Source organism: Petaurus breviceps, unplaced genomic scaffold, assembly GCF_028583685.1.
Source record: "Petaurus breviceps papuanus isolate PSGF00001 unplaced genomic scaffold, PetGlider_PUasm1.0 490, whole genome shotgun sequence".
Lineage (NCBI taxonomy): Eukaryota > Metazoa > Chordata > Mammalia > Diprotodontia > Petauridae > Petaurus > Petaurus breviceps.
Window position 1 is genome coordinate 1,725,512 of NW_027186352.1, and position 52,094 is coordinate 1,777,605.

At 49.5% G+C, this 52,094-nt stretch overlaps 1 protein-coding gene across 1 annotated transcript; it reads right to left on the reverse strand.

The window, feature by feature from the left end:
* Positions 1–10,032: 10,032 nt before the first annotated feature.
* On the reverse strand, positions 10,033–47,625 carry LRRC27 (leucine rich repeat containing 27). The gene is made up of 8 exons (XM_069101648.1): positions 47,570–47,625; positions 45,083–45,235; positions 38,496–38,868; positions 31,215–31,388; positions 27,663–27,765; positions 14,830–14,945; positions 13,479–13,605; positions 10,033–10,748 (listed from the first exon to the last, which is right to left on the reverse strand). The coding sequence occupies exons 1-8, from the start codon at positions 47,607–47,609 to the stop codon at positions 10,614–10,616; spliced, it is 1,221 nt and encodes a 406-aa protein (XP_068957749.1). The 5' UTR covers positions 47,610–47,625; the 3' UTR covers positions 10,033–10,613.
* Positions 47,626–52,094: the final 4,469 nt, after the last annotated feature.

Consider the following 52,094-nt stretch of genomic DNA (forward strand, 5'->3'; position numbering starts at 1 on the left):
AGACAGAGAGAGACAGAGAGAGAGGAGGGGGAGAGAGAGAGGGAGGGGGAAAGAGAGAAGGGGGGAGAGGGAGAGAGAGAGGGAGAGAGAGAGGGAGAGGGAAGGGAGAGGAGAGAGCAGGAATACCCCTTTCAGGATCCAAGGTTCCATAGGAGATGTTTACAGACTTTCAGAACAGGAGGTGGAGAGACCTTGAGTGATCCTGCAGAGGACTGTTTCCTAGTAGGCACTTAATGGAGGTTTGTGGGATTGAATTGACATCCATGGGGGTGTTTCTCCTGACTTCTCCCCCAGTACTTCCTTAAGGTACAGAGGTGACCCAGGTTCTCTCTGGTCTCTCTGAGCTCAGACATTCTGCACCAAGGCATATGATTGGTGGAATGGCCCCTCTTAGCAAAAGCAGGCAGAGAAGGCTACGGGCAGAGCAGCAGCAGCAGCAAATGGAACTGAACCCACTATCGATTCACTGGGTGCCAGAAACTCCTCTCTCAATAGAAAAGGATGAAGAAGATGAAAGGGGAAACTTACCTAGAAATAAGGTTACAGAAGGTGCTTATGCTGTAGAGACCAGAATCCTGAGCTGCCTGCCCCTGGTGGTGGCAGCAAGCATTCTCACAGGTGCACCTCCAAATGTAAACTCCACGGGCTGCTGCTAACCACCCAGCCCAAAACCACCCCACTCTTCCCCCAAAGACCCTGGCCTCAGGTGTCCTTAGCTCAGCCCCTGTAGTTAGGCACTCGAGGCCAGTCTGGAGGGCATTCCCAGAGATGGCCGACCCCTCTGTGGCTCTCAGAGAGCGATGACCTTCTAGCCGCCCCCTCTGCTTCCTTCTGGGTACTCCTGTTCATGCTAATTTGAGAGTTGTGGCTAGTGGGGATTGCCTCAAGAATTAGATCTTTGTGCCTATGTGTTAGAAACCCTGTGTGTTCCTGGCCTGACTCTATTCCCATGAGCCTAGGACTTGGCTAGAGTGGAGTCAGTCCCTACCTCTCACCCCAAAGTGGGCATAGAGTCCTTTCCTGGGTCACAGAAGACAACGCATAATAGAATATTTGCAGTTTGGCTGTCAGTCCAAGGCTGTGCTCCCAGCTCTACCATGGCCACACCCCAGTCTGTTCAACATAGGCCTCAGGGGCTGGGGGCAGGATCCAGATCTTGGCTTTCAGTCCTTCCTTTCCAGCGGCATCTGCGTCCCAGGGAGTGGTAACTTCTGGTCCTCTCACCAATCCTCACTGGCTCAGGGCTGGAGAGACTCTGACCCATGTCCCCAGCTTGTCCATCACTAGTGGGGAGGAGAGGTGTAGCTACGGGAGGGCCACGTAGGAGCAAGAGTCTGCTTTGAGCATCATCCGGCCTTGGGCCCAACAGGGGCATCGAAGTCTTCCCTTTGTCTTCATGGACCAGGCCTCACTGAGCCGTCTGCAGCCTGGGTGCAGCTATTCAGGGCACAGATGGGCAGGAGCTTGTCTGGCCACCGTCTCCATCTGCTGGTGCCCTTGGAAAGCCATTTGCCAGCCCTGAAAACTTCTAGAAAAGAGTTCTTGGGAGAAGTTGTCAGCACACACCTGTTCTTTCTTTGCTGAAAGGGTGCCTGGGTGTAGAATGTCCAAGCTTAGAGGGACCAGGGAGAACACCCTCCTTTTACAGAGGAGGGAACTGAGGCCCAGGCGGGGGCCAGGGGCATTTTGTGTTGTTGTTCTGCGGGCTGGCAGTCTTCAGCTTCTCAGAGAGAGCAGGGTGGCGTTCTCCCTACTTGTCTGCTCCGGACACACAGGTGCCTGGGACACCAGGGTGCTCAGGTCTGGCATCCTGGCTGCTGGACTGGAGGTCCAGTACAGGCCAAGGGATCTGCAGCAATGAGGACGCCCCATGGGAGGCCTAGCTCCTGAGCTGGCAAGAGTGCCACAGGTGGAGGGCTGGCAGGGCTGCAGAATTTGTTTCTCCTGTGTGTGTGTGTATGGTGTGAGTGTGTGTGAATGTATGTGTTATGTATGAGAGTGTGGTGTGTGTATGTATGAATGTGTGGGGTGTATGTATGTGGTGTGGTGTGTGTGAGTATGTATAGTGTGTATGTATGAGTGTGTGATTGTATGTGGCATGTATGAGTATGTGTGGTGTGGTATGTGTGTGAGTGTGTATGGTGTGAGTGTGTGTGAGTGTATGTGGTATGTTTGAGTATGTGTGGTGTGTATGGTATGTGTGTGTGAGTGTATATGCTATGTGTGTGAGTGTATGTGGTATGTATGAGTATGTGTGGTGTGGTGTGTGTGAGAGTGTGTATGGTGTGTGTGCGAGTGTGTATGGTATGAGTGTGTGCATGTGGTATGTTTGAGTATGTGTGGTGTGTGTGTATGGTGTGTGTGTATGTGGCTGTAGCAGCAAGCACCCCAAGTGCGTCCTCAGGGTTTGCAGCTACCATAGGTTCTTGGATCTGCTTTGTTGAAGGAAAGCAACTCAAAGTGGGTTAACAAGCTTACTTTAATCAGTCAGACATATATCGTTTACCTTGTTCAGGAGAAAAGGTCAGCACCCTGAACCTCAAAGTATACAGGCATAATTATCAAGACAGAAACATCAAGTAGACAGATTTCCAAACTGTCCAACCATTACATCCATACCCAGTCAACATCTGGGTTTCCACATTCTGGGTTTTTCAAAGCCAGGGGACTCTCAACAACGGCTTCCCAGAATTCAGATCAAATCACAGAACATTTCTCAAAGTGAGTCCCAATACAAAGCCTCACATCAGGGCTTATATAGCCTTCTCCTGGCTCAGAGAATGTCACAACCTTTTTGACCCACTGGCCAATCAAAAAGTATCTACTGAAAAACAAGCCTCCCACCCCAGGCTTCTGGTGCACTTTAGCCTAGGGGCAGGGAAGATCTTTAAATCTGCATTTCCATTACAGTGGCATGTATGAGTATGTGTGGTGTGGTGTGTGTGTGAGTGTGTATGGTATGAGTGTGTGTGTGAGTGTGCATGGTATGAGTGTGTGTGTGAGTATATGTGGTATGTATGAGTATGTGTGGTGTGGTGTGTGTGTGAGTGTGAGTGTGTATGGTGTGAGTGTGTGTGTACACACCGCTGCCTTCACCTTCCTCTGAGGGATCTGCCATCCACACCAGAAGCGGGCAGGCTGACCCTTCTGCTCTGTGGTCTTCTTTGGAAGAGACCACAGGCAGTGAAACACTGTTGTGCCCAAAGGAGCGAGACAAGAGACCCCCGAGAGTAAAATGTGGAAATGGATTTTATTCTCCTCGGGACTCTCGGGGTCAGGCCCAAATTGGATAGTGAGTCTGCACAGACAGTGTGTCGGCTTTTAAAGGGAGGCCACACGGCCAAGGGTTAGGTACCGATTAGATAGGCAGAAACTTGCAGAGGCCAAGAAGAGTGATTGGTCAGTACACACCTCCAAATTCCCTCCAGGGCCAAATCTCCCTGACCCGGAAGCCTGCCCGCCTCACTCTTTCTCACCTGCCCCTCCTCAGAGGGGCCATAGTCCCCCAGGCAGGGATGATGATTCCCAGGACCTGAGAGACCAGGACTCCCCAGGCGGGGTCAGAGGGGTTTTGAATGGTGAGATCGAGCATGGGTTACCAGGGGTCAGACCCGATTGCATGGATTCGGAACAATGGGTCCGATCCCCCACTACCGCCTGCCCTGTAGCACAGGGAGGCACCAGGGCTAAAGAGGGGAGGTGGTAAGCTGTGACACAAGCGCAGGCCCACAGGCATCCTGTATCTGAACAGAGCAGGTAGCCTGCATCTGCTGGTGGGCCCCCAAACAGTCCAGTTCGGGGGAAAAGGGAGTTGAGGGGGAGCTGTATGTGTTTCGGGCTCTGGAAAGTCCAGGACTGTCCATTTCCTGTGGCTACCACCCAGGTATAGCTTGGTCTGGGGGCATGGGGATTGTGGGGGACTGTGCAAGGAAGTAAAAGGAGGATCAGGAAGAGGGATGGATTAGTCTTAGCGTTAGGGGGTCCTTGTGGACTTCTGCTTTCCATTCTGAGGTGACAGCAGGCTTCACTCTGGTATAATGGAGCCAGGTGGGGAGAGAGTCCACTTTGACGGTGGTGGGTACAGTGAGGATCATGACATGTGGCCCCTTCCACCTGGGCTCCAGACCCCTCATGGTGAATTTCTTTATCAGCTCGGAATCTCCAGGTGGAAACAGGTGCGCTGAGGCTGAGCTTGGCACCGGAGGGCAGTGCAGACTGAGGGCAGGGGTCTTTTCTGAGTCGCCTGCCCACCCTGTAGGAACTGGATGAGGGAAGAGTTAGTGATTTCAGTGTTTAGGTTCCCGGATTAGAAGAAGAATGGGTGGCGGTCTCCCAAACCTAATTTCAAATGGGGTCAGTCCTAATTTATTGGGAGTGCATCTGCTTCTGAGCAGGGCCAGTGGCAGAAGGGTGACCCAGGATTCCTGGGTTTCCAGGACAAGCTTGGTGCCCAGAGCTCTGAGGCCGATATGCACAGTGTAGATTACAAATGCTGGTCCATTATCTGCCTCAGTTCTCATGGGGCGGCCAAACTGAGGGACAATTTCATTAAGAAGTTTTTTTTGCCACTATTAGGGCTGTTTCATTTTTCACAGGGAAAGCTTCTACCCCCGCAGAGAATGTGTCCACCAGTACTAGGAGATGCCTGCAGCCCTGCACAGGTGGTTTTATCTCGGTGAAATGGAGCTCCCAGTGTTCCCCTGGATGTAATCCTCTCACTCTGACGCCCACTGCGCCTATATATTTTTTGTTTCGCATTTACCCGTGCCCACGTCTTACAGCCACTCACAATGCTAGAGAGGTGCTCATTTAGATCTCCCCAGGGACTCACAATGCTAGAGAGGTACAGGTGCTCACTTAGGTGGGGAATATAGTACCTTTCTTCTCTAGGAGACTGACTTTTCTTTCCCCCAGGTGAAAAGCCTTATCCATTCCGTCCCCAGAGCCTCAGGAACTGGGAGGCGATCACCTGCGAGGAGCCACCAACCTGACTCCTCTTTTTTTGTTTTCCTTTTGATTTATAGGCAAAAGGAAACATCCTTTCTTAGAACAGGAGGGAAAAATGGGTACAGTGGACATTTCCATAAGGGAACAGACAGTTGGGAAAAGGGAGGAGCCAGCGGTGTGGAGGGCAGCTAGATTTGCCACCCGGTTGCCAACCGCTTCTGGGGTGTCACCCACTTGATGGGCTGGATAATGAATGATGGAAACGAGGGAGGGGAGCCAGACAGAGTCAAGAAGGATGGCCGCAGTCAGGAGACTGCATTCACGTGAGCTGTGGCAAAGGCACACCAGCTATCTGTGTAAATGTTAGTTGATTTTCCCTCTGAGAGGTGGAGGGATTGGGTCAGAGCGACGAGCTCGGGCATTGGGCAGAGGGCCCAGGAGGGAGGGAGATGACCATAGGACCGAGAAATGGGGAGGACATTACCGCTGCACCAGCCCTGTGTATCCCTTTGTACACAAAACTGCTGCCATCAGTGAAGAGGATTAGGTCAGGGCTCTGCAGGGGTGGGTCAGTAAGATTGGGTCTCATAGCCTGGACCTGATCAATGACTTGAAGGCAATCGTGGACAGCGGGGGAGGGTGGACTAGGTTCAGAGTCAGGGAGTAAAGTGGCAGGGTTAAGAACAGAGTTTTTAAAAAAAAAAAAAGTCAGATGAGGCTGATCTAGGAGAAGAGCCTGGTATTGGGTTAGTTGGGAGTTAGAGAGCCAGTGGGTAGGATCGCTATGGAGGAGAGTCTCCACAGAATGAAGGGCGGAGATGGGAAGAGGCTGACCCAAGGAAAACTTATCAGCTTCCTTAACAAGGAGGGCCATTGCAGCAATGGCCCGGAGGCCTGCCTGCAGCCACTAAATCTAGACGTTTGGGTGGCACCAGGGGCCCAGGGATTGGGTGAGGACTCCTTTAGCCACCCCATTAGACTCAGCAACAAAAAGATGGAAAGGCTTGGAAATATCAGGTAGAGCTAAGGCAGGCTCTGAGGCCAAGGTGGCCTTAAGGTTATCAAAAGCCTTTTGCTCTGGGCCAGACCAAGAAAGGGGTCCAGCTCAGGCAGTGGCAAAATAAAGAGGTTTTGCGATCTCTGCAAAACCCAAAATCCAGAGCCAGCAGTAACCTACTATACCCAAAAATTCTCGAACCTGTTTTTAGTCTTTGGGGTTGGTAAGTCTAGAATGGTTTGGATTCGGGAGGGGGGAAAGGGATCGAGTGACCCCTGAGATAATGTAACCAAGATAGGTGACCTGAGATAAACAGATTTGAGCTTTCTTAGAAGAAATTCGGTAACCCAAAGACTACAAGAGAGAAAGAAGGTCAGAGGTGGCAGATGAACAAGTGCTTTCAGTAGGTGCTGCAAGGAGGAAGTCATCAACATACTGAATTCGAGGGCAAGAGGGGTGGGATTTGTGGAATGGCATAAGGTCCTCGTGGAAGGCCTCTTCGAAGGGGTAGGGGAGTTCTTGAAACTCTGGGGCAGACGTGTCCAGGTTAACTGGCTGGAATACCCACCCTCAGGTTCTACCCAGGTGAAAGCAAAAAGGGGTTGACTAGCAGGGGCCAGGGGAATAGTGAAGAAAGCATACACAATGTGAAGGGAGAAGGAGGCTAAGGGGGTCTAGTGAGAAAACTCATCCCCAGACCCTGTCCATCAGTGAATGCTAGACCCTCTGGAGAGCAGCAGGCTTTTTCTTTTCTTCTCCCAGGGGCATTCATTTTTCCAATGGCCTAACTCTTTAGAGTAGGCACATTGGTCCCTCGCAGGAGGGGGGCGGGCACCACATGGTGTAGTGCCCACTCGGGTACCCCGTTTGGAAGTGTGAGGGGCAGCCACAAGGACCCAGGCAAGCTTCTTGTCTGCTTTATCAGAGGGGCTGTCCCTGTTGTCATAAACCTTTTGGGCAATTTCTACCAGCTGGGATATAATCATGCCCTCGAAACCCTCCTGTTTCTGGAGTTTCCTTTTAATGTCAGGGGTGGACTGGGAAACAAAAGCAATATTTAAGGCTCTGGCATTTTCAGGGGTCTCAGGGTCAATAGGAGTGTCCGAGAGTGGGTGGGCCACAAGGATTTGGATACCCCTTTGGAAAGAACAGTTCCTAAGCCAGGGAGGAAGGATAGGTGATGAGATCTAGCCAGATATCAATATAAGGGAACTGATCTGGATGTCCTGAATTCCCTGTGACCACCCACCACACTGATTGGATGATTTGCTTGTTGAAACTTTCCTGAAGGGGCCAGCCCACCCCAAATGTGGGCCACTGTAATGGGAATGTAAATTTAAAGATCTTCCCTGCCCCTAGGCTAAAGTACATCTGGAGCCTGGGGTGGGAGGCTTGTTTTTCAGTAGATACTTCTTGATTGGCCAGTGAGTCAATAAGGTTGTTACATTCTCTGAGCCAGGAGAAGGCTATATAAGCCCTGATGTATAGCTTTGTTTTGGGGCTCACTTTGAGAAGTGTTCTGTGATTTGATCAGATGAGACTCTGGGAAGCCGTTGTTGAGAGCCCCCTGGCTTTGAAAAACCCAGATGTTGATTTGGTATGGATGTAATGGTTGAACAGTTTGGAAACTGTCTACCTGATCGGTCTTGATAATTCTGTCTGTATACTCTGAAGTTTGGGGTGCTGACCTTTTTCCCCTTAACTAGGTAAACAATACATATTTGACTGATTAAAGTAAGCTTGTTAACCCATTTTGAGTTGCTTTCCTTTAACAAAGCAGATCCAAGAACCTGTGTTGGCAGACACCCTGTGGACCCTGGGGTGCTTGCTGATACAGCCACTCATTCATGCAATAAGAAATGAGTTTCCTCTTCTTCAAGGGGACCCCATAATCTTCCCCATCCTGATAGGCTGCTCTAAAATGGCTTAGTATGCAACCCAGGGGAGTTTTTGATGTACTGGATGAACCTCCCTGTTCTAGGAGGAGAAGACAGACAAACAGTATAGTCTTATAAACAAATATATCTTCCCAGTGGAAATCAGAAAAGCTTCCTTGGAGGTGCTCGTCTGATAGCCACTCAAATACCTGCTTTGCAGAATAAAAACGGGGAGGCTTTAAGCAAATGAGGTCAAGACAAAACTTTATGAACATAGGACACATACAGACAAACAATAATCCTTACCTGCTTGTTCACCTCTCGCAGATTCTGAACAGGAAGGAAATTAGCTCAAGCGAGTGTAGAACACATAAAGGACATACAAACACTAACCAGAGTGCTGACGGGCAAGAGGCCTTGATGTCTCAAGCTTTGCCCGGGGAGGAGGAGATGCCCCTGGCACTCAATGGCTATGTCTAGCCCTCCCCCATCCCACAAACAGAACAGAATTTTACTCACCCCCAAACTGGAGGTCCTGGATCCATGAGAGGCTGAATGAGGAGCAACGCGAAGTCGCAGGCAGATGCGATCTTTCCCTCCTCTAGATCTGGGGCCCTGGAACATCCTCAGGGGCTAGCCCCTCTGGGATCGTGGTGAGCAAACGCCTACCTCCCCAGGCCGAGAGCTCTTATTCGGGGATCTTTGTGGTGCCACGGAACACCACTAGGGCTAGATCTCGCTAGGGCCTCCAATTATGTGAGGCATAAACGAGTGAGACAGAAGATCCCCGAGAATAAATTTGAAATTGGATTTTATTAATGCAGGACTGCCGGGGTCACATACCCAGATCAGACAGTGAGTTGGCATGGGCAATGTGCCAGTTTTCAAAGAGATTACAATAGTCAGGTTACATAAGCTGAAAACACAATCAGTGATTGGTCAGTGTATATTTGAATTTTCCTGCGCCCACGAAGTTTTTCCCTAGGCTGAGGGGCAGGGAACCCAGAATGGGTGGAGATGGGGGACACCTGGTAGGGGGTGGGAGGGAGCACAGGGGGCAGGGAAGGATGAAGCAGGGATTTTATCCTAGCCTGAAACTCCTGTCCAGGGATCAATTAGGTGAGGGAAGGTGGAGTTGTGCTGAGATGCTTGCTCACAGATGAATTAGGGGAGAGAAGGTGGCGTTGTGCTCAACAGTTCTTGGAAGGAGCCTGGGCTGTAACAGCTCCCACCACACTGGTTCAGAAAGCCGCACCACTGGAATGTTGGAAAGCAGGAGATTACTGCCCCCAACCCCATCAACTCATGAACCACCTTCTAAGGCACACAGGGGTGATTATCTGTGGTAGGGGAGGGAGCGTTCCTACTAAAGAGATCCTGGAATTACCAGTTCCATATATATCATTGAAGGGTGTCAAGGTCTTTGAGGTCCTTGAGTCTGTGAGATCTCCATTCCTACTTTGTACCACCCTCAAATTTTCTAAGCACATTTTTAGTCACCATTTAAAATGATGAATGAAAAATGGGCCCTAGAGGGAGCCCTGGGACACTGCAGGTTGGGGTCATTGTCTCTGGTGCAGTGTATTACCGTCCATCCCCCACTCCCATCTTGGTCTTTTTTTTTTTTTGAAGAGGGAAGGCAGTGAAATTGGGGTTAAGTGACTTACCCAAGGTCACACAGCTAGTACGTATCAAGTGTCTCAGGGCAGATGTGAACTGAGTTCTTCCTGACTCTAGGGTCAGCGCTCTATTCCCTGCCACACCTAGCTGTCCCACGCCACTCCCATCTTGTGCTGAAATGAAAGCCCTTCTATGGCCAGGGGGTTTCTCTCCTCTACCTCTCTGGTGATTACATCTACCCTATCACCAAGGAGGATGAGGACAGTATTCTTAGTGAACCCATGTTGGCTTCAAGGGATCGCTGATGCTTACCTCTGAGGGCTGCTGTACAGGACAATGTGAGCTCAAGGCACTTTCTGTCCCTCCAAGGCTGAAGTGCTGAGGGTCACAGTCCAGTTGCTAGCTTACAAGGACGCCTCCCAGGAGCTGACAGGACTGGTTTGGCCCCCTCTGTTGGTTCACACTCCCCGTGCACGGGGAGATCATGCTTGAATCACGCTCTTTCAGGTATATGAAGAGCCAGCTTCTTTTCCTGCTCCCCTCCCTCCGCCATGTTGGAATAAACTACAAGTTAATTCTCTCCCATCTCTGGTCTCTTCATTCCCTCCTGAGAACACAGCCTAAGGATGGCCCTTAGGTTAGTAAAGTTAGCAGCTGCTTACAGTTGCAGCTGCAAAGACCTACCTTCTTCTCTTCTTTGAAATCAGGACGTCTGCCAGTCCCTAATTCTGGGGCATCTTCCCACTCTCGAGGATTCTTTAGAGGCCGCCAAAAGCCATTCAGTACCGAAATCTTCAAGTGCTTTCAGGGACCTAGAGCATAATTCATCTGGAACAAAACTCAAACTAATTTCGAAGAAGGAGGTGATCTCTTTAATAATTTATATATTTATGGATACGAAAAAAATACTTTACCCTGATGAGGTTGCTGTGAAATTTTATCACGGAAATGATAAATACATGGATCATGGACAGTATATCATTTATTTTAATGCAGTGAAAACACTTTACAGCCTTTGAAAAAGCAACATATTGAAAACCTGTGCTGTAGGCTGACTGTGCAATAAATAACGCCTTCTTCTTTTTTAGAACTCAATAGTTGCTAATCGGGAGCCACTCCAGTGGTGAGGGAGGCGACGGAATTAATAGTTTTGGTTAAAAACTCCCAGATCTCTAAAATTTCATGTTAAAAAATATATTATGGGGCTGTGACATGGGCGACTGAAGATGCAAGTCTCCAGTGAAGGCAGTGAACCGATACTCTCTCCTCAGACATCTCTTGTGTATGTCATCCTGCAGCTTTTTGGCCTGTGGGGGTGGGATGGAAAGAAAACAAATGTCAGTTGGCCAGGAAACATTTGTCAAGTACCAGCTGAGGGCCAGATCCTGCCCTAAGTGTGTAGGGCACAAAAGACAGGTCCTGCTCTCAAGGAGCTCCCATTCTGGTGGGGGAGACGACCCAGGTGCACACAGGATAAGCTGGAGATGATCAGCAGAGAGAAGAAGGCTTGAGGAGGGCTCCCTGGAAATGCTAGGTTTTATTTGGACTTAAAGGAAGCCAGGGAGGTCAGTGGTCATAGTGATCCAAGCATGGAGGAGGGGCAGCCAGAGAGAATGCCCAGAGCCGAGAGATGGACACAGCCAGGGTCAGGGTAACTGGATGGAAGGACATGTGGTTGGGAGCAAGATGAGAGAAGACTGGAAAGGTAGCAGGGGGCTGGGTTATGGAGGGCCTTGAATGTCAAACAGATGTAAGGCCTGCCCCTCATGGTGATAGCGGCCAGTGGAGTTTGCTGAGTAAGGGGATGACATGCTCAGACTTGAGAGCTGAGTGGAGGATGGATGGAGTGGGGAGAGCCCTGGGGTAGGGAGACCCCAGCAGCTACTGCCACCGTGTGGGTGTGAGGGGATGGGGGTCTGCACCAGAGTGGGTGAGGAGGGGGCAGGGAAAAGAAGACGGTGCCAAGGTGAAGCCAACGGGCCTTGGGAACAGTGTGGAGAGTGAGAGATAGGCAGGAGTCGAGGACAGAGAGAGGGAAGTTAGAAGCTGGTGAGGGTCTGGGAGGAGAGATGAGCAGTTTTGCATGTGCTAAGTTGTCTATGAAATGTCCAGTTCTGGGCATTTAATAGGCAGGTGGAGACCAACAGAGAGATTTGAGAAGTGTCAGCATAAAGATGGCAACTGGATCCATGGGAGCTGATGAGCTCCTGGAGAAGGAAAAGAAGAGAGCCTGGGCCAGAACCCCAGGACCCAGGAGGGGAAGAGAGGGCTTGATGGGTGTCCAGAAGCAGGCAGCTTGAGAAAAGGCCATTCAAACAGTAACTCTGGGGCAGAGAGGTGATGCGGTGTGACCCTCCTGGGCCAGTCACTTCACCCTGTTTGCCTCAGTTTCCTCATCTGCAAAACGAGCTAGAGAAGGAAATGGCAAGCCCCTCCAGCGTCTTTTCCAAGAAAACCCTATGTGGGGTCACAGAGAGTCAGAAATGACTTAACAATAAGGACTGATTTCAGGAAAGAAGTTCAGCTAAATGATGATGAGAGCATTCATATGCCACACAGCCAAAGACAGACAACTGCAGCGTCTGAGCCCATGAGTCCTCCATTAATGAAGGCTGTGCCCATACGGCGTGAAACCCACAAGTCAGCCTGCAGCTGTCACTCCATAGGGAACGACTGCCCAGTGTTTGCTGGGAGTGTCTGGAAGGTCCGAGCAGGAGGTGGAGGTCATTCTATGATCAAAGAAGGACTGGGGCTCTTGTGAAATACTGCTGTCCCTTCCCCCTCATGACCTTTGCCCCTCTACAGCACTCTGCAGTTCCCCACCTCTGGCTTCAGGGACAGCCCCTCTCCCATCTCGCTTAAATGGACCCCTTTGCTCTCACCTCCCCTGGGAAGGCTCCCCATAGCCCTGGCTGCGCCATTCCCCACTCTCGTCTAATGACTTACTTGAATATTTCTTTTGCTGCCCACCTCCTGCGTTGGCCTCCCCTCCTTCTCTGCTGCCCCCCGGTCTCCTGGAGACTACTAGGTGGTCGAGGACGAGCCTCTCCAACTAGACAAGTCTAGAACTGAGCCCTCCATCTTCCACTAAGGCCAGTTCCCTTCCCTGACTCTGCTGTTTTCATTCTTTGGTCACCCAAGGGCCCAGCCCTCATCACTGGACACCGCCTCACCCTTCAGTCAGGTACTGATGGCTATTCCTCCAAGTTCCCCTTCCCCTTCATGCCCACTGCCATTGCCACTGCTCTAGCTCAGGCCTTATCCCCTAAGAACCAGCATCTTGACACCTCTCTTTGTACCCCTGTGACATGTCCCCATTAACCTGACATCCATGTCCATATACTGGTATTTTCACCAGGCAGAACCCATGCGTCAGCCCTCCAAGGGTATTTCACTGACCACTCTACCAGGCCCTCCACGACCTGCCTGCCCATTCTTTCTATGGAAAGCAGCTGACATGGAGGAGGTCTCCATCATGCTCCTCCCCCCTTCTGCTATGCCAGGACCTCAAAGAATGGCCTCTCTCTTGGTAAGCTGAGTCCCTTCCCTCTGCATGGCTCAGTAAAGACTGGCCTATGTATACTCTTCTGATTTCTGTTTGGCTTATTTGTTATTTACTAGGTGTGTTCATTGTGGAAATGGCATCTGGTACAAAGAGACTCGAGGCTCAGACGCTAGCTTGGGGCCCTCCTTCCCCATTAAGAGATAGTGATGGGGGCAGAGCTCAAACCTAGAGTTCCGTCCCCTAGACAAGAATATTTAAGGAGCAGATGGACAGAACTGTAGCCTTTTCCTGAGGAGAGGATCCAACCTCCTTCTGTCAGGAGTAAAAAGTCTCCCTTGGGAAGGAAGGATGGTGGAGACCATGCTGCTTACATGGCACCTCCAATCTAGAAAGACTTCCTGCCGCCACCACCTCAGGTGTCAGCGCAGGGTCTCATTAGGGTTTGGGGAACCCTGGAGAGGAAGAAGGCTCGGCAGTGTGGGCCAAGGCACAGAGCACGAGGCTGCTCCCGTCAGGGCCAAAGGATACGCACCATCTCAAAGTTGTGGGCCGCTTTCTGGATCTCCTCCTGAGGCGTCCCTCTGGCCTTTCTCCTTCTCTCACGTAAGGCCTCCATGTGATGCTTTATACGTTCTTCTATCTCCCTGTCTTTGGAGGCTCTGACAAGACACAAGGTTAAGGCCACCTTTGGCTGTGCCCATCCTCTTGGGAAACATCCTGATGGATGGGCAGCACCAGTGTCTGTGTAATGAAGGTGGGTGAGCTAATGAACTGGGGTCCCTGGGTGCACATGGTCCGCCTCCTTGGACAGGGGTTACAGGACCAAGGTAGGGCATAGACACTGACCACTGACTCTCAAATCCTGCACCTGAAGGCAGGCTTCCTCAATGTATGGCCACGGGGCATGTGGTGCTAAGGATGGACAGGGAAAGGGCTGGCACAGCCTGACACTGGCAGTAGTCCCAGAGATCTACCCTGCTCCTGCCTTCACATCCAGCCCTGGGCCCAGCTCCTTGTCTGTCCATGTGGACGGACTACCTGTGCCATGCCCTTGTAGACCAGACAAACCCGGGGTGGTGTTATGTACAAAGGATGGTGCTCAGGGCAGACACTGTAAGGCTCAAGTCTGGCCCTATGAGCCATGTTCTCTCTTTGGCCGCCTTGGTCCAGACATCTCCCTGGGCAGGGGAAGAGTCATTCAGGCAGTGTCCAGCTCTGGTGGGTCAGGTTTTGCTTTGTGCTTCTAATCAGCAAGAAAGAGTCTTCCTTGTACTTCTCAGGCAGTTGGGTGACTATGGAAAGTGGCCTCCCGTAGAAAAGCCTCCCTGCCCTGCCAGGGAAGGCCAGGCTCCCTTTCTTGGGATAGAAAGGAGGCCTTTGGGGTAACAGTAACTGCTGTGGATATCTCCCTCAAATGCTACCCAGCACATTCCTAGCGCTCTCCAAGCTGCTGGTGACTGCTCTTTGGGTCCACTCTAGAGCCTGGGTCTTGGAGGAGGCTGTGTCATGGTGTGTGTGTGTGTGTGTGTGTGTGTGTGTGTGTGTGTGTGTGTGAGAGAGAGAGAGAGAGAGAGAGAGAGAGAGAGAGAGAGAGAGATTGAGAGAGACTCAAGAACATTTAGTGAGCATCACCTGTGGGGTGCCCTGTGCTAAGTGCTGGGGGAGGCAGCAGGCTTGGGTGAAGCCCTCCCAGGCATGGCTCTGAACACAGTAGGTGCTTAATTTGTGCTGAACTGCATGGAGACCAGGTGAGAAAACTGGTTTCTACCTACAAATACCCAAACATCAACTGTGCCCCCAAACTGCTGCTTCCTTTGACATTTCCATCCTGAGAGGCTAGAGCTGGAGCCGCCTGGACACTGGACCCTGGACAAGTGACTGACCTGAGCTCATCCTGCTCCTGTGTCCGTTTCAGCTGGATCGGTTTCTTTTTTTCGAGGGAACTGAAGTCATCGTTCTTGTCCACTGGGTCGGCTGCAAAAGGTGCTTTTTCTAATACCTGCAAAATTCAGCAATCAGCAGCTCTGCAATGGCGTGAATAAGCCTTCACTGACACAGGATGATGTGGCCTGGAGACTGACCTTGCTCTATAGTGGTCTAGAGGGCAGAGCCACCTTCCTAAAAGAGATGATGGCCAGCTTTTAACTATACAAACATTGTCCTAGACTTGCTGGTTATTTCCAACGCTTCATTTTTACAAAGCCTGTCCTCACAAGCAATAATATTTTTACCTCTAGACAGGTGAAAGGAAGCTCAGGGTGGTTTCTTTTAGCACGAATCTCCCTAGGCCTCAGTTTTCTTATCTGAAAGGCTGGATTTGATGGGCTCTAAGGCCTTTTGTTTGAGCTTAGTGGTGGAGTAGATAGAGCACCCAACTTTGAATCAGAAAGACAAGTTCAAATGTGGTCCCAGACACTTCCTAGTTGTGTGACCCTGGACAAATCACTTAGCCCTGCTTGCCTCAATTTCCTTAAATGGAGTTTATGATAAAATGGGGTTGTTGTGAGAATCATAGAGATGATGACTGTAATGTGCTCACTTAGCACAGTGCTGGCACATAGCAAGCATTATATAAAGGTTAGCTATGATTATCATGGTTAAGCCTAGAATTCCTATGACACTATGAAATCTAAGATGGTCTGTGTAATATTCAGAGCTAAGTCTAAAGGGAGAATTCTTGCCATTTAATAACTCCAAAAAAAAATTAAAAAACCCCAACTGGTTGTAAAACAAATATTTTCTTTTTTTTCTACATTTAATTTAATTTTTAACAATATTTGATTTTCACTATTGGTTAGAGAAATGCAAATCAAAAGAACTTTGAGGTACCACATCACACCTATCAGATTGGTTAACATGACAAAACTGGAAAATGATAAATGCTGGAAATGTGGGAAAGTTGGAACACTAATGCATTGTTGGTGGAGTTGGGAACTGATCCAACTATTCTGGAGAGCAATTTTGAATTATGCCCAAAGGGTGTAAAGCCAAGCACAAGCAGCTTTCCAGAGGACTGCTGCTGTAAACAGCTTCAAGATTCTAATTACATAGTATAGTGAACTCTCTATTTATTCAGCAGTAAATTAAGGCAAGACATTCACAGAAATCAAAATTCAACATTCACAATGTTATAACATAACAACTTATCACTAAAATGGCCACATAGTTTTCACCAAAGTTTTTAAACAAACTACAATCATTTCATTTAGTAAGTCCTTAATTCAATCATCCTTAAGGAGGCTTGTCTCCTCAATGGACACAAAGTAGAAAGGTTAAAGTTCTCCACCCCTAGGTCACAGTAAATCATAATCTTCTCCGTCAGCATCAGGTACCCAAGAAGAGATCTTTTCATCATGACTTGAGGCTGGCTCTCAGCTTCCATAGTTCCTCTTCCACGGTCCCAGCTCCTGCCCAAATCTACACACCTGTCACCTGGGTTCAAAGGCAGTCAGCTCTCAGCATCTTGTCCAACTCCTCATCCAGTTCTTCATCCGGTTTCTTGTCCATATTGAAGCTCACAGTGTCTGGTCCACTTCAAGTCCTTCACAGTTTTGTTTCTGGGAAGACAAAGCTTGACAGAGCCACAATAACATTCATACACATTGCCGGCACCATCATGAATTCACTATCTGCCTGTGGAATCAACTCAGACCCACCAACAAGGTCTGAGAACTCAACACAAATCATCAGTATAGAAATCAACACAGACCCACAAACAAGGTCCAGGAGGTCAGCACGAATCATCAGTAAAGGCCCAGTACCTCCGACACCCTCCTCCAGGATGTCTGTGAACAGACAACCAGAAAATCCTCTTTCAGGGCTTCCAGGAAGGTCCCAGGGCTTCTGTACAAAGTATCACAAACAAACATCGACACAGAGCAGACAGACAGAGTGCCGGGACACCACAAGTTTTCTCCTTCTTGACCCTGCCACCACAAGAGTCCTCTTCTCAGTTCTGCTCTCTCCAGCCTGGGCCTCTCCTTATATATGGCCATTAGCTCTTCCCCTTCCTGTTGCAACAGGAGCTCACAAGTTCTAGGATTCACAAGTTGTGGATCTTAATACTTGATACAATCATGAACTGAAGAAACGAGGTGCTAAATAAGTAAATAGCTGAAACAAGGCCTTAACTATTTCTTTGATCGCCTGACGAAGGGCTATAAAACTGTGCATACTCTTTGACCCAGCAAAAGAAGAGGACCATGGTATTAAAGGGGCCGTCCCTTGTCTCACTTCTTTTTTTTATTTATTTACTTTTACTTTAAAATATTCAGTTCTACAATCCCTTGAGTTTCAAACTTTCTCCCCCTCTTTCTCCTCCCCCATGGCGGCGTGCAATCAAATACAGGATCTTCAAAAACCTTCACATTAAACATTAGTCAGGTTGTAAAGAAGGGTTACAACCAGTGGAGTGAACAATGAGAAAGAAGAAATGAAAAAACACAAAAGTGAGAGAGCAGGTAGCTTACTTCCATCTGCACGCAGACTCTGCAGCTCTTTCTCTGGATGAGGACAGCCCTTTCCATCACGAATCCTTTGGAGCTGTCTTATAACCTTGCCTTGCTGAGAGGAGCCCAGTCTAGCAAAGGTATTGACTCACTTATTACAGAGGCCTATTCACTAAATGGGGGTTCCTTCCCCCTAAGTGAGTACTTGACAAGGCCTTAGCCTTAAAGGACCAGGGTCTCCCATTACATCCTGGATCGTCTCCAGTCGTCCTGATGAATATCTGGCCACTGGACCCCGATGGCTCCGGAGGAGGTGAGGCTGGTGACCTTGCACAGCCTCCCTCACTCTGATCAAAGTCAACTGCAAGTCACATCATCATTTCCCTGATGCCACGGGCCTCTTTGAGAACGAAGGGCAGACACAACAGCCGCCACTTCTAGGGCTGTAAACCAAGGAGATCATACAAATGGGAAAAGACCCACATGTACAAAGATATTGATGGCAGCTCTGTGGGTGGCCAAGAACTGGAAATGGAGGAGATGCCCATCAGCTGGGGAACGGCGGACAAGTCGCGGTGTACGATTGTGACGGAGTATCATTGTGCTACAGGAAACGACGAGCAGCTGGACCAGAAACACCTGGAAAGATCTAAGTCTTGAACTAATGCTGAGTGAGGGGGACAGAGCCAGGAGAACCCGGTGCTCTGTACAAGCAACACTGCGATGCCTGACTCTGACAGACTAATCTCTTTTAACAATGAAAGGGTCTAAAGCAACTCCAAGAGACTCACGATGGAAAATGGCATCCACATTCAGAGAAAGAGCTCTGGAGTCTGAATGGGGATGGAAGCAGACTCTGCTCTCCTTTTCTTGTTTTGTTTTGTTTCTTCCTTCTCATGGCTCCTCCCATTCGTTCTAATTATTCTTTACATCATGACTGATGTGAAAATGTTTAATATGAACGCATAAATAGACTCGGGGAGGGGACAGAAGAGGGATGGGGAAAAATTTGAAACTCAGTCTTATGGAAGTGAATGTTGAATACTAAAAATAAATTAACTATTTAAAAAAACATTTAATCCCCTCCCATAACATGAAAAAACAATTAACATTCTTTTTTTTTGTTGTTTTCATTTTTGGGATAAACAAACATTAAATTAATATGCCCTTTGCTACAACGTATTGTGTATCTAATCTATTCCGCTGATCCACCACTCCATTTCTTAGCCAGAACCAGAGAGTTTCAATGATTGCTGCTCTGTTACATAGCTTGAAATCTGGTGCTGGTAGGTCACCTTCCTTTACGTATATGTTTTTTTCTCATTGATCTCCTTGATATTTTGGACCTTTTGTTTTTCCAAATGAATTTTGTTATTTTTTTCCTAGCTTTATAAAATAATTTTTTGGTAGTTTGATTGGCATAGCACTGACTAAGTAGAACTGTAATTTCATTATATTGGCTTTGCTTATCTACAAGAAACGAATGTTTTTCCAATTCTTTAGATCTGACTTTATTTGTGTGAAAATTGTTTTGTGATTGTGTTTATATAGTTCCTGGCTTTGTCTTGACAGGTAGATTCCCAAGTATTTAATACTGTCTACAGTTATTTTAAATGGAATTTCTCTTTCTATCTTTCTGCTGGATTTTGTTGGCAATATATAGAAATGCTGATGATTTATATGGGCTTGCAACTCTGCTAAAGTTGTTCATTATTTCAACTAGTTTTTTAGTGGATTCTCTAAGTACAGCATCATTTTATCTGCAAAGAGTGATAGCTTTGTTTCCTCATTGTGGATTCTAATTCCTTCAGTTTCTTTTTCTTCTCATTACTACGGCTAGCAAGAAATAAGAACGTTAAAATTAAACATTTATGAGCTTTTGCAGTTGAACACTTGTATCTGCTGTTGTTGAAAGCAGCTAAGAATGACAAATCCGATGTCTCTGAATGACGGCCCAACGCCAGCTTGGGACTCTATGAGAAGGGCACCAGAGCCTGAGGGATTTGTTGCTGCTGCTGTTGCTTTTTAACATACAGCTTTAAACATGTTTAGAAATATAGCCACAAACCCAAAAGGCAGCAAATGCAGGAACCACCAGGCTGCTGTGCACTTTCATTTTTGCCATAGAGATGATGGAATTTCATCACATGATGGACCTACAAGCCTTTTCATGCCAGGGGCCTGAAGCCCCCCCAGCTTGCTGGCATGCTCTCTACCTTCTGGGCTGGGCTGGGGTTTGAGCTAAAATGGAACCCAGTAGGAAAATGATCAGCGTAGTTTGGCTGTTGAAGCGCTTTCTTCAACTCTAGTGCAATAACATGATCCTGCCATTTCAGTGCATAACTGCCCAGTGGTGACCCCACAAAAATCCTGGACTATTCGCAGGGAAATCCCTGGAGAGAGAGAGACCAGACAACTCCTCTTAGTTAGAAAAGGAAGCATTAGCCAGTGTTTCAGACTGGTTGCCTGCCTCCCCTGTCTGGGACAAACACATTTCTATGCTGCTCTGAACATATAACAAACTTAGGAAAATCATGAGGAAAAGTCCATGGGAGATCATGGGCTCTACAATAAGAATATACTCAAGGTAGGAAGTCCATTTTCTCTGATTAATTGGCCCAATGCCCATTAAAATTCAGCTGTGGCTTTCTGAGGCTTTGTCAGTCAAGCAACATGAACAGGAAGTTCCCTTGCATAAAGTGGGGTCTCAGGGGAGTCAGGGGAAGCCAGGAGGAGGAGGAGAAGAGGAGGAAGAGCCTTCCAGGCGTGGGTGATAGCCAGAGAGAATGCCCAGAGCTCAGAGATGGAGGCGCTCGTTCATGGGGCAGCCAGGAGGTGGGAGAGGCTGCATGGAAGAAACTAAGGTGTAAGAAGCCCGGAAGGGAGGAGGGGCCAGGCCATGACGGGCTCTGAAAGCCCAACAGGGCACTTTGGATTTGCTCCTGGAGGTGATGGGGAGCCCTTGGAGTTTACAGTGTGCGTGTGCGCACGTGTGCATGTGTGTGTGCGGGTGTGCATGTGTGCATGTGCATGCTTGTGTGCGTGCGTGTGTGTGCATGAGCACGTGCAGCATGGTCACACCTTCATGCTTGGGAGTACCGCTTGGGCAGCTGAGTGGAGAACAGTGGCATGGAGATGTGAGGCAGGGAGGGCAGTCAGAAGGTGAACCCCAGGGTCTGGACAGCTGCACAGCCAGCTCCTGGGTGCTTGGTCTGCATCACTGCTTCCCTCTCCTTCACCTGGTCTTTCCTTGAGAGGGGAGAATCAATCCCATTGGTGCCTGAGACACCCTCCTGCAGGTTCCACAAGTCTGGCCCAATCTTTCTGGGGCGCTCCCTTCATGCCCCTGGCAGCCAGGGCTAGAGCCATGCAAACAGTCTTGGAGCCCCATTACTCTTTATGGAATTTGACTCAGTGATACTGATGGGTCCCTCCCCTCCTTACGCTTCCCGGGGGAAGATCCAGCTCCACCTGAAGGACATTCTACTCTCAGGGTCAATGTCATCTCAGCCCTCACCACCATCCACTTCCCCCCCAGACTCTTCTTTTAGACTTGCCTGTTTCTGTTCATAGAATCACAGGCTTTAAGATCTGCCAGGGACCTCAGCGGCCACATGATCCACGTCATCAAAGAAAGGTCCCCCAGTGTCACATGAGCCACAAACCATCAGCCAGCTTCTGCAGGGAGTCCTTCCAGGACCTACAGGGGCAGCCTTGGGGACAGCCCTCACTGGGAGCAAGGCTCTCCCAACAGAGACTCGTTGGCTTCTGCTCAGTTTCCATCCGTTGGTTGTGGTTTTTGAGCCTAACAACATTTCTAATCCTCCCTGCACACGAAGGCAGATGTTATGTCCCCCTGAATTTTCTCTTCTCCAGAACAAACACACAAGACCTTCCCAGTCCTGGTCACCCTCCTCTGGATGCTGTCAGGCTCCTCAATGTGCTTCTCAGACCTGGAGCCCAGAGCTGAACACAGCACTCCAGACAGTGTCGCCTCCTCATACAATGTCCTTAGACACGGCGCCTACTCCAGAGGAGGCCACGAGGACCGACCATCACTTCCACTTGCACAGGAGGTCTGCCTCTCTGAAGGCAGCCCAGGATTGCTGCTGTCTCCTCCTGAGCTTAGAGTCAGTTCTTTTTCTGAATGACAGCAGGGTCTCTGTGCCTCCCTCACCTTATTTCAAAATTGATTTTTTTTGTACCCAAGCACAAGATTTTACATTTATCCCTAATAAATGTCATTTTCCTAGACTCAACCAGCTTCTCTAGCCTGTCAAGACCCTTTCAGATGCTCATGGTCGTCTCATGTGCTAGTGGTCTCCCCCTCCCAGCTTTGAATCATCTATCCCTGGATCCAGGACATTGGTGAGTGTCATTAAGCAGAACCCCAGTCAAGCACAGGTGTCAGCCCTGCAGGTCTCCTGCTATACACAACTACTCTGAGTTTGACCACAACAGCTGTACGATCGCCTAGTCCACATCTCCTTCACAAAAACAGTGAGAGAAATTTACTGAAAGCTTAGCTAATGTCCAGGTAGGCTCTATTGAGAGCATTCCCCTTATTGCCTAGCTTAGTCATGTGATCAAAAGCAGAACTGTGGCTAGTCTGGCCTGACCTGTTCTTGACCAAGGCGCCATGTCAGTTTGTTGTCACCAGCCTCCTTGCTGGCCTAGAGTCTGCAGAACGTTTTCTTACATTTTGTGAAAATGGGGGCACGTGTCTTCCTGCCACATCCCCGTGTAACTGCTGATGCATCTGTGACCACACCTGCCAGCTCTTTCAGGACCCAACAATGCGGTCAGGTGACTCCCGTGCAGAAAGGCCCTCTCTTACCTTCTCCCTGTGGGTCCTCCTCATTCTCTGGCTTCTAATGTCCAGGCCATTGTCCCAGAAAGAGAGGAGAGGACCAAAGCAAGAACTGAACAGCAGCGTCTTCTCTGCCATCATGCTTCCTTGCGCCCGTCTTTGATCCTGCTTTCCCTCCCAATATAGCCAACAACAAAATCCAACCCTACCATTTTGCTGCCCACAACAAGCTTTCCTTGCTGGCTTCTGCTCATGCTGGACGTGTGTACTCCCGATACTGTTTTTACAGGGCCCTGCCATGCTCTGAGCCTTCTTCTGAACATTTCTTCTTAAAATCTAGGCTGATTGTTGAGTTCTTGGTGGATCCACATCTGTGCCTTCAGAAAAATCTCATTTTTTTCCTCACTGGAATGATCCTTTGGTGTCTTAAAAATTTACCTTGGAACATCTCCCACCCCTTAGGCCAACTTTCCTTGAAGCATTTTAGTACATGGGATTCCTTCTATTTCCCCTCAGAAAAGTGACTGGGTTTTCTCCTTGACATGGAGGTTCTGGGAAGAGCCAGGTGGGGGAGAGGCCACAGAGGCGAAGGTCCTTCCCCATGAGAAGAGCAGAGGGCTGAGCTTCTGGGGTCTTGTAGAGGCGAGGCCAGGAGAGGCAGACAGAAGCAGACTGAGCAGATACCCAGGCCCTCAGAGGGTGCGTTGGGTGCCGGAGACCAGAGACTGGCCAGGGCAGACTTCTCATGGTGGGACTGCTCCCTCTCTTCAGCCAAACAGAGACATCCGAGCTCCTTCCTGCCCCAGCAGCTCCTCTACTCTTGGCAATCTTTGGGCCCTCGTGGACTGACCCATCCAACTTCTGTTTGATGTTTTGCTTAAACAGGTCAACTCGTTCATGTTCAGTCATGTCTTACTCTTCATGAACCCACTTGGAGTTTTTTGGCAGAGATGCTGGAGGGGTTGGCTATTTTCTTCTCCAGCCATTTTACAGATGAGGAAACTGAGGCACAGTACAGTGACATGCCTGGGGTCACTCTGCTGGGAAGTGCCTGAGGTTGGATTTGAACTTAGGAAGCTTCATCTTCCAGGGCTCTACGTACCGCAGTGCCCCCTAGCTGCCCCTGGGCTTACTTACCATCTGGTATTTGTCATGGTCTTCTGTAAAACCAAAATTTAGTGAGAGGAAGCTAGGCTGGAAATATTAAGCCAGCAGGAGGAGCTATGCATTACCCTGGCTAGAGTTCTCCATCTGGATGGCCCATAGGCCTCACAAACTCATTATGTTGAAAGCTCCCCAGTTTTGGCAGAGCCTGTATCAAGTCTAAGCCTGTTCTGTCCAGAGACAAAGGTGTCCTAGAGGCGTTTAACTTCTAGGGGCTAGAGGAAGGGAAATGTTTTTCCCTCTGTTTTCTTCTATTTCTGAAGTAAATATCCCTTTGTAAACTCTAACTAATGTTCAATTGTTAAACAGAACTAAGCACTAGTTGCTGGGGCGAACAGGAGGGGGGCTGACCCAGAATAGTCATTTGAACTGAAAAGAAAGACCCTGGACCTCAGTGGTACCCCTAGTGCCACCTCACTAGGTCCCCAAAGGGGAGATGGAACTGACTTGGCTTGGGCTGAGATGGCCAGAGAACTCATGGACAACCGGACATCTCCTGCTCCCCACACCTTGGGCATAAGTGAGTTAGGGAAGAAAAGCTGGTCATAGCGGGACATAGTTGCTTGGTTTGGGGAAATAGATGTCAAAGGGTTCAGGAGGATGCTTTGACCTGTAATTCCACAGAGGATTTGAGGGTTAGGGCCCAACTCCAGCAGAGTGGATGAGGAGGAAAAATGGGAGTTGTCTAAAAAGATTGATGTGGATTCATAAGGAACACCCTCGGGTCTAATCCTTCTCTGAACACTTTGAAATCTGTTTCCCCAAACTGCTGTTACAATGTTCTCCTGGCTCTGCTCTCTTTGCTTTGCATCAGTTCATGTATGTCTTCCCAGGGTTTTCTAAAACCATCCCCTTCATCATTCCTTAAAGTGCAATAATATTCCATCCCAGTCATATACCACAGCTCATTTCCCCAATTGATGAGGATCTCTTTGGTTTCCAATTCTTTGCTGCCACAACGAGATGCTATAAATGTGTTTGTATAAATAGGTCCTTTTCCTTTATCTCTTTGGGATACAGATCTAGTGGTGGTATTGATGGATCAGGGCGTATTCACAGTTTGACAAGCCTTTGGACATAGTTCCAAGAATGCTTAGATCAGTTCACAACTAAACCAAGGGTATATTAGTCAGGGCTGCTAGATGGCACAGTGAATAAAGCACCAGCCCTGGAGTCAGGAGGACCTGAGTTCAAAATAGGCCTCAGACACTTAACACAAAAACCAGCTGCATGACCTTGGGCAAGTCACTTAATCCCAATTGCCCCTCCCTCTCCCCTCCCAAAAAGACAAAAACAAACAAGAGTTCACATTTCCATAGTTCTTTTCATTGACCAGTCCCTGGGTCACAGGCTTCATCGATTGTTCTATCATTTGACAGGGATACATCCCCCCCCCCCCAGGTGGGTGTTATTTTCATTTTCCCCTTTACAGATTAAGAAACTGAGGTGAGCAGAGGGAAGCAACTTGTGTAAGGTCACACAACTAATAAATTTCTGAGACTGGATTTTAATTCAGCTTTGCCTGATCCAAGCATTAAGTTCAGACTTACCACAATTATCCTACAGGAGAATACATCTCACTGTAAAGGAGAGCATATTATGGTTTAGTTTCAAAACAAAATTTTGACCAAATCCAATCAGGACTTTATAATCATTGATGGTAACATTTAATAAGAAATTTTAATTTAAGAAATGAACTGGCCGAAGGGAGGTAGTGAGTCAATACTTTTCAACGAGGCCCCAGGCAGCCCCAGACAGCTCCAGAGAAGAGGGCAGGCTCCCATTCACATCCCCCTCCTTTGGATGGTGACAAGATTCTAAAGATTGGGGGGTTTGCTACTGGAATGGTCTTTCAGGGCTGGAGTGCTATATGTTTAAAATTGCAAACATACATTTTTTTTTTTTGGCTTTTTGGAGGGGCAATTGGGGTTAAATGACTTGTCCAAGGTCACATAGCTAGTTTTTATGTTAAGTGTCTGAGGCAGAATTTGAACTCAGGTTCTCCTGACTCCAGGGCTGGTGCTCTATTCCCTGTGCCACCTAGCCCCTGAACTCTCATTATTACCAGTCTTTCTTTAATGAAGTGTAAGTTACTCTCTACAGGGTTTTAGAACTGATTAGTATTGAATGCCAAAGTTGATAAAATGAAAGATTTTCTTTGTAAAATAATCTGGAAACGCAAGTAGCTGAAGTGATGCCACTTGCCTGGTAATAAGTTTTGCTTCATGTTTTAAGTATGTGATATTGTGTATGTATATTGTTGTGTTTTAAATTTTTTTCTTATATTGTGAAATTTGGGAAAACACTGGCATCAGAAATGCTGTTAGAAAAGTAAGTTCTCTTTTAGTCGGGATACTGTTAGATTATGAATTTAGATGTGACAGAATTCGGTCAAAATGTCTGAAGATGGTAGAATATTTAATTGGATACGTTTTACTTTAAAGTAATTAATAATAATAATGATAATTTACTGTTTAAAGAAAAAAAGCAAAGACCTCCTAAATAATCTTTATCTGAGGTTCCTTGAGACTTTTCTATGTGGGCAAGGGGTCAGAAGGTTTCATCAGCTCTGCTGACAGCATGTGCTACAATTCTGAAGTTGAAGTCTGACCAACTCCCAGCCAAAATGGGGAAATTTACTAGTTTGCTTACAATAGAGAGCCAGTTTTTATCTGAGATTATTTGATCGACAATTAGGAAAATGATGAAATTGTATCTGTTCATGGTCTGTACTGAAGTTAAATCTTTGAGCCAATTTAGTACCAACAGACCTGGGATTCAAAGATTTCAATCTTGCCTCAGGGGCAGGATTAGTAATTAAGAGACTAAACCTGGAATTTCTCTGGGCTCATCTGCCAATTCAGGCCCTCGTAGATTCTAAGGTTTCTTCCTTCAGCCTGTCCAGATAAGATACTAGAGTTCAGATCAGACAGAAGGAACAATTAGTTTGTAAAAAGGGGAATTCTCTGAAGTTTCAGGTGAATTCTGGATCCCTAATTCGATGTTCTCATTATAGCTCCGCTGCGAACAGAATCAGAAACCAGAAGGCTGGAGCTAGTTTTCACCGTATGAACTAGCTATTGGAAGGCCAAATTTAGGAGGTTGTCCTACATCGAGTTGAGTCTTGTTACTGGCAGATTTTTAGCAGAATTACTTAGTGATCTCTGCAAGTGACTTGAAACCAGAGAAGCAAATCTTCCAGGTGAAGCCCCTTCAGAGCTGCCCTGAGAGGTCAAGGGAAGGTACATCCAGGGACCAGTCGAATTTGTGGGACATGTGGGAGTCAGGATGAAATGTGCTGGTTAAATGAGCATTGGGAGGGGCTACCAGGTTTCCAGAGATGGTGCTGTTTAATAGCAGTGACTGTTCTTGTGTTACTTCGATTTTCGGTTTCAGGGTCTTTGTGTTTGCTGAGTTTTCTTGGTTATATGAGTGATGTATAAATCTCCCCTCTCCAAGCAGTCCAATTCAGCCCTTTAAGTAGTTTGGTCTGTAGCCTGACTTAGTTAAGGAGTACAGTATATACAGTATAAAGTCTGTCAGCCAGGTTTGTCCCCGTAGTTATACAGGAGATCATGACTGCTGGCAGTCATTGTACCTCTCATCTCACCTCTCTGATGCCCCTTATGACAGACAGCCTACCAGTTTGTCCAGAAACTTCAGATAAAGCATTTAAATAAATGATCCTGGGGGTTGGGAAGCCCAGGGCCAAAGGGGCAAATGTTACCCTAAAAGTGAGCATTAATGACTCCATTTTGTCCTTTACCCACGATTGTGTGAAGTTCAGTTTCAAGCTCCATGTAAGTGACCTGATTTTGGAGATTGCACAATTTATTCACCCTCTCCACTGTCACCAGGCCACAAGAAGGCCTCACCTGAATGTCTCCTGATCCTTGAACCAATAAGAAGCCAGGTGTTTTAATCCCTACATCCTGCTTTTAATTCCTTCCAAAATGTATGCTAACTGTGAGAAACCAAACTGGGTTCTTGGCCTAGTTTGTTTTGCAATCCTATGCACTGCCAAAAAATGGTTTGTCTGGATGAAACTCACATTCTTTTTCTTTTTTTTCCCACATAGTGGGTGACTTGAAGTTTTTCCTGATTCGGGGTCCAGCGCACTACCCTGAGTCACCTGGCTGCCTCAGATAGGCACACCGAGGCTCAGGGGGATGAGCCGGCTGACGTGGAGGTGCTGGTGGGAGGGGTGACCCAGCCTGGGTCTCCACTTCCACCCCTAAGTGGCCTGTCACTATAAAGGGCTCCTCCCCAGCACTCCTCAGACCTGTGTTCCTACCGGCTCATTTTCCTTTGGCGGATTCTGCGTATTCATGAGGCTTTCTTTCTCCTTCTTCATTACTTCCGTTTGTTCTCGCCATTTCTGGAGCATTTTCTTATCTCTGGAAAAAACAATAGCATTTTAGATGACAAGTCAAAAGCACCTTAAACCAAATTAATGTCACAGGAGAGTCTCCTTTTGGCATGTTTAAAGCCGGATGATATTCAGTTACTTTTTAGTCATGTCTGACTCTCCATGACCCCATCTGGAGTTTTCTGGGCAAAGACACTGAAGCGGTTAGCCACTTTCTTCTCCAGCTCATTTCACAGATGAAGAAACTGAGGCAGACAGGGTTAAGTGACTTGCCCAGGGTCACAGGGCTACTAAGTGTCTGAGGCTGGATTTGAACTCAGGGAGAGGAGTCTGAATCCAGGTCTGGAGATCTATCCGTTGCACCACCTAGTTAGTTGTTTATTATTATAAACATCATTACCACTACTGCTATTTCAAACTGAAATGAATTCTATTGACCTTGAGGATAAACTCCTTCCCTGTTGTAAACCTCAGTTTCTAACTGTAGAATGAAGGGGTTGAGGCAGATGACCTCTATGCCCGATTATAGCTCTCAATCCTCAGCTCCAACCTCAGATCAGCTCCTGGGCCCTTACTGAGGGGCTCTGTCCCTTGCCCAGGTCTCCACCATGCCGGGCAAGAAAGCCTAGAGATTCCGACCATTGGTAACCCCTAAGAGGGGATGGAGGATCTTTCTTATCTCAGAGTCAAAATGATGAAGTATCAAGATGAGTGCCTACTAGTGCCATAGGAGGCATTAAATAAAGGTTTGTTCAATTGAATGGAAATGAATTTACAAAAAAGAGAAAGTAAAACTTTTTTTCTCCACAGCTCATGAATTACTTTGTCACTGTAATAATAATAAATATCAGAGAATGACTGAATCCCTTAGCTCCTCATACTTTTAGGTCTACATAGAGAACTTGGGTTCAAATAATGCCTCAGACATTATGCGACTCTGGGCAACTCAGTGAACCTCTCACAGCCTCAATTCATTCACCTGAAAAATGGGTATAATGATATTTGCTATTACTTTGATAGTCAGTGACTTCTATGTATATGTGAAGATGAGATGTTTATTGGAAAGTATGGATCAGAAAGAAGGAATGAGAAAGGACAGACTTGTATATGTCTCACTTCTTTCCTCCAGGAGGGAGTGGGAGGGGCAGATTATGAAGGGCTTTGAAGGTCAAAGAAAGCATTTTGTATTTGACCCTGGAGGCAATAGGGGACCCCTGATATTTAATTTAAGGGGGGTGAAATGGTAAGACCTATGCTTTAGGAAAATCATTTTTGTAGCTGACTAAAGGATGGACAAGAGTGGGGAGAGACATGAGGAAGGCCAACAACCAGTAAATACTGAAGTAGTCCAGGGGTGAGATGATGAGGGTCTTCACCAGGGTGGGGGGCAGGGTCAGAGGAGATGCTACAGAAGTAAAATCAATCAGAGATGCTGCAGAGGTAAATCAACAAAAATTGTTGTAGAGGTAAAATCAGCTGGAGATGCTGCAGAAGTGAAATCAACCAGAGATACTGAAGAGATGAAATCGATGAGAAATGTTGAAAAAGTGAAATTCATAGGCTTTGGCACCACAATGGATGGGGTAGTGGTGCCCTCCACAGTAATGGGGAATATAAGAGTTTGGGGGAAGGTGAGAAGACAAAGAATTCAGAGAAAAGCATAGCATTCAGCATAGAGCAGTGGAGGATTAAAAGCAGTTCTAAAAAACGAACTTGAACTTTATCCCTACAATTCTGGGTGTATTTATATAGAAGATAGAACTCACACTCAAGATAGAAGATGCAGTTGGACCGTACAAGGTATCTCTTTCTTCTGGAGGTGAGAAAGTTAGAACAACATTGGGACTGATTCACGAGGAATCTGATGGGGGGGCAGACCCTAAGGGCTTGGGAAAAACCTCCCACCTAATGAATACTTATCAGTGCTGAAAAAGGCAACTGAGGACACAGTTCATGAAGACATCCCTCCTTTCTTACCCATCCTTAATCTTTATGAGAGTCATCTACTCTTGAGCCCAGTGCATCCTGAATGAGTAGCAGCAGACCTTCAGGAACTATAATAGGTCACATCTTCCCTATATCAAAGCTGATGAAAAGAAGGTGTGGATTTATTGCTCACTGACTGTGGAAAAGCATTTGGCTCAGTGAGGAAGAAGGCACCCTGCAAGGCTCCCATCTAGGAATATGTCTCTTGTGCACACTCAAAATTACTCAAGGTTGTCTGAGAGATTGAGCACCACAAATGTTCCTGATCATAAACATCAGGTGAGGGAGCGGTCTGAGGCAGGGGCTGTCTTTCATCTTTTTCAGGGTACCCAAGCGCTTACTGACTGACTGACTGATGGACCAGTTGACTGGATAAAGGGCATGGTGAAGTTTTACAGATGCTCCTGTGTATGGATGACCTTGTGCTGAATCCTGCAGAGCTTGCAGCAGGTAAGCCCCGGCAGACAGCAGAATTCCCTGGAAGAGATCTCTCACCATCCTAGAGTTTAGTCTCACCCCCTTGGGAGGTGGTCTGGATGCAGTGTGGTACAGTGGAAAGACCACTGGCTCAAGAGTCAGAAGGCCTGACCTCTGACATGCTGAAGGTAGAAATCACACTCAAGAGAGGAAAAGCAGGCCTGGAGGTGAGAAAATCATGACAGCAAGAGACTGATTCACAAGGAATGCGACACATCAGAAGAGCCTGCCGGCATGGGAAAAGCCTCTCCAACCCATTGGGTGCTTCTCTGTGCTGAAAAAGGCTGAGAACTGATGAGAACTTGGCCCATGACTGACGTCTCTACTTTCCCATCCATATCCCCATCTTTATGAGAGCCTCGGTTGGCTCATCTATCAAATAAAAGAAGGGACGAAGGGCCTTCCAGCTCTTGATGACCCAGGAGGGAAGGCTGATGTGGACAAAGAACATTTGCTGCCCAGACTGCCCCGGGCATTTATATGCAGCATAATCTGGGGATGGAGCTGGTCCTTCCCTAGGAACATCTGAGTCTGTGGGCTCAACATTGACTAGAAAGAGAAGAACCCCCTGGAGGCTGCCACCCTTCCCCAAATTTCCAACGCCTTCAAAGACCCCAAGCTTCTCCTGGAAACAAAGGCCCATTTTTAAAAGCCAGTCTACCAGAGCTACTATCCAGCTACACGTCATGGGACTCCACAGTCTCCAAAGAATGGACAATCAAGCCAGCATGGAGGAGCACAGGGTGACACGGGGGGGGGGCATCCCTGAAGAATCCCCTACAAGTACAGACACAAAGGATGTCATTAGGGACATTACGATAGAATGAGAGACTTGTTCTGGGGTGTGTGAGGGAGGACTGTGCCCTTGTGAAGTCACAAGAACGAAGGGAGCCACCACGGGAGAGTACGGATGGGCGGGCAGGGACAGGCCACTCTGGGCCTCACTGAAGAGATGAGGCTGGAGGTCCCTCCACAGCTCCCAGTCCAGTGGGCGGCCTGCATCAGTGGCCTCACCTTTTCCGTTGCTCTATTAAAGCCTGTTTCTCTTTTAGCTCCTTGAGGGCGGCCACTCGTCTTTCTTCGTCTTTCTTGGTTTGAACTGGTGTCTCATAGGATAGAATTTCAGGAAACATGTTCTTGAATGAAGAGATTTTCTTTCCAGAATTATTTGTTTTTTTCAGTGTAATCCTTAACAAAAATTAGTGATAATCAGCTACTCATGGTGGAAAGAGGTATGGCATTATCAATAACTAAGTATTTTAAACCAAGGCCTGTGAACTGGTTCCACATTAAGGTGATCTTGCCTACTGGGGATTGTAGCTAGCTCATAGAAATCTATACTGTTGATCTGCATTGATTTTTAAAAAATTAAATGAAATTTAGTGAAATTATTATTGATAATATTGAAATATTGATAATAATGAAATAAATAAAATGCAATTATGGAGCTTCAGCAATTGAAGAACAAGAATCCAAACGGCTGACACTACATTTTCAGATGACTCCAAGGAAATGTTTCTCTTCATGTTATTTCTAAGACAACTCACAGCATCAGTGGGATGGGACAAAAACTCTGAAATTCAGGTGATGTGGTTCAAACACCTGATCTTGTTACAACAGGTAAGGACCCAACCCCTTTGTGGCCCCCTAACAGCTGACACCAGCGCTCTTCCAACAGCAGGAGTGAGCTCAGGAGGCAGTGGCCCATCACACAGCATCTGATATGCTGGCCCCTGACCGCAGGCCCAAGGCCAAGCCAGTGCAGCCACAGACCCCTCAGCCAGCAACGCCCCCTGGGCCTCTGAAGAATAAAGGACTACCACAGCGGGCTTTGGCCACTCGGCTCCCTGAAGTGAGGGGTGGGAGAAGCCCAAAGGCATTTCACCAGGACGGTCCCTCACAAGATCAACAAAAGCTTTCCTTTGACAACAGTCTGAGCCCTGCCTTCCCCTCCCCTCCAGCATCAACACCTCTGCTGCCGGCAGTGGGAAAGGCCCGGATCAGAATCGCAGTCTGACCCCTGTGAGCTCTGCAGCTTTGACAGTCGCCCCTGACGGAGCCTCTGTTGTCTCAGCTATAAGAGGAGATAATCATGCCTGTTCTTGTCTCCCTGAGCATCTGTGAGCTCCAAAGGAGACCGTGGCTAGACACAGGCCAAGGACGAGGCCTCGCCCATGCACACCGACAGTGGTTGGAGGTAGCCTTCTCAAGGAATTTCGCCAGAAGAGACACAGAACAGGTAGGGATGGGTGGGTTAAATGGAAGAGTTTTTTTTTTTCCTTTTTGGAGGGCAGTTGGGGTTAAATAACTTGCCCAAGGTTACACGGCTAGTTTATTTGTGTGGGTGTTAAGTGTCTGAGGCCTGAACCGAACGCGGGTCCTCCTGACTCCGGGGCTGGCGCTTTACTGGATGCACCACCTAGCCGCCCCCAAAGGGTTGTTTTTTTTTTTCTATAATAAGACTTATTTTTTTTTCCCAGTCCAAGATCAATATAATATTTATTTTTATTTTTGTTACATTTTGAGTCCCACCGACCGGCTGCTTTCCAAGCTCACCCCAGATAAAGTCAACATTGACACAAATATATTTTTGTGAAACCATGCAAGACATGCTTCCTTTAAATGAGGGTGTTTTAGAGGATGGGGAAAACATGGGGCCTGTATGTAGGCACTGGAGGCACAGCCAATTGACAGGGAAAGACTGAAGCAAGAATGAGGATGCCTCAGTCCTGGCCCTGGGCGAGCAGGGACAGAGCCCACCCCTCACTTTGTCATGGGAACCCACACTGGCCCCTAGCCAAAGAGCCTTATTCTCAGGGGGGGCCTCAGTTCCCTTCTAGCCTCCTTTCCAGGCTTCTTCTTTCCCTTCACCTTACCCCCAAGGAGCCACAAAAGAATGAGACATGTCTTTGGGACATGGGTTAATGCAAGGTTTGTTTGGTTGGATTATGCCTATCCATTACAAGGTCATGGGGATGGGCGTGGGAGAGAAAACTCTTCATTGAACAAATAAATTTTTTTTTGCAAGGCAGTTAGGGTTAAGTGACCTGCCAAGGGTCACACTCTATAAGTGTCAAGTGTCTCAGGTCAGATTTAAACTCAGGTCCTCCAGACTCCAGGGCTGGCTGCACCTCATAGCAACCCCAAAAGACAATGAAAAACAGTGAGTGATGCCCTTGGCCAGTGGGGCACCTCGCCCCACCCCCAGTGGGAAGGGCATCATTTCCAAAACTCGCCCTGTGCTGACCGAAATCTCCCCATGTTGCTTAGACTTATTCATCCAATGCAGACTCTTTGCTGCCAGGAACCTTTTTAGGCCTGGCCTTTTCATCAAGTTCTCTCCTCCCCTACCTTGCCTCTGAAATAAGACTAGATCTCACCTCTCTCCTGACAGCTCCAAATGGAGCATAAGATTTATCGCAGGTTTAGAGCTGGGAGCAGTGGCTGTGCCCAAGGCCCTCACTTTGCTGACAAAGAAGCAGAGGGCAGACATCACAGAGGGAATGGCCCACACTGACCTCTCTGTCTCTGAACACCTGTGGCCCTTGTGAGCAAGCCCACCAAAGCAGCCCTTAGCCATTCACCTGTTTCACATGCTGGCCAGCTACCTGAGAGCAGGGACCCTACATAGCCCACAGCCTGGACCAGCCTCCTAATGGAACACTACCGCAAGGACTTGGGGATGTTCTTGGGGGAGGATGCCCACCCCCTGTGCCCTCACCCAGGTGAGGAGCCTGGCGCACCCAGTGTGGCACCCCTTGGCCAGGCTGCTCCCTGGATGAGAAACGGGCCACCTCGTCTTTGGGTCGCCCCTGGAAACACTTCTAGCAGGGGAGCACTGGCCAGACTTGCCCCTGACCAGCATCCCCTTCATGGGCTCTGGGTCAGTGTCACAGCAGAGCAGGGCCTCAGTGTGGCCTACACCGACCCAAGGAGGCCCAAAGGCAGCGATGGGCGCCTTGGGCTGCGGACGCCACTGAAGTCAGTGTGTGGCCTTCAAGGACTGTGAGATTAATGGAGCAGGCCAGGAGTAAACTCTTAACTCCAGATAATGGCCTCCAGGTCAGAGTGGCCGCTCCCAGGAACAGAATGAGGAGGGAAAATCCTTCTTCTTGCTTCTAAAATTCAGGATAAAACTCAATGGAATGTTTTATTCTAGGTCACACCAAGCCCAGGCTCAATGTAGTTATTACAAGTATTGCCAACAGAATGATTACTATTTTAATTTGCATTAAAAATACCCCCCAAATGGCACCAGCTGCTTCAATGCTGCTCTGATTCCAATAAATACAAACAGAAGTGTGAATGGAGTGAAACAAAGTATGAATAACGACCCATTCCAAACTCTGAATAAAAGGCAAAAGGCCAAGAAACCTGTGTTTCTTTCAACAAAGTGTGAAAGTTCAGGAGCTGGCTAGTCCTCACTTTGTCCTGACCACAGATAGCACCTTGGGGACCTCCAGACTCACTGGTGCCCCAGAGGCTGAGAGGCTTCTTAATCTTCAATCTGGCTGAAGGTGGAAGCCCTTTCTCCTGCCCTGCCCTTTGCTGGGAAGCCTGGGGCATCCACAGAAACCATCCAAATGATCTAAGACTCAAATGCTGCCTCTCACAGGAGGCCTGTCTAGGGCATCGCCATCAGTGTTCTCCACTGAAAGAACGTGACTTTACATGTGTCAAAAAGCGGTCACCACTGATGCCCTGAGAACATTCAGTCATGAGTTCAATGCCAGCCTCGTGCCTACTGGCACTGAGGGGAGCAGGAAGGGAGGGAACAAGAAGTGATAATGGGCCTACTACGTGAGGCGCTGTGCTAAGGGCTTTGCAAACACACTCTCACCCGACCCTCACATACAGCCATGGGGGGGAGGGGGTGTGCTGTTATGATTCCCATTGTACAGCTGAGGAAACTGAGGCACACGGCAGCTTTGTGCCTTGTCTAAGGCCACATTTGAACTCAGGTTCTCCTGGCTCTAGGCTCTAGTCTTCCATGTCCAGGAGTGAGAGGCCACTCACAAAGCATTTCAGCCTGACTCATCACCCATCAGGGAGAGGCCAGAGAAGGCCCTCGTCCTGGAGAATTCCAGGGTCCCACAGACAGCCTGTGCCACCAGGAACATGGCTGAAGCATTTAAGAGAATTCCAGGAGATAAACTCCACATCTGTAGGGTGATCTGGACTGAATCTGGGGGAAATCTCCATCAGCTGTTCCCAAAGTTTCAAGTGCCAGACATGAGCACTATTCAGGAGCCACTGTGGGAAGGGAAAGGGAGAAGACAGACTGGAAGAAGGTCCTGCGGGGCTCACAGACAACTCTGACCAACAGTGGCTTAGTGGAGGTATGGGCTTGGTGCAGGATTCCCAACACCCTGAAATTCTGCAGGCGTTTTGGGCCCTGCTATCTTCCCAAACAGAAGTAGTTAGGCTTGAGGTTAATCTCAGGGGTTACAAACGTGCCCCTCTGGTTCTGGATTCAGGCCTTCAAGGTCACAGAGATGCCTCCAAAGCCCCTCTCTAACACCAAGATTCTCTCTTCTCCCTCTTTAGCCCTGCCCTTGGCAGTCCCATCCATTGTAGAGAATTCCATGACCATGGTGTCCAAGTCACTCTCTCCATCTGGGCCTTCTTCCACGGGCTCTACTCTGGAATTTGTACAAAGCCTTGCTGGCCTTCACAGCCCTATTGCATCCACTACCTGCCCATCTCAGGAGATGCTGTGTCCTTGGACAGCTCCTTCCACCCACATGACCAAGCCTCTCTTTCTCCACACTAGCCCCATCAGGGCAGTCCCATCAGCAGCTTCAGTCCAAAGCTCCCTGTGTCTTTGGCTAAACCCCCTCTCACATTTGGAAGAGTCTCCTCTCTCATGGCTCTGAGGCCCATGGAAATCCTTCCTTTGCCTCCAAACCTGGCCTGGGTATCACTTCACCCAAGAAGCCTTCCTTTCCTTCTTCCTGGCACTCCCTTGGTCTTTTCTGCTGGGCCCTGCTATGGACTGATCCTGGTAGAACTTCCATTGTTGCTGATTCCCTTGAGAGGGCAGAAATGGGGTGCTGCCTCATCCTTCTCTCCTCAGGGCCAAGCACAAAGCTGTACACAGTGCTTGCTCTGATAAATGGGTGAGAAAGACAGGGCATGGCAGCCTTTGAGCTGAAAGACATTCTCCCAATTCTATGGCAGGGGATTTTAGCTTTTTCCCCTTAAATTGAACAATTCAAAGTGATAATATCTCTCTCCTTTCCCTTTCTCTCACTCTGTTTCTCTCCTTCTATCTCAGCCAAACAGCAGGCAAACTTACTTATCTCCCAAATGGGAACCTCCAGTCAGCTCGGCTGAAGCAGGCTGAAGGATAAGCTGACCCTCTGTAAACCTCTTCCAAGGCCAGCTCTCCCTGAAGCTTCTTTTTCTCCCTTTTTTTTTGCCTTTTGGAGGGCAATTGGGGTTAAGTAACTTGCCCAAGGCTACACAGCTAGTTTTTTTTTGTGTGTGGGTGTTAAGTGTCTGAGGCCAGAACTGAACTTGGGTCCTCCTGACTCCCGGGCCGGTGCTTTACTCACTGAGCCACCTAGCTGCCCCCTTTTTCACCCTTTTAAAACAGGTCCAGGAGCCTTTCTGGGTATGTTCTACATTTCTAGGAACAGCATACAGGCTCTCCCTGGAGAGTCTTTGATGTGGATTATTCCTGCTGCTAAGAACACAGCTGACCAATGTCAGAGGACTGGAAGCCTGCTCCAGTCCAGGCCCAGCCCACCTTTCCAGGCTCGTCTCATAATCGGCACCTTCTGCATGCAGTTCCCAGGCCAAGCCAGTGTTCCCCTTCCCCCCAAGCCTCTCCATAGGGAGCACCTGCCCTTCTCACTGCCCCTCTAAGCAGCCCTTGCTTCCTTCAAGGCTCAGCTCATCCCCCTTGTGATTAGTGTTTTCTCCAACTTCAATTGATCATGTCTCTCCTGGGTGAACAGAAGCTCCAGGAGGGGGTGAAATAAAGGTTGAGCTGGAATGGGAGAGAACCATCCAAGGGAAGGCGTTCAACCCTACCCAGAGCCCAAGGGGTCAGGAGCTGTCCTTGGCTTTTTCTTCATGCTGCAGCAGGCCAGGCATGGCCTTTACGTGGTCCGTAGGGAGGCCAGCCTTGTCCCCACCTGGATCAACCCAAGAACTTCAGGCTGTCCTGAGCCTGCCAGGGCCTTGTGCTCCCCACAGCACGGGAGGGAATGCTGGATGATCCCCCCCCCCCCCACAGTGAACGGCCACTTATAGTCCTGCTCCCGGTCTTTAAGGACAGCCCCTAGTGAGGTCTAAGCCAGTGGATGCATGAACAGGAACAGGTCTCTAAGGCGGGAGCTCCGGGTGCCTGCTCAGCATTTCAGAGACTGTAATTTATAAAATTAACTACACAAAGGTTTACATTTCCATTGATTTCCAAGGACACTTTAAACTCACCTGTCTTTTCTTCTGCCACTAAATGAGAGGCAGCTGAGGGGGGTGAAGAGATGGGGAAGAGAGCTGACAATTTCCCCTTAAAAATGTTAAAGAAGAAACAGAGAATGTCATGTACTGAAGGGAGCGGGGGGGGGGGGGCAGGCACAGCACAGAGGAGGGAGCATTATTCTGAACACCATCATCACTGAGTGCCCACCAGTGTCAGAGCTGGAAGTGGCCTCTGGTCCTTGACAGCAAACCTCACAAGCGACCATTTGGACTGAAGATGGAGGGGCACCAGTGTTAGCCTGTCTGCTCTGATACCCCAGGCATCATGTCTCTCTCTAGCCCAACCTGCCCTGTGTTGGGAGGCGGGTGCTCCAGGACCCTCCCCATCTTGGGCAAACCCACCCCAGGTGCCTGCCTCCTTCCTGAAATGGAGTGGCCAAACCATGAATGGTCTGAGCTAACAGGCTGCTACCTGACTGAGCTGTGCTGGGCTCTCTGGCCAAAGATGCCCAGATCTGCTGCCTTTCCCATGCCCTACTTGGGCAAAGCTTGGCTCCTCCCCCAACTCTATCCCTTTCATTCATCACACATGCTCTGGGTCCCTTGGACCTGTGGTTTCCTGCCTTCACCACCAGGGGGTGGGGGGATGCCTCCCCTCCTGGCACTCAGCACACAGGGTACTAAAAGGCAGCAGTGATGGTGGCAATGGCCCACTTCTGGCTACCAGTTAGACTCGATGACCGTGCAGGCTCCTTCCAATTCTATGGCAATGTCACTTTAGGCTGAGGGTTTGAGATGCAAAAGACATAATCATTCCCTACCTTTTAGAATTTCATGAAAGGATGCTCATTTAAAAAAAATTACCTGAAACTGCATTTCGGCTTCCACACATGTTCCCTCACACGGCTGTCCTGAAGGCTGAGAGGCAACTGAACAGGCAGAAGTTGGTTGGCGAGAATTTCGGCTTTTTCATTGGTGACTATTTCCTGCCTCAGCTTCCAGAACTGCTTCATTTCTTCCTCATTGGAGCAATCCTCAGAAAAATCCACACTGGGCTCTGTGACATCAGTTAAGTTCAACTTCTCCACGTGCGGAAACAGATGTTCCTTGGCTGTCGGATCATCCTGCTTGGATTTCCGAGGCTGCCATGCCTCCCTGTTGGAGACCGATCCTTCTGTCACGTCATGGTTGGCTTTTGAGGTTTCTTTTAAAGTGTTCATCTTTTTCATTGGTACTTCTAGGGAAAAGAAAAGAAAAACAGACTATTTTAGTACCCCACCTTCGAATGCTACCCCCAAACCAAGACCAACATTTTCTTTCCATTTCTAAGTATGGTCTCCAACAAGTGAGAGCCCTGTGGCCACCGTGTGAAAACAAGGGGGCCACCATGACCTCTCCATCACAGCGGACCTTCTGTGAGACTGAGTGAGGATCATTGGAGGGTTTGGGCCTTTGGGGGCATGGGGAGATAGGGACCTGTGATTTCTCTGATAAAAGGAATTCCCAGTGAGGAAACTCCCTCTAGTCTTAGAGTTTCCTGAGGCGCCTAATGGTGAAGCAACACAGTGAATATGGGTCCTAGGGATGCAGACTCAGATCTGGCTGGCTCTCCAAACAATCTACTGGGAAACCTTTGGGTTTTAGACCGTTGTCACTTCAAAACATCCCCTTCCCCCTCCCCCCACCAGTGATCTCTTCCTTGACAAAGACAAGCAAAAAAAACCCCAAAATTGCAGCTTCCAAGGGTATGGTGGGGAGGATATTGTACATAGCTCTTCTGTGCTCTCACTAACATCCCTCATGAAGATTACATGGAGGCAATGACTAGATTTAGGGACCAGATCTGGCAGACAGAGAGCCCGAAGAAGTATGGACAGAAGCTCAGGATACTGTATGGGAAGCAGCGACAAGAAACATCCCCCAAAAAGCAACATGGCATCCAATGAGGCTTTACAGATAGCTGAGGAGAGAAGGAAAGGGAAAGGGGAAGGCAGACCCAAGGGAAGACACAATTCCAGAGAGTAACAAGGTAAGAGGAGATGGTTTCCTTAAATGAGCAACGCAAAGAAATAGAAGGAAACAATGGAATGGGAAAGACAAGATCTCCTCGAGAATATCAGAGATATTGAGGGAACATTTTGCGCAAAAATGGGCATAATACAAAACAAAAATGGTGGGGACTTAACAGAAGCAGAAGGGATTTAAGCAGAGGTGGCAAGAATGCACAAAAGGATCTGAACGTCCCTGATAACCATGAGCCCGACATCCTGGAGAGGGAAGTCAAGGGGGCCTTAGGAGGCATAGCTGACAATAAGGCTGGTGGACATGACAGAATTCCAGCTGGGCTATTTAAAATCCTCAGTGATGATGCTATTAAAGGGCTGCACTCTCTATGCCGGCAAATTTGGAAAACAAGAGTGGCCACTGGATTGGAAAAGATCAGTTCACATCTCAGCCCTAAAGAAGGGCAATGCCAAAGAATATTCAGATTACCCAACAATTGGGCTCATTTCACACACTTGCAAGATTCTGCCCTTGAGGCTTCAGCAACAGGAAAACTGAGAATTCCCAGAAAAGCAGGCTGGTTTTCGAAGAGTTAGAGGAACTAGAGACCAAATTGCCAACATTCTCTGTATTATGGAGAAAGCAAGAGAGCTCCAGAAAAACATCTCCTCCTGCTTCACTGAAAACAGAATGTGGCAAGTCCTCAAAGAGATGGGAGCATTAGGTCCTCTCACTGTTTCTTGAGGAACCTGAATCAGGGCCAAGGACTAAGTTAGAAGTGAACATGAAACAACTGATTGGTTCATATGGGGGAAGGAGTAAGCAAGGCTGTATGTTGTCACCTTGCTTATCTAACTTACGTGCAGAATACGTCACGTGAAACACCAGGCTGGAGGCATCAAAAGCCAGAATTAAGGTTGCTGGGAGTCTCAAATATGCAGATGGTACCTCTCTGAGGCAGAAAGTGAAGAGGGATGAGGGTGAAAGGTGAAAGCTGGCTGGACGCTTAAAATCAAAAAGACTAAGGTCTTGGCAACTGGTCCCCTCATTTCTGGGCAAACAGAGGGAGAAGAAATGGAAGCAGTTTCAGATTTCATATTTTTGGGCTCAAAGATCATTGCAGACGGCAATTGCAGTCACAAAATTAAAAGACACTGGCTCCCTGGAAGGAAAGCTCTGGCCAGTCTGGACACAGACAAAAAGCTGAGATGCCGCCTCACCAACAAAGTGTAGTCAAAGTGGTGGCTTTTTCCAGTAGCGCTGAGTGGCTGTGAGGGCTGGGCTATGAGGAAAGCTGAGTGCCGGGGAATCAGTGCTTTTGAATTGTGCTGGAGAAGACTTCTGAGAGTCCCTCGGACAGCAAAGAGATAAAACTGGTCAGTATTCAAAGAAATTAATTCAGACCATTCACTGGAAGGTCAAATGCTGAAGCTGCAGATGAAATCCTTTGGCCACATAATGAGGAAAGCGGACTCACTAAAAAAGACCCTGATGTTGGGAAAGATTGAAGGCAAAAGTAGAAGGGGATGGCAGAGTATGGAGTGGAGGGAGAGTGTCATGGGAGCCACGGGCCTGCGCCTGGACAGACTCGGGGAGATGGTGGAGGAGAGAAGCGCCTGGGGGCTCAGGTCCATGGGGCCACAAAGAGTCAGAAAGGGCCAGACAACAGCCCCAGGGTCTTAATCGACCCACACACTGTCTATCCATCTGTGCCATGCTCTGGGCACCCATGGACAAAATCAAAGTCTCTGCCCTCCAAGAGACGAGCATGTACAAAGTAAGGCTCCAAGCAGAAGGCAGCGCCTGAGCTGAGTCTCAGAGGAGGGGCAGGCAAGGGCGGAGGACAGTGTGGGCAAAGGCACAGTGGGTGGTTGTGGGTGATTGTGCTGAATGCTGAGTTCAGGGACCGGAGTTCTCTCCTCAGGCATGAAGACGGGTGCTGGAGACAGGCTGGGCTCCCAGAGTGGGGCAGCTCAGCCTGCAGACTGAGGCCTTGGGGGCCACTTCCCAATGAGTTCACACCTCCTGTCCCTCCATGAGTCAGAACAAGAGGGAGGCGGCCCAGGCAAGGCAGGATGGTTCCCTGCTGAGATGCTCCGTCATGGTGTCTTGTCTTCTTATTCTTTGTGTGGGTTCCTATACATGTTCCTGGCTTTTCACAGATAATGGCCCTTCCCCAGAGTGTTGGGTCCAGGCTTCCGCTACCCAAAAAGGTCACTTCTGCTCCCCTGGTGGAATTGTGTAGACAAAGGCAGGACCCTTCTTGCTGTTTCCCTGGCACAATCCCAAAATGCTTTCCAGAATGGGGGAAACAACCCATTAGTACAAAAGGTAGTGTGATTCTCTCCACTGATCGGGCAGGTCGGAAGGCATTTGAGGTACATTTCTCTTTCTGTTAGTGACTCAAAGCACCATTTCCTAGGCTTTTTTTTTTTTTAGTAGTTTGCAATTCTTTTTGAGGACTGTTTGTTTGGGTCCCTGACCCTTTATCTGCAGAGGAGGGAAGGAAAGGGAAGAAGTATTTACGGGCCTCTACTAAGTGCCAGGACTTTATTCCCTCTTCACAACAACCCTGAGGGGCACGTGTCTCTTTATACCCCTTGTACGGTGAGGAAACCTGAGGCCGAGAGAAATCAGGTGACCTGCCCTGGGTCACACAGACAGTAAGTTCCTGAGGCTGGATTTGAATTCAGTTCTTGCAGGGCAGCAAGGTGGGGCAGTGAGTAGCAAGTGCTCTGGTGCTGGAGTCAGGAAGGACCTTTCAGATCCGCCAGGCTGGGTGGCTGTGGTCAAGTATCCAGGATGCCCTTGTGGCTCTGTGGGACAAAATGCTGCTTCTCTGAGAGAAAAAGAGATTCCTCCCAATGCTAAGGAAAGCTCAGAGCGGTGTCTAAGACACAAACCGGCCCCCAGCAGCCCCAGAGGGACCCATGTGCTGAGACTGGGGCCTTAGAAGGCTGGGCTACTCTCCTTATCATGCTGTGCCCACCAGGCTCCCCTCCCACCACGCGTCCTCACTGCCTCCAACTGTCTTGAGACTGGCTACAGGAGTCAGGGCACGCTTCACAGAGGAGGCGATGTGAGCTGGGTATGAAACAAGTCATTCTGAGGGCGCTGAAGGGACTGCAGATGGTACCAGGACTCACAAGGATGATGAGAGGGAAGGGATGGGGAAGGGGGAGGAGGAGAAGAGAGGAGGGGAGAGGGCAGAGGAGGGGAGAAGAGAGGGTGGGCAGGAGGAGGGAGGGAAGAGGAGGGGAGGGGGGAGGAGGGAGGGGGGGGAGGGGGGAAGGGGGGGAGGGGGGGGGGGGGAGGGGGGGGGGGAGAGGGGCGATAGTCAGTCCTTGAACATTCTTGGTCTCCTCCAGTCGTCCCACTGACCCCAGAGAAGATGCTGCACATAAAGTAAAGTCCCTATTCCTAGTAAGTCATGTTAAAGTATTAATTTTTAAATTTCCTCAATTCTTGCTGTGCTAACACTACTTTATACAGTAACAGTCTTGATGAAGGGATGCTACAAGCATGGATTTACTGGCCAGAAGAATCATACAATCACCTACTGGTCTTGACACATTCACACCAACTTACTCATGTTACAGCTGAGGAAACTGAGGCAGGCAGTACAGAAGTGACCTGGCCAGGGTCTCCCCCACTTCATCTCAGTTGGTGCCAAAGGTCTGGGAAAGACCCCCAGGGGCTAGCCAGGCTGCTGTCTCCTGGCTCACACTGCTGACCAGCCTCCTCAGGACTGACCTCAGGGGCGGGCTGGGCCTGAGGCCCCGTCTCTGTGTGGCCAAGGAGTATGTCTCCTGGCCTGGCAAGGCCTTGGGCTGAGCTTCTGGGGAAATTGGTAATCAAGGTTAACAGGAATGTGCTTCCCTCTATTTTCCAGCATTGACATCTAGGCGAATAAGTCTGTTTTTTATTAATGAGCCTTTATTATGTGCTGGGCAGCCGGGTGGTGAAGTGGACAGAGTGTCAGGCCTGCAGTCAGGAAGACTCCTCATCTTCCTGGGTTCACAGTTGGCCTCAGACATGAGCTGTGTGACCCTGGGCAAGTCACTTCACCCTGTCCGCCTCAGTTTCCTCGGCTATGAAATGGGGATCATGAAAGCATCTACCTCCTGGGGCTGTGGGAAGGACCACTGAGACCGTATCTGTAAAGTGCCGACAGCGGTGCCTTGTACACAGTAGGCATTGAATAAACGTTTGCTTCCTTCCATGCGGCGCTAAGCACAAGGACAGGACATCTTCCTGATTCAAACTTTGGCTGACTAGCACATGTTGTGGCCTATGCCCCGAGGAGGCACCTGCCTCTAAGGCCGGTGGAGCCCGGCCCTCTGTGAGGGAGAGACCCCCAAGGAGGGGAGGGGACAGGATGGGGGAAGACCCCTCCCCTCCTCTCCCCTCGCCATGCCTACCAGCCCACGTCTGGAGAAGGGAAAAGCCGCAGTAAGTCCTGCTCAAAAAGGGACCAGTTCAGCACTCTCAAGACAGGAGAGCAGGATGAGAGAAACTCTCTTTGCAGAAAAACTGGGGTGTTGTGAACCCTCTGCAGTGTGGCCGTGAGGATGGAGCCCTGCATACTGGGGCACAAACTGACAATCAAATTTGGGGGGAAGGACAATGGGAGCAGGATCTCATGGCAAAGAGTGGGGAGGACACAAGTGTGGGGGCCAGACTGCCAGAGCGCCAACGCCCCTCCAGAGCATGAAGTGTTGAGCAGTTTGGCAGCGTTCAAAAATGGAAAAGTAGCCAAGGGCACCAGACTGGGTCAGGAAGAGTTGGCTGAAGCCAACAGCCCAACGTTCACTGAGCCTGAGAATGAAGGTGACCGTCACTGGACAGGAACTGGCCACAGGACTTCGAGGCACTTTTGCCCACACTAGGCTGAGCTTGATGCCTCCCACCCCACCGGACAAGAGGTCCCAGAGGCTCATAGCCCTGACCTCGCCTCTGTGAGGAAGGCCATGTGGAGCTCCCTCCCAGGCCCTGCCCTGAGTCCTTGGGCCTTTCCTTCATGGCAGACACTGCTGTCCTGGCTCTGCTCCCTGCCCCCTCCAGAGAAGCCTAGAACTGTCCTTTCTTACAGTTCAGAAACGTGCCACCTGACTTATCCAGCCCCTCCCTGGTGACAGTGCGTCCTTTGTGACCACTTCTCTGCTTTGCCCCTCCCTCAGCCTCAGGTCCTTTCTGAAGCACAGCCCTACTGCTGGTGGTGCTGGGTCAGGGGTGGGGCAGCATTCCAGAATGGTCACACTAGTCAGAGCCCCCGGGGAAGCCCTGCCCACAAGGGCCACTTTCCCCTTTTGCCATCTTTGCTGCCCAGATGGACCGTTACATGTCAATGTAGAATTCCTCCTGGAAGGAGACCTCCAGTGGCAGGCCCAGTGAGTCTGGGGCAGAAGGGAGAGGCCTAAGCTGAGGCCTCCAGGGTCACGACCAACCTTGACATGGCGGAGTGGTGACAGCACCCTGCTTCAGGGCCCACTGGCGAAGAAAGGCCAGGATGGCCAGCAGGCCTTTCTGGATGATGTCTTTAGGGGGGAATTCCAGAGGGCAGTTCCGCAAGTTCAGGGCTTTGAGTGACGTTAAATTCCCTGGAAAATAACAAGGAAAGTGCTGAGCATTTTCTTCCTTTACGCTTTTGTCTATGAGCAGGGGGACAAGGGGCAGCAGTTGAGGTCACAGGGCACCAGCTCCCGCCTGTGCTCAAGGGCACTTTCCTTCAGTGCATTTTCCTGCCTCTCTTGCCATTTGGCCTAGTCCGCTTTTTATGGTGTTACTTTCTTCAGGTTTCTGCGGGCCTCCTTTACCAAGCAGTTGACTCTTTTCTCATGATTTTCTTGCGTCACTCTCATTTCTCTTCCTAATTTTTCCTCTATTTGCTCATTTTCCCAGCCTATTTCTTGACTTTTAACTTTTTGTTAAGGTAGGGCTCTGCTTCCAAGGTGGAGAGCACATTGTCCCAAGCTTCCTTTGTGCAGCTGTTTTCAGAGATCCTTCTAGGGACCTGTTAGTTTTCACTTCTTCTAAGGCGGTCTGACCTAAGGAGAAGTGTTTACTCCTCTCCTCCTCCCCTAGGACCCCCACCCAGAATGGGAACTGGAACTGAGTATGGGCAAAGCCACAGAATCCTGCCTCAGTGCCAGCAAAGAGACCCCTGTGATCTCCTTCTGACCTCCCTCACCGTCTGTGCACTGAGACCTCCAAAAGCATCCACTGCTGATTCAGGGACTCCCACGGCATGCTCCTGGTTTGCTGGGGTCAGGGCTGTGCTGGCGCGGCCTGCGCTGGACTACGCTCCTCTCTTTCAGGTGCAACAGACCTTTCCTGCTGACCTTCTAAGGTGTTCTCGGCTGGAAAATTCCTTCACCCTGACCTTTCATGGGTTCTGCCACTCCATAATTGCTTTAGGGCATCATTAAAAGTGTTTGGAGGGGTTTTGGAGAGAACTCAGGCGAGTCCCTGCCTTTTCTCCACCACCTCGGCTCTGCCCCCTAATGGGCAGTAGACAGTCTTCATCTATGGGACCTTTCCTGTGTGGATGGTCATGTTCACTCGTCAGAGTGCTCCCAGATCTCTCCCGGTAACCTGTGTAAGGTTGTGGGGCCGAGTGACCAACACGACATCCCCACGGAGAATCCCTCTGGAACCCGGGATCTGATCCCCCTGCTTTTGTGCTTCAGTGGGAGGGGGGATGGGGGTGGAGATGACCCCAGCTTCTTAAGGGCCATGGTGGAGGAATGTTAAGCCTGGGCAGGTTTTACTTGGCCAGAATGGTTTGAGGCACGGTCCTGGCACAGCCTGGATTAGTTTACAGTAAAGCGGTCTGGCTATGTCCAGAGAAGTCAATCCCCAGGGTGCTGGCTGTTTAGCAGTGAATTGTTTGGCCATGGCTACTCAGGAAAAAAATCAAAGTGACCTTCAGGGCTGTGTGGCCACTGATGCTTCTGCCATGATGGCAGAGACAGAGGGGTCAAGCATCCCAGAGTTCCTCACTGGTCATCTAAATGGGAGTATCTCCTGGTCTGATGACAACCCAGTGATTATCCTGCTTAAGGAGAACTCAGTTAGATATGGCCTTCTTGGAGGCATAATGCCCCTGCTCTGGCAAGCCCACCTCCTCAAAATCCGAGGGGAGGGGGGCTTCTGCCTAGGGCTACTTTCTGTCACAGACCCTTCCCCCATGTTTCCACTGGCTGACATCTGGCCCGAGAGGAGGAAGGAGGTAGAAGGTCTCAGTGAGCTGCTCACCGTGTTTTGAAGAGGCCAGCATAGGGCACTATCTGCCCTGGCTAATGAGCAAAATGGCACTTAAAAAGAGCCAACATAGTCTCACTTGTGCCCAGATGCCTGAGCTTTCTGGAACACTCTGGGCACTAGGGGCTATGGAGGGTACCTGGGAGCTACAGTGACCAGAGATGTCCAGGGTGAGGACTTGGGGAGGGGGTATCCAAGAGGCTGTCACAGTGACCCCCCCAATTCACAGGAGCTTTGTACTCATTTTTTATTTCTTTCAGTCAATGTTTGCCAACAATAGTCTGGCTCAGAGCTTGCTCAGCTACAAGTCGGACACCTCTGGTCTGGGCTGGTTTGGCCCAGGGGCAGAGCCAAGATCTATGGGGGGGGGGTATCTACAAAGAAGCTGCTTCGGGCTTCATACCAGGAGGAACCTCCCCCATTAGGCTCTCCAAAGCCGGCTGGCTGGCAGATGACGAGTGGGCAAGAGTGCTGGAGGGTGGACTGGGGGGAAAAGACCTTCCCAGGGTCCTTCCTGAGATTCATCTCTTTGGGTCTTCACCTCCTTCTTTTCATGGCTGGCGACCTTGGATTCAATGGGGAGGGAGGACAGGTGGTCCCAAAGACAGCACTTTTTAAACCACATCAAAGTCACTCAAAGTTCATTTCTATTTTAAAAACAAAGTGCTTACCCAGCTCCACTGGCAATGTTTTTATGGGATTCTTTTCCATAAGCAAAGTTTTCAGACTCCTTTAAAACAAAACAAAAAATAAAGTTTAAAAGCAGTTAGGCTTCACCTCTAAACTACATTCCTTTCTCAGTCATCTTGGAGCCCTAAGCTAAAGGGCCAGGCCTGAGCATCGCCCCAGGACACAGAGATGGGGCTTCTGGCTGTGACTGCAGAACTTACCAACTGCTCTGATGAAGTGCTTATTGTGTGTATTTGCTGGGGAGGCAAAGCTGTGGATGAAGCCGCTTGGGCCTTTGGGGCGCTCAGGGGCCCTTCTCTGGAGTCTCACGGGCTGCCCTGACTGGGCCCGCACTGGGCAGGGGCAGAGCTGCTATGAGGGGCAGCACCTCTGTGCCAGGGGCCTTAGGACCCCCACACTGGGCAGGGGCAGAGCTGCTGTGAGGGGCAGCCCCTCTGCGCCAGGGGCCTTGGGACCTCTGCACTGGCCAGGGGCAGAGCTGCTGTGCCATGGGCTGCCCTGACTGGGCCCTCACCGGGCAGGGGCAGAGCTGGTTTGAGGGGCAGCACCTTTGTGCCAAGGGCCTTGGACCCCCCCCCCCCCCCCATCCCACAGAACTCAGGTCTAAGAAATACTATCTAGAGCTGACAGGATTAAGGTCTCCTGCACTTGTGATCTGGCCACAGTCCTGGTCACGTGCACACATTCCATTCTCTCCCAGACGTCTGACCATAGGCTTACTTCCTGTTGACCCTGAAAGTCGGCATGGGGACAATACAACTGGCAGAGAGCTCGCTAGTTCTGATGAGCTCTTCCTCCTGTCCCACCCTGGTCCTTTGGACTCTTCATCTGCTGATCCTGGGACATCCCAAAATAATTCTGAAAACCCTGGAGCACAATTGCACAGATTCCTGTGTGGCCACAGAATGTGGAGCCATCCAATGACCCATCCCTTTTCATTTCTACTCACAATCCACTCTGCCACCACCATTTACGGTTAGATCCTATGCCCCCTCTCCCAAGTTATGAAATAACCAACCAGATTCATTTTAAAGCTTATAATCTCACACAGATTTTAATTCTGTGTTTTCCTCTCCAGAGTCTCCCTAGGCCCTATCCTGGGTCCTCCATTTCCTCTCTGTATACTGGGGCTTCTTAACTTGGGGTCCAGGGTAGATTCCAGGGAGCCCATGAATTTGGACGGAAGAAATAATGCCTTTATTTTCACTATTTTCTAACTAAAATATAAAATTTTCCTCAATTCTCAAAACACATTTCCAAGAAGGCATTCATAGACTCTGCCAGTGTAAGTGCCCAGGGCTTCCAGGCCACAAAGCAGCTGAGACCCTGTGCTCCAGACTGTCTGGCTGGGTGACCCCATTGGCTTCACTGGCTCAATGGTCACACCCTAAGGTGAGGAGCCTGGTGGCACTCACACCAGTCTCCTTCCTGAAATCCAGTCCCCATCACCAACCACCTCCCGAGGGGCATCTCACACTTGGCACCACCACAGACCTAGCCAGTCAATCAACACTGAGTAAGACCTACCATGTGCTAGCCATGGTGCTAAGTGCCAGGGACAGAGAAAGGCAAAAGGCAGATCCTGCTCCCAAGGAAAAGCTCCCAGCCCAGTAGGGAGCCGAGCTATAAACAGCTGCACCTGGGATCTGAAGGAAGCAGAGGAGGAGGGAGAATGTCCTAGGCATGGGAGACAGCCAAAGAAGATGCTGAGCTGAGAGACAGAGGGAGAGGAAAATCCAGGAGGCCCTGGGTCACTGGATCACAGAGTGTGGGGGTGTGTGAAAGTTATGAAGAGCTCTGAATGCCAAGCAGTATTTTGTTCCTGGGGCAACAGGGAGCCACTACTGAGGGGGGAGGGTGACATGATCCAACCTACACTTTTGGAAAATCCCTTTGGTGGAGGAGAAGGGACCAGAGTGGGGAGAGTCAGCTGTGGCCAGAGCCCAGGTGGGAGGTGATGGGGGCCTGCACCAGGGACGGGGCAGGGGCAGAGTAGACTCATGGCAGTGGCACAGACAAGACATGCTGCAGGTGGAATACCATGCCCTGGTGCCATATTGGATCTGGGGGGAGAGGGCATCGTGAGGGGCGGGGGGCTGGGAGATGCTGAGGCCCTTGGCCGTAACAGAGAAGCGACAGTGAGCTCCGTTTTATGCCGTTGGATGTGAGATGTCTGCAAGGCTTCTGGAGACAGAGGCACTGATGGGTCAGGCTGGTCAAGCCGCTCTGAGTGGGTGATGAGAGGCACGGCAGCAGAGGAGGTGTGGCCCTAACCCTGGAGTCCCTCTCCATCTCCACAGCTGACCTGTGGCTAGCCCTCTCTTCTGGCACTCCCGAGCTGCGGTCCCTCTTGCGCTCCCCTGGCCTGTCCCAATGGCCCTCTTGTTGGCCTCCCCAGGCCTTGGCACGCCGCTGGGCACTTAGTAGGTGTTTCATCAATACTTGTGGAAAATCAAAATTCCCTTGCTTAGCGAGGGGCGTGGTGCTCGGTTTCTGAGGATGGCGGAGGCCTGGCCATGAGCTGGCTCTTTGCGGTTTCCAGTTCTTGCCTTCAGGTCCCTGTGGTTTTAGGTCTTTTTTTAGACAACCCAAGAGATGGACTACTTACTGTGCAGAGGCGTAAGCTCTCTGACAGTAAGCAGGCTTACTTGATCCACTCAGGACTGCTTCCACTCCACTGACTCACAGGAGAACGAGAGTCTATCTGCTGGACAGGGCTGGCAGGGACACTAAAGGGGGCATGTCCACACTGCTGTTGTCTGTAAAGTGCAAAGGCCTGGAAAACCATCATTTTCTGATGAACAAGCTCGCACTTTCTTTCCAGTAAGGTGCTAAATGCAGTGACATAAGGAGAGAGATCACACACAAAACTCCATTCAAACGGCATCGAGCGCTGGGATGCTCGGATAGAACCCTCGGCCTGGGCCTCCCCGGGACCACCACCAAATCTGGAGAGGGCGCAAGGCTTGGCTCAGGGACATCCCAGCCACTGAACGTCCCCTCAGAGCCCAGAAGACTGGAGAGGTGGGACAGAACTGCTGGCCCCTTCGCCCCTTTCCCTTTCTTTGCCTTAGTTTCCTCATCTGTAAAATGGGGATAAAAAAGCACCTACAGTTCCAGGATTACTGTGAGGCTCCCAATGCCCAGCACACAGTAGGTGTTTAATAAATGCTTGTTCCCTTTCCCCAAGAGAGGACTGAGAAAGAAGAAAAGGCCCAAAGAGGCTGGACCCTGTGTCTGGGCAGACGTGCCCTCCTTGGCAGACAGAGGGAAGGCTGCTCCTCTGAGGCTCACCACGTCTCTCTGCTGGTCCTACTGACCTCAAACATATGTACCATGACCTGCTCCTCCCCTGCACGCTGGCCGTGGCAGCATGGTGGAGGACTGCCGGGCAGTGAAGTCAGGAAGACCTGACTTCCAATCCTGGCTTACTTACTAGCTGTGTGACCCCAGGCAAAACTCCTCAATGTTCAGTTTCCACAAGTACACGCTCTGAAGTGCCTGGATCAGCTGCTAGCCTCCTGCCCTTCCTCAGTTTCCCCAGCCTGCTCTCCACCTTCCCAAGCCCCCAGTCATCGCCCTGCTCTGGGCACAGGTATCCAGTATTCAATTCTGGAATCCTCTGGCCTCCTGTCCTACTTCTGAGACTGTGTCTGGGCGATCCTTCCTGCCGTCCACCTACTCACAGGCTGCTGAGCGGAAGAGGAAGGAGGAATGAGCACTTATGCAATGCTGATTGCGTACCAGGCCCCTGTAATGCCATGCACAGAAGCTTTCCAGAACAATGCTACTGTGAACAGCTTTTAGGATTCTGATTACACAGTATAGTGATCACTCTATTCCATAACAAAACAAAGCAAAACTTTCACAGAGAATCAAGGTACAGCATTCTCAGTGTTATAACCTATCACAGAAAATCACAATATAGTACTCACAACATAGCCTCAAAGTACAATAGTCAAAGTCTTCCACTCTTGGGGCAGTCTCGATGAACTCAGTCACTTATTCAGCAATCAATTACTAAGTATCATACACAAACCCTCCACCCCTTAGGTCACTAGTAAACTATAATTCCACAGTTACTCAGTACCCAGGGAGAGGTCTTTTCTTCATCTTGACTTGGGGCCTGTTCTCAGATTCCCTGGATCCCCTTCCATGGCCCCAGATTCTACCTGGATTCACCAGACTGTCACCTGGGTTCAATGGCAGGCGGCTCCCAGTTCCTTGTCCAGCTCTCTGGGTAGGCCCTGCTCCACACTGGCATTCACAGGGTCTGGTCCATGTCAGCTCCTTCACCATTTCCACTCCAGGGAACTCAAGGCTCAACCAAGCCACAAACAAACAAAGTCTCAGCATCCTGACTGGTCTCCTGGCTCCTGAGCTCCTGGGCTCCTGGCTCCTGGGCTCCTGGGTTCTGGGCTCCTGGTTCCTGAGCTCCTGGGTTCTGGGCTCCTGGATCCTGAGCTCCTGGGCTCTGCTGGGCTCCTGGGCTCTGCTGGGCTCCTG

Coding starts and splice junctions, on each gene's coding strand:
- LRRC27 (XM_069101648.1), bottom strand. CDS start 47,609: ATGGAAAAGAATCCCATAAAAACATTGCCAGTGGAGCTGG. Junction 31,389..38,495: donor AAGCCGAAATGCAGTTTCAG/GTAATTTTTTTT, acceptor ATTTTTGTTAAG/GATTACACTGAAAAAAACAA. Junction 14,946..27,662: donor CGCCAAAGGAAAATGAGCCG/GTAGGAACACAG, acceptor TGAATTTTGCAG/GTATTAGAAAAAGCACCTTT.